General features: G+C 46.5%; 1 protein-coding gene and 1 pseudogene across 3 annotated transcripts; both read right to left on the reverse strand.

Moving 5' to 3' along the window:
• Window positions 1–10,306: 10,306 nt before the first annotated feature.
• Window positions 10,307–18,689, reverse strand: LOC144456241 (protein LZIC pseudogene; annotated as a pseudogene).
• Window positions 10,307–60,323, reverse strand: FAS (Fas cell surface death receptor). Of its 3 annotated transcripts, none has more exons than XR_013485138.1 (10): window positions 60,214–60,323; window positions 35,777–35,942; window positions 30,909–31,046; window positions 28,608–28,716; window positions 27,583–27,644; window positions 27,292–27,363; window positions 26,287–26,339; window positions 23,556–23,580; window positions 17,430–20,520; window positions 10,307–12,670 (listed from the first exon to the last, which is right to left on the reverse strand). XR_013485138.1 is itself a non-coding variant. In XM_020973596.2 (9 exons), the coding sequence occupies exons 1-9, from the start codon at window positions 60,253–60,255 to the stop codon at window positions 20,153–20,155; spliced, it is 1,035 nt and encodes a 344-aa protein (XP_020829255.2). In that variant the 5' UTR covers window positions 60,256–60,323; the 3' UTR covers window positions 10,307–20,152. The 3 variants fall into 3 exon arrangements, 1 of the variants encoding a protein (XP_020829255.2); XR_013485139.1 differs by having other exon boundaries at window positions 10,307–11,504; window positions 12,577–20,520; XM_020973596.2 differs by having other exon boundaries at window positions 10,307–20,520.
• Window positions 60,324–71,401: the final 11,078 nt, after the last annotated feature.

Raw genomic sequence — 71,401 nt, forward strand, 5'->3', positions numbered from 1 at the left:
CCCTCATGGTGGGTGCAGTTGCTCACAGGAGACAGGCTAGTCCATCTCCCAGAGGGTCTGGCCCTAGCCACATGCCCCTACTCCCTGTCCATAACCATTGACCCTCTTCCCCATCCATGAGAGGAGTTAGAGACATGGGGATGGTGGGAGGAAGTAGGCCCTAGGAGAGGGGCAACTCCTTAGGAATGTCTGGGGACGCAATGCAAGAGCACGAGTTGTCATAGGTCAACAGGACAACAGATGAGATTCACTCATCAAAGAATTCTGTGAATACAATTTACTCCATTTTAACAAACATTTGTGTGAAAGGCACTGGAGACACAAAACCAAAAAGGAAACAGCCCCTGCCCTTGGGGAGCTTACATTCTACTGGGGACAGTAATATATAGCTACACAAAGTGACACAAAGTAATGAGAAAGAGAGACAGGCAGAGACAGAGACAGAGAGGCAGAGAGAGACAGAGACAGAGGGACAGAGAGCCGATGCTATGGGTGAGGGGTCAGAGTGGGGAAGGGATTTGCGGATCAGGTGTGTCAAGATATTAAGGCCCAGCAAGCAGGCTATGCCCTGAGCTTGGCATAACAACAAACCTTTGTGCTCTGGAGGATCTCACCTCAGCAAAGTGTGTTGCTTTGACCCGCACCACCCTCTATTTCCCAGGGGCCTGCAAGTCATCCGTCACACCTCTTGTCATGCTCACAATCCCTGTGTTTTGTAACAACGAAGTGACCAGAACCAGGTACCGCACTCCTGTTTCCACCATGCTAACTCTGATTCTGTTTGTGTCTATAAGACAATCAACTTGGAGGCTGTTCCCACAGAACCTAGGAACACCTGCATCGTCCACACATGAGCCTGCTGTGGGAAGGGCTAAGAATGATGGGGTCATAGTCCGGGGCACTTGTGTTTCTAAAGCACTGCTTTGCCCCAGCGTGTTAATCCCTCTTTCTCGGGGGTGGGGTGGGGTGGGGTGGGAGGAGGTGGGCTTCCGCTTGCAAGTGTTTCTTCACTCTGAAACTAATCATACTTCTGTTTAATTCCCAACACGCCTGCTCTGTTTGGCTCTGAGGACATTCCAGTCATGGGGGATGACTTAGGCAGGAGATGCAGATCATGCATAGTGAAAAGTTTGGAGGTTGGTTGGACAGTAACAGAGAGGGCAGGAGAGTAAAACAAGGCAGGACAGGTTGGGGGGACTGGCTTGTGGCAGGCTTTTAATATCAAACTAGGGTTTTGTGCTTCCTCCCTGAGATAATAGGGAGCCATGGACAGTGGTTTTTAGGGGGATGGGGGCAGGGAGGGGACGCGGTAAAATCTTTGTTTCAGGAATTCACGGCTGCATTGGGGGCAGAGAACTAGAGGCAGGAAAACCACTTAGGAGGCTCCTCAAGAGTTCAGGCTAAAGAGGGTAGAGGGCCTGAACTAGGGAAGGGGCTGTATGAGTGGAGAAAAGGGGACAGATGGGAGGGAGCTGTGGAAGTGGGAGCAATAAGTCTTGGCAACTGAATGGATGAGGGGGGATGAGGAAGAGGGAAGGGTGGTGAACTGGCTGGTTGGTGGAAAAGAGTCTGCCCTCATGGAGCTTGCAGTCTGGCAGCTAGTGACAGTATAAAAAAATTGGTGTGTGTGTGTGTATGTGTGTGTATGTGTGTGTGTGTATGTGTGTGTATGTGTGTGTATGTGTGTATGTGTGTGTATGTGTGTGTATGTGTGTGTGCACATGTGCGTGTGGAGGGGTGGTTCTCGGACATAATGAGGTTCTAGTAAAGCAGTCTAGCCCTGGCCCTCCTCCTGACTCCCCCTCCCTCTCTAGAAGACATCTCTGCATTCTGCTAAGACCCAGTAGGACCCTAGGACCCATTAGGCTCCTCGCTAGCCAGTCAGTAGCCTCTCCATGACATCAGAGGGGGGCAATGGCTCAGACATTCAGGAAGGCCTCCTCTTCCCAGAAAGCCCAAGACCCCAGCTTGCTGAGGCTGTCCTGAGTTCAGTGCAGACTTGTCCAGCTGCCCTGGCCACCCTAGAGTGGGGCCCTCCAGTGTGGGAGATGGGGCCGTATGCTGGCTTCTGGAGGAGAGAAGCTTCCTGCTGCTTTTCCCACTACTCAGGAGATGCGACTTTCTGAGAAGGCAAGCTTGGCGTGCCAAGGTCCAGGCCATAGCAGTGCTCCGACCACAGCCTGTCACTGAAGCCCCTTCCTTCTGTTGTCTCAGCCCAAATATTGCTGCGCCCAAGGCCTAGAACCCTTCTGCTTGCCGGTTCTGCCTCTTCCTTGTGCTCCCATCTTCAGCCTTGAGTCTTTCCTAATAAAGGCCTCTTGGCTTTAGTATCCCGAGCTGTTCTGAGGTCACTTCTAAGTCCTCAAACTACTGTGACAGACCAGAATGGACCCAATGAGTGTTAGGGGTCAGTGGGAGAGATGGACGGGTGGAGATGTCTAGGAAATATCTGGAAATAAGGACAGAGGGCAGTCCTAGGGATTGGGGATCCACCTAGCACTGTGCTGAGTAAACCCTGGGGATGCTAAGACAAGACCAAAGAAATCCTTGCCAGCAGACAGCTTACATTCTACCAAGTGTGGAGTGAAGATCATCAAGAGGGAGGACCAGAAGCAGCATTGCTGGGAGAAAAGTAAGAGTGAGCATCGTATCTGGTGTGCTCTGGGATGTGGCGGCAGGTGATGGGAGTGGGGAGTGAGGACAGAGATGCACCTGGGAGAATCTGATTTGGGCTGAGCCTGGAAAGAGCTGAGCCCAGCATGGATGGATGGGTCTTTCTGGATGGGTTTGGTTTGGTTTTTTAAAGCTATGTTGCATGAAGGAAGTGTTTCAAAGAAGGAATATGGTCCTTGGTTTGTAGCCAGGTGAGGGGGATGGGATGATAACAATTTACAATGATGAGAGGCCACATACGCTCCAATCTGCCTTTGTTTCGGTGTTCTCTGCTGAGAAGGATGACCATGGACTCCAATGGGGAATAGGATAATGATTTCCCCACTAAGTATGCCCACTTACTAGCTGACATCTCCATGCCTGTGACATTGGAGGTGAGCATGTAGTAAGAAAGCACCTAGTGATCCTTGAAAGTTAGAGTCCCCAAGTCCAGGTGAGGAAGCGGCGGAGGAGGCCGGGTGAGCCACTGTCAGTGACACTTGAGAGACCATGGAGAGCGGGAGTGGTGCCACAAAATGAGAGAAGGACAAATAGCATCCCAGTTTTCAAGAGAGTGGGGAGAATGAAGATGGCAGACCACAGGCCAGTGAGCTTGACTTTGACTAACACCTGCCTGGAGGAGGAAACAGTGATGCCAGTGAGCTTGACTCCCCCTCTTTTACTGAGTTACACTATGAGTAGAGGTCTTCCCACAGACCGGAGCAGGCCTTTCCTGGCCTTCCTCCTCTTCTGGCTGCTAGGGCCCGCCTTCCCGCTCTCCATTTCAGTTTGCATTTACTTTGCCTGTGCTTAGATATGTGTGTGTCTGTCATCTCCTCCCAACGGAAGGAAACTCTGAGCGTAAGGATAGCTTTGTTTTCATATATCCAGAGTCTGGCATGGGGCATGGTGCATAGTAGGTGATTACTGAGTGCTGGTTATTTGACTGACAATTGATTTTAACAGAGCAGTGCACAAAGCACCTTCTCTGGCAATTCTCATGGATGAGATGAAGGCACGCGATCTAAACCATGATGAGTATATTTATGTAACCCAGATGCTCAGCCCCGTGGGGAGGCCTGTCGTGGAGAGCTCCAGAGCTTGGTGTTTGGCTGGCTCTAAGCAGCTTTGCATTGTTATCAGTGACTTGGGTAAAGGCAGAGATAGCAGACTGGTCAATCTACAAGGGACTCAATGATAATAAACACATTGGCTGGTAGAGTGAGGACCCACAAAGATCCAAACAGATGAGAAAGTGGGCTGAGTGGTATGAGGTTCAATTTAGTAGAGATAAATGGCATGCCTTCCTCGGGGCTCTGTAGGCCTCCATTGCTATGGGGGAGGCGTGAGCCTGGATGGTCAGGCACTGATTGGGTTTGTTTCAGTAAGGATCCGTGTGTGTGTGTGTGTGTGTGTGTTGTGTGTGTGTGTGTGTGTGTATGTGTGTGTGTGTGTGTGTGTGTGTGATGGATAGTGCTTCAAGCTTTCCCACTTTGTGGTTTTTATGAAGCAGGACCTTCTTGGGGGCATCAGTCAGAAGGTGCCTATGATTTCTTCCACAAACAGCAGTGGATCTTCTCAGGGACATGGCAGGAGGACCCTTCTTCCTTTCCAGTTCTCTGCACCAGGCTCGGTATCCTGAATGGTGCTGCCAACCCTGAAGTCAGAAGCTAAGCTCATTTCTTAGAATTCACTCATGTATCTTGAAAGGATGGGGTGAGGAGCTATCAGAAACTGCTCTCCTGGAATGCTTCTTTCTGCTTCATCAGAAAGTTTGCCCTTGCTGCCTCTTAAATCTCAAGAAAGGGACTTCCCTAAGTGCATTCTGAAGCCATCACTTCCCCTCGAAAGAATGAGTCAGGTATGACACATTCCCAGTGGTCCTTGCAATGTGTGGGCTGCTTAGCCTGGATCATCTACTCTCGAAGCAGGAGAAAGCCAACTTTGATCTCTGTCAAGTCCCCACTTAACACTGGACAAGTGGAGGTGATGACTGTCAGCGAAAAGGTTCCTCCTCTAGGCTTTGAAGGCTTAGCTGAAGTGACTTTGATACAAGGTCATGCAGAAGGAACAGGCAGTTTGGCTGGAACATAAAGTCCAAGTAACATGTAATAAGCCTGCCAAGGCAGCCTGGAGCCATATTGCTCAGGACCGGAGAAGGCCAATGAAGCAGTTTGGCTTTGATGCTAGCAGAGGCGTGATGTAGTCACAGTATAGGAAGAGGAGATGGGGATCTGCTCCGGAGCAGAGGAGGACAGGGGGTGTAGACCAGGTGAATGGCCTCTGGAATGGGGAGGAGCCTCTCCAGACCTCACGGGCTGGTCTTTGGTCAGCAGGCATGGTTGGAGCCCTGACCTATACCGGAAGCTTTCCAGGCTGGCCCCCGAGGGAAGCGAGATTAGGTACTGAGAGCATCACTGAGCTGTGGTGGTGACGGCTCTATGCCAACCGCTCACATTCTGCTGAAACCTTCAAGCTGGCCTACTGCGTGTGTGTGTGTGTGTGTGTGTGGTGTCCGTCCTCTCCCCCAGCCCCTTAGCAGGTTAGGCTTCTTTTGAAATGCATGTGGGGCCTGGCTGCCAAAGACTCAGGCCAACTTTCCTGCTCTGGAGTCCGGGTGCCTCATCTCCTTCACACAAAAGAGAGGGGGATCAAAGAGCATCTCCGTGACTTCTTTCAAGTCTGAAACCACTGAAATGTGGCTTCCACTGCTCTTCTCCCTTCAGCCTCCCCTGAAGTTGAGGAAACATGATGTCCATCCCTAAAAAGAAGACCCCCTACTTTCCTCTCTGATTTTGTCTGCCTGCACATTAAGGAAAACAAAAAGGGTGGATTTTTGCGGCTCCCAAACGTCACTATGTTTTCAAGGCTTAGGAACTGAAAGAAAACATTTAGGAAAAGAGCAACACTTGGGAGGCCCTTTGGGGGTAGCCACAACAGGGAACAGGACATCAAGGGGTTGACCAGCATCAGGGAGGTGCACTTTTCCCTGGGGTGGGGAGGAGGGAGGGAGGGGGGAGTGTGAAGGGGCAGTGAGGGGAGAGGAGAGTGGCTTTAGCCATCTCTTCTGCCTCCCTCTGGGTCAGGTCTGCCCTACTTTGTCTATACCAATTCTCAGTGACATCTTGCAGGGTGGTCTGCTGAGCGACCCTACTCCCCATCTCCACCAGAGGTTCTCATTTAGGCTTTTCTTCCCTCTATCTACCACCCACCATCCAAATGATCATAATTCAAGCTAACATCTGCACAGCAGTCCTCCAGAATAGATTGTCTTGTCAGATCAGTCCTGGGTGGTAGGTGCCATCTCCCATTTTACAGATGAGGAAACTGAGGCCTAGAGAGGTAAAATGACTTTCTCAGAGACGCAGCCCTGGACACGATCGAAACTCAGAGCTTTCCAACAGCAAGGCCAGCACTGCCCATCATGTCACTTAGCTGCCTCCAGCCCTGCTGGCTTTCTTCCTGATGCTGCTTCATTAGGGGTCCTCTAACCACTCTCCTCTGCTCCTGGGGCAGGTCCCCATCTTCTCTTCTTAGACTGTGACTGCATCACGCCTCTGCTAGCATCAAAGCCAAACTGCTTCATTGGCCTTCTCCGGTCCTGAGCAATATGGCTCCAGGCTGCCTTGGCAGGCTTATTGCATGTTACTTGGACTTTATGTTCCAGCCAAACTGCCCGTTCCTTCTGTATGACCTGTATCGACTGTCCCCGGTGCCTGGGACACACTTCTTCTCCACTTCTGACTTTTAGAATCCTGAGCCTCCTTCAGGACCCAACTCAAGGACCACTTGCTGTGTGAGGTCTTTTTGTGAGCTTGCTTCCCCTCTCTGTTTTTGGTGCATTTTAAATGTCTTTACATGTGTTCTTTCCCCACAGAATGCAAACCCCCTTGAGGGCAGGGACCATTCAGCTGTTTTTCCTTGCCTTCCTCCCTTCCCCCTCCTCTCCAGGACACTGTCTCTCACACAAGTCCTTTAGGAATGCTTGCTGAAGGAATGAATGCTCCTTTTTTTTTGTTCATTCTATAAATATTCCTTGAGTACTTCCCATGGAGAAGGCTTTGTGCTGGGCACAGAGCACAGAGAGATGGCCCAGGCCCCATCTCCACCCTTGCTAAGCTGGCCCTAGCTAGAAGCCTCCAGGCCTTTTTTTCCCCTTCCCTCTTACCAGCAGGGATGGTTTTTGTTCAAAGACTCACAGGATTTGGAGCTGGGGAAAGAGAGAGCCCACGCAGATCTCCACACACAGGAGGCAAACAAACACTGTGGTTATATAACCACAGAAACCACCAGGGATGGCAAAGTAGAATCCTGGGGATGTTTAGATGGGAGGGCAGCAGCCCCAGGGCCTCCTATGGAAGGGGGTTAAGCTTTGTTCTCCTCGGACCCAGAGGCCAGAACAGGGGCCATGGGGGTGGGAGCTGGAGAGAGGGGACCCTGAGGCTCCATACATAGATGAGCTCCCTCACCTCTCCCTCCATTCCACAGGCATTCAGGCCTATGACTGACTGATTTCTTTTCAAAGGAGCTCCTTTCCCCTGGAGAGTCCCAAGTGGAATGGCTGCTTGTGAAGAGACTGGCTTCCTCCCCTCTTGTGGTGTTTAAGTGAAGCCTAGATGACCACCAGCGGATGGTCGGAAGCTCTCCTGGAACTCTCCCTGACGACCTTTGTGACCTTGGGCAAATCCCCTCACCTGATGAGCCTCTGTTTCCTCCCAGATACAATGAGGGGGTTGGGTTAGGTGACCCTGGAGGGTCTCTTCTTAATCCAAGATTCTGTCATTCTATGTTTCTTACCCGGTGATTGATAGAAGGGAGCAAAAGAAAGGGAACTGGAGGCAGAGGGCCTGGCTCAGATTTCAGCTGTGGCATTGACCGATGGCTAGTGCACTCTTGGGCAGGTCACTTAACTTCCTGGACTCCCACCTCCTCACCTGTGAAAATGAAGAATTTGACTGGATGGCCTTGGAGGTCTATGATCCTGTGAAGGGTCTGGATCACACTGGGAGAATCTGGAAGCAAAGGTGGGCATGGTGGACGCATGGAAAATAAAGCTTGCCCATTACCTGTCTGAAGAGTCGAAGGTGGGAGGGTATGAATTTTTTCTGAGATACTGGTTCAAATGCTTGGTAGGTCCCTCGATTGTGGCATTGGGAAGCATTCTGGCCTAGGATGGATTGACTTCTTTTCAGAACAGGGAGTTACTTTCTCCTTGGAGTACATCATAAACTCTCAGCCCAAGAGCTGAAAAATCCAACAAGTAGACTGAGGTGGTGTGGTCACTGTACTGGGAAGTCTGTTTGTCTAACGGGACCATGAGTGAGAAGATCTGGGAGGCTCACATTAGCACATGGAATTACTCAGATAAGAAAGTTCTGGATTTGCAGTCTCAGGGCCTGGATTCAAATCCTGAACCTCCTCCTTACTTCCTGTGTTAGCTCAGGGAAATCCTTCCCCTCTCTGGGCCTCAGTTAAACAAGGGAATTGTGCCCAGTGGTTTCTAAAGTCACTTGGAGTCCCAGGTGTTTGAACTCAGTCCTGATTGTGTCGCAGAGTTGGGGGGTGAAATCTCTGGCATTTGCCAGAGGCTATAATCCCATCAACTGGCCTTCATCGTGGCTACCCCAACCTCCCAATTCTCCCTTACCCTTAACCTAGCCTAGGCCTCCCCATGTCCCCGGCCACTTCCCACCCTTAATCCTGTCTGGGCTCCATTCTCCCTAGGCCCCCCCCGGAGTCCTATTCCTTGGCCACCCCTAGATCCCTCCTGCGGTCCTTCTGTATATAAGGTCCATCCTGTCTCCATTCAGGTGCTCAGATTCCTGACATCTGGCCGCTGCTCAGATTTTTACGATGTAGCCAATAGCTCACAGATGCTCAGATTCCTTAAGAGTCTGGCTAATATGGCGGAGCTCTAATAAACCTTGTTTTTGGCTGAAAAAAAAGAGAGTTGGGGGTGGGCGGCAGACATGTACTCATCTTTATGGAGGAAAGAAGGCCTTCCTGCTCTGTTGACGTCTCCAGCTGGGTCAAGCTTTAGAGATCTTAACTGGAGAAGTGCGCCATCTTGTGGTCTTGTGAGGAATCAATGCAAGGTCTTTTTAAAGGGATGGGATGGCCAGAGTGTGGAGATTTCAGGCTCAATGCTTCTGAGCTGGAAGGGCCCATAGGAAAGACTCTATCCAACGCCCATTTTTCCTGATGAGAAATCTGGAGGGTGCTGGGACTGAGGGCCACTGGCTGGCCATCACAAGGATGGATGCATGGTGAATCCTTTTCTATGGCGGGTGTGGGGAGCCGACCTCAGTCCTGCCTTGTGGCTCTGACGGACAGGGGCTGGCCACCGAGGCTCCTTCTAGCTCTGGACCTCGCAATTCTGGGGTTCTAGCTAATGGATCCAGACTGAGTCCTTTTTGGAACAAGCGTGTTTCCAGGCCTGCAGCACCGTTGCCATGGTAACTGAAGCCTGGGAGCAGCCCAGCTTGTGGGAGGGTTCGCTGATTGCCTCTGGTTCAGCAGGGCTCACAGAGGCGCAGGCGCAGAATTCAGGGCTGCTGCAGCTTGTGGGAAATGGCTCACAAGTGAGGAGAACATCCCGAAGAACCAGAAAATAACACGAAGGGAGATTGGCCAAGAGCCGTGCCCTCCTGGTGGTCCAAGGGGATCCAGGCAGCCACGAAAACTCCCTCATCAACTTACTGTACGCCCCGCACACAGTAGGTGCTTCATAAAGGCTCATTGTTGGCTTGGCCCAGCAGAAAGAGCACAGGATTCAGACCCAAGAAAGCTCTGCTACTTGCTCGCTACACAGGTCTGAAGCAAGTCATTTCCTCTCATCAGGCCTCAGTTTCCCCATCTGTCAAATGAGAAGGCAGAGCTAGAACGGCTCCCACGGGACTGGGACCTCTGCCCTTGTCACCCAGCCTGCTCTCCCCCTCCCCTCCTTCGATGATTTGGGTGGCACCCAGGTTCTCTGGGGTGAGCTCTGGAGGGCAGGGAGTTCCTCACCCTTTTTGTGTCCTGGACCCCTTTGTTCAGAGCCTGGTGAAGCCTGGGGACCCCTCCTCATAACAATGTTATTAAGTGCTTACAATTAAGCACATTATATAAACAGTTCTATTGGAATACAGTCATCAAGATATGAAAAAGCAAGTCCAGAACCCCCACTTAGGGCATGCTCCTTGGTTCACCCCCCAAAATTTCTGCCTCAGACACAAGTGAAACAGCTTCTGTCTCAGGGTGCCTACATTCTATGGGGGAGGGGGTATATGAGGAGCAACAGATAGGGACTGGACCTGTGATTTCAGTCCAGAAGGCACTCCCAGGTGAGGAAAGTCCCTCCACTAATACAGGTCAACTCCTTTCTTCAACTGAGAGTCTTAGAGCATGGTCCCTTGGTCATCTAGACAGTATGTGTAGGAGGCAGGATTTGAACCCAGGACTCCCTGAGGTGGAGGCAGGAATCCTAGGCCCCAAGGACCCCTACGGCCTCCATTTCTGACTATTGTGATTATCATGATTATCCACACAATGGGAGATGATTGTGATTATAGGCTCTTTCTTCAAAGGTTTCTCTCTAATTTCAGGCACAGCCCAGGGAGGGGGAGACTGAGTCAGTTAACAATCAATACCAAGGATGTGCCAGGCACTCTCAGTCAGTCAACAAACATTTATTAAGCACCTACTGTGTGTCAGGCACTGTGGATACCAAGAACTCACATTCTTACCAGAGAGACGGTCTGTAGATAAACATGAAAGGCAAAACCCCGACACGGGCCACTTTGGATGCAAGGTCACCGGCCATAAAGAGGGCAGGGAGATGCCCGGGAGAAGGTGAGGAGTGACCTGAGTCTGAAGGAGGAATTCTGAGATGTGGAGGTGAGGAAGGAATGCATTGCAGGCACGAGAGACGCCTTAAGCAAAGGCGCCAGAGACAGAGATGTCACACTGTGCAGAGAACACAAGTCACCTGGTAAGGCTGTTATAATGTGCAAAGGGGGAGGGGGCCAAGTTCTGAGGGGCTTTGAGCCCCAGACAACTGCATATGTGATCCTGGAGGTTTGGAATAAGGGGGTAATGCGGCCGTATTTACACTTTAGATGTTGACAGCTGAGTGAAGGCCGGGCTGGAGAAAGAAGAGCCTGGGGGCCAGGCTGGCCCACCAGCAGCAATTGCAACAGGCCAGGCCTGAGGCCAGGGAGGCCAGTATGGGGTGGGGAGAGTGGGGGAGAGGAGGGCCGTGTCAGAGGACAGAAGGGAGCGGATTCTAGATGTTTGGAAAGAGAAGAAGAAATATTTGGCCATCAGAGACGTATGGGGGGTGTGTGAGAGAGTGAGGCCTCGATGCCAACACCAAGGCCACCAACCTGGGAGACCAGAGGGATCCTGGTGCCCTTTATGAGCAGGAACATTCCAAAGAGGGGAGGGTGTGGGGGAGATAATTAAAGGGGTTCACGTGCAGGAAGGAACAGCGGCAAGCAGCCCTCTGTCTGACGTCCTGGGCATCCAAGCATGGAGTCCTCCCCCAGGCCTGGCCTTTTAGGGCCTCCAGCTGAGGTTGGCCCGTGTGCCTGAGCTGAGAGCCTCGGGGCACCCCACAGAGAAGGAAGGGCTCGGCACATATCAAGAAGCAGCAGAGCCCGGAGGCCCTCCCGGGGCTCAGATCCAAGGGTACAGCACACGGCGAGTGTGGGCCTCGCTGTTCTGAGTCCCGTGAACCAGAGGGGTGGCTGGGGGTGAGGTCCTTTATTGAGCAACCCCGAGAGTGACAGTCCGCCAAAACCAGCAACGGCTCTTGTCCGGCGCGTGACCTGCAGGAGGTCTTTCCTCTCTACGGGCCTCAGTTTCCCCACCTGCAAAATGAAGGGGCCTGGGGTGGATAATCTTTGAGGTCCCTCCCAGCTCCAGCTCCACGCTCCTACACTTCTCATTGGTTCCAGGAGGGGCTTGGACCTGGTTTTTGCCTCTCTAAGGGGGCTCCCCGGGTTGGATCCTGGGGAGAAAAATGAGAATCTGGGAGACGCGGTGGAGTCCATCCTGGGTGGCAAGTACCCGTGACCTCAGGCCTCATTCAGAACCCTGGGACAGCAGGGCAGGGACAGAGGCCGGTGGATGGCCCGAATCCCAGAGGGTTCAAGCCAGAAACAAAACTGGAAACTCCTGCCAGTGACTTTCCCTTCTCATTCCTTACTGCTGACTGCCATCCCGTGGCCACGGAGGGTAAGTCCGACGGGCCGCATGGATGCTGGGTCAGCTCCCGAGGCAGCTTTTCTCCCCCAACCTCGTGGTAGGATTACGCCGAATGAACGAGGCAAGTCTGGCTGCGAGATGCCCATGTAGGCCAGTGCCTCCTGCTGTTGGCACGTCCGCCCAGCCAAGCAAGGGCGATACAGACAAGAGCTGACGTTCCTGGAGGCCACTGTGTGTGTGTGCATGTGTGTGTGTGTGTGTGTGTGTGTGTGTGTGTACACAACTGGAGGCAGTTAGGTGGTGCAGTCGATAGAATGCCGGACTCAGGAAGACCTTAGTTTAAATCTTGTCCGAGACAACTCACTAGCTGTGTGACCCTGGGCAAGTCACTTAACTGCTCTTTGCCTCAGTTTCCTCATCTGCAAAATGGGGTTAATGCCAGTACCTACCTCGCAAGATTGTTGTGAGACTCCAATGAGATACATGAAGCACTTTGCAGACCTTCGAGGGACATATAAATGCTAGTTAGCTTCCTCCTCCTCCTCCTCCTCCTCATTCAATATATGTAATACAAGGTATACTGCGGGGGAGGGCACACCTCTCTGGGCGTGGGAGAGGAATCAGGAAAGGCTCTGTGTAGACAGTGACACTTGAGCAGTTTTGATGAAATAAGAGATTTTAAAAGGTGAGGGTGAGGATGGGAACATGGTGTGATGGGTTCACAGAGAGGCAAACCTTTGTTTGGGACTTGAGAGGAAACATCCTTCTCTGGAGCCTCCCTCCAGCAGGCACCGTGGGGAGGATGGAGGATCGCTCCTGAGCATCAGACCTGTAATTAAGCAATCCACAAGCATTTATGAGGCCCTACTACATGCCAGGGTCTCTGCTAGGTGCTGGGACTATGATGAAAAATGAAAAACAGAACTTGCCTTCGAGGATGTTAATTCTGGCAGGAGATACAACATGTATGCATATAAGTACAGGAAGGGGGCGTAGTGGATAGAGCACTGATCCCAGGTTTGAATGCTACTTCAGACTCTCAGCCGTGTGACCCTGGGCCTTTGACTGTCTTTAGGTTCCTGTGTTCCTTTTTTTTGCATTTTCTGCATTATTTATGGGTGCCTGGCACATAGTAGGTGCTTAATAAATGGTTACTGAATTAACAACAACCACAATGAGTACTTATTAAGCACTTACTATGTACTGGATATGATGTTGAGTGTTAGAGATACAAGGAAAGGCAAAGAGTCATCTTACGTTCTCAAGAAGCTTACGGTTAAATGGAGGAAGACACAGGGAAACAGCTTGGTACGAACAAGATCAGTGCAAGATAAACTGAAGAGGTTCTGGAGGTGAAGCTTTAAAATAAAGAGGATTGGGAGAGGCTTCCTGTAGAAGGTGGGATGTTAGCTGGGCCCTGAAAGAAGCCAGGGAAACAGAAGGCAGAGAAGAGGGGGGAGAGGGTCCCAGGCTTGGGGGATGGCCATGGGAAATTCAGAGTGGGAAGACAGAATGTTTGTTCAATGAACAGCCAGGAGACCAGTGTCACTGGGTCACTGAGTGAGTGGAGGAAGCAAGAAGTTAGAAGACTGAAAAGGAAGGAGGAGGACAGATTATGCCTGGCTTCAAAAGGCAGATGGGATTATATATTTAATCTGGAGGTAACAGGGAGTCACCAGAGTTTAATGGGGCGGGGGAGTGGGGTTACATGGCTAAAAGTGCATTTTAAGATTATCTTAATAGTCTTATGATTTAATAGTCTCATGAACAAATACTCTAAATTGCTATTGATTAGAGAAGTGCAAATTGAAAAATTCTGAGGTACCACCTCATACCTATCAGATGGGCCAACATGACAAAACAGGAAAATGATAAATGTTGGAAAAGATGTGGGAAAATTGGGACACTAATGCATTGTTGGTGGAGTTGTGAAATGATCCCACCATTCAGGAGAGCAGTTTGGAACTATGTCTAAAGAGCTACAAAACCCTTTGATCCAGCAATACCACTAGTAGGTATATATCCCGAAGAGATCAAAGAAAAAGGAAAAGAACTTATTTGTACAAAATATGTATAGCAGCTCTCTTTGTGGTGGCCAAGAATTGGAAACTGAGGGGATGTCCACTCACTGGGGAATGGCTAAACAAATTGTGGTATATGAATGTAATAGAATACTAATGCATTATAAGAAATGACAAGCCTTATGGCTTCAGAAAAACCTGGATGACATATATGAACTGATGTAAAGTGAAGTGAGCAGAACCAGGAGGACATTGTACACAGTTAACAGCAACATTGTGTGATGATCAACTATGAATACTCTTCTCAGCAATATAATAATCTAAAACAATTGATGGAAAATGTTTCAACCCCAGAAACAGAACTGATGAATTGTACAGACTGAAGCATACTTTTTTTAAATTTTATTTTTCTTGCTTTTTTGGGCTGTGTTTTCTCTTGTGATGTGGCTAATATGGAAATAATGTGTTTGTGTGACTTCACATGTGTTATTGATATTGTCTTCTCAAGGGGTGAAGGAGAGGTGGGAGGGAAGGAGAGAATTTAGAACTCAAAATTTTAAAAAATTAATGTTAAGTTTTTTACATATAATTAGGAAATATTTAACAAATATTAAACATTTGATTTAAATTAAATATTATTTAAATATTAAATATTAATTTAATACATAAAATATATTTAAGAAAAAAGACTATTGCTTTGATAGTTGAGGAATGGCCTGCAATGGGCAGAGTCTTGAGGTAGGAAACCCAAACAACAGGCTATTGCAATAATCCAGGCTTAAGGTGATGAGGACTTGTACCACACTGGTGGCAGTGTCAGAGGAGAGAGGGAGGCGTAGATAAGAAATGCTACGAAGGTAACATGGATTGGATCTGGGGGAGTGTGTGAAGGAGAGTGAGGAAGCCAGGATGAAACCTAAGTTGTGAGTCTGGGGGACAGAAGATGGTGGTGCCCTTAACAATGAAAGTAATGTTAGGAAAAGGGGAGAACTTGGGAAAAATGATAATGAGGTTAGTTTTAGATGTCCACTGGACATCTAGTTACAGATGTTCAATAGGCAGCTGGAGGCCAGGAGAGAGGCTGGGTCTATCTGAGAACCATCAGCATGGAGGCGGTAATTGAATTGGTGGGAGCTGATGAGATCACCCAGGGAAATAGTTTGGAGGGAGAAGAGAAAAGGGGCAGGAAGGAGCCCTGGGGGACACTGACGGTTAGTGAGTGGGATCTAGACCAGATCCAGCCAAGGAGGCTGAGAAGGAGCGGTCAGACAAGGAGGAGGAGTGTCCCAAAGACCTAGGGAGAAGGAGCCTCCAGAAGAACAGGACAAAGGTCCAGAAGGATGAGCACAGAAAAGGCCATGAGATCTGCTGAGTAAGAGGAGCTGAAGAGAATCACTTCAGTGGGATGATGAGTCCAGAAACTGAATGATGAATGATTCAGAAGAGAGAAGGTGAAGGCTTCCACTGCAGGCAGCCTTCTCAAGGAGCTTGGCCACAAAAAACAGGAGCCATATGGGGTGATCATTAGCAGGGAGGGAAGGTTCAGGTGAGGGGTTCTGAGCATGGGGCACGCTTGTCGGCAGTTGGGAAGCTGTCAGCAGATGGAGACACTGAAGACTGATGAGAGAATGGGGTTCACAGAGGCAGCAGGTTGTTGGGGAAGACAAGAAAGAATGTGTATCTAGAGGGGTTTACCTTGGAAAGAAGAAAGGCCACGTCTTCATGTGAGACTAGTAAAGGGGGAGAGAGGGAGGAAATGAGGTGGTGAATGACGTGAGGTGACGAGGAGGAAACAATCAACAGCTGTTGTGTATTTACCACTTTAAGATTCGCAAAACACTTTACACACAACAACCCCGTTCTCACAACAGCCTTGTGAAGTAGGTTTTATGATTCCCTTTTCGCAGAGGACAAAACTGAGCCTAAGAAAGCCTGCAGAGAAGAACGTTTAGACTTGATGGATGGAGGGCCTTCCTAAGAATGAGGACTATCCAGAGATGGGGTGGCCTGCCTGGAAAGGCACTGGGTCATCCCTCTGTGAGAATGGGGCTAGGTCTGCCCCGTGGGCTTGGTGTTTGTGTGCACATGTGGCATGCTCCCGTGATGGAATCCCCACGTAGACTTCAGACTCCTCACAGGTATTGTGTTTTACCTACCATGGGTAGATGGTGGGTCTTTCTGAGCAGGGAACTCAGAATACATCCGAGGCAGTAATGAGCTAGGGATTTCCTCTTTCCTGCTTGTCTGTATCTGAGTGAGGAGGCAAAGTCTACTGCAAGCCTCATGGTGGAAAGAGAGGGCACAGGCCATTGTCTCTCCAACCAGGCCATGACCCATGCAGCCTGTGAATGCCCGACTGTTCTTTCTGTCTCCATTGGGTCTGGTCTTTCCTGCTCTTAGGCAAAGGAATATTAGGCTGAAACCTTGAGAGCTTTGGAAGGTTGGGAAAGTGACCCATCAAAGCAGACCAGAAGTAATAACTGTGTATGCCCTAGAGTCTGTGTGGATATGTTATCAGCAGAGTATGCCACCTGTGCTCAAGAGGACGTGGTCCTTTGGCCAGCCCAGCCCTCATCCCACCTCCCTGGAGAATCACTTGTTCTCCCCAGAGAAACCTCCTTGGAAGTTGTAGGAGGGATTACTTTTCAGACATGAGGTTTGCTCCCCGGCATCTGAGGTTCCTTCGCACTCTGGGAGTACAGGATTTTGGTTCTACGACCTGCCCAAGTGATGGAACCAAGACTTGAACCTGACCTGGTTTTCTCTCTATAATCCAGGCCTGTTACCCCCACAGCACTCCATAAGTCCTCTTGCTAAGGTACCTGGACATACAGAGATGAGAAAGACAAGGTCTCGGTGCTAAAAGGACAAAAAATGAATTTGGAAAGGGATGAATCTAAAACCCAGTGCAATGACCACAAGACAGCTGTGCAGGATATGCTCTGAGATGGTTAGCCAGGCAGACAAGATTCTTCCATCCTCAGGGCACTCAGCACTCTGGCTGGGCCAAGAAGGATTTGTAGACGGGGAGGGAATTGAGCGGGATCTTTGAGGACTCATAAGATTTGGAAAGTTACAGGGCAGTGGGGTTGGAGAGGACATGGCGTGAGCAAAGTCTTAAGCTGTATCTCTGGGACCTGGGGTCAGCCGATGTAGCAATTTAATGGAGAGGAGGGCTTGAGGAGGGGATCACAAGTCGCATCTCTAGAGCTAAATGGGAACTCAGAACCATCTGTTCTGACCCCTTCATTGTACAGATGAGAAAACTGAGGCTTAGGGAGGTTGGTCTGCCCAAGATGACACAGGCAGTAACTGACAAAGCCAGGACGTGAGCTCATTCTATTCTCATAATCTCTCGCTGTCAGGAAGTTCCCTTTAGCGCCCTGCCTCAAGGTGCCCATCTACAACTCCCACCTGGGATGCCTCTTCTTCCTCTGAGGACTGAGCAGAACAAAGGGCCAGATTGTGGTGGGCCTACAACACCATGGAGATGCTTGAAGGAATGCATTTTTGTGACTTAGGCCAGGTGCCTGACAGAATCAAACTCTGAACGAACGCATTACTCACACAGTAGAAGAAATGAGTCACAGCTAGTCTTCAAAGTTGCCCTGAGTTTGCAGGTTCTCTGGTGGCCCGGGGGTCAGCTCAGTTCTCCTTCTGTCCCTCGTGGAGTGCTAAGTGTTCACCTTTCGGCCTAACTCACTCCTAGTGCCCTCCCATGCAGCCCACTCAGGTGCATTCAGCAGCACGCTCTCTCTCCGACACTTTCCTACTACATTCTACCCTGGGCCTACTTTGGGCAGTGCTCATCCCCAAGGCCGTTTGGGAAGAGGCGCCCAGTTTGCCAGTGGTCGAGTTTCACCTCATTTGAGAAAGGTCCAGGAGGGCCTCTTTTCTTCTCTGGTCACCGCATACTTGGCCACTTCAACCAGTTGTCAAACCAAGGTTATTTTAAAGGAAAATCAGCTTCAAAATGCACATGATCGAACTCAAGATCAAAATGATTAAAGCCAAGTTATGTCCTAGAACATCATGACTTGGTTTGAAAACAAAGCAAACAACTGGGCTCTAGGTCCCCTGATCCCTTCCCAAGGGGGCTTGGACAGAATCTATTTCTCATTTTCTTGCTACAGTAACAGCTAAAAGAGCAGACTGCTGAGGAATGACCACGGAAGGAAGAGGACGGAAGCATGAACCGGCGGCCAGCAGGTGCGTCTGCGTGGTAAGCCGCAACCTCATTGGGTGGGGGGAGTGGGGTGTCATTTGCACTAGTGCCCCAGGATTCTACAAAGCTCCTCATCATTTTTTTTCCACTTCAAAACTTGCCAAAGTGAGGACTTTGTCTCCAGAGCCAAGGTCAGTGGAGACTTCCTTAAACTGGCTTTGTGGACAGGAAGGCCTCGCTGGCAGTCAGCTTTTCTCCCAAGTTCCGCAGGGCAGTCAGGTATCTCTGGCTTCTCTTGGGCGCACACATCTCTTTCCATTTTCCAACCACCAGGTCTCTGTCCATCTCTGCTAATCTTGTCTGCAGCTGCCCTGGCTGTTTCTTTGCAAACAATCTGATAACCTCTGGCTGAGGGCCGCCTGAATGGTCAGTTGCATCCTACTAAGTTCGTCTACCAAAGTCATGTTTCCAGACATAATTGTCTCCAGCGAATCATTGAATTCACCCAGCTGTTCCAAAGTCTTTTTTGGTTTCTTCATATTCGTCCACTTCAGGCTCTTCTCTGCATTCTTCCAATCTCGTAACTATTGCATTAGTCTGTCCGATCGTTTTTCTAAGTTCCGTTTTAATTGACTTGTCTCTGTCTTTCCTATAGAAGCCATTTTAATTTTTTCATAGAAAGATGGATGAATGTACCTGAAGACTTGAGCTGGAAAGCCACTGGAGTGGGCAGGCAGGCCTAGGCAAGGCCTGCTTCCCAAGGTGCATTTTTTTGAGGCTTTGCTTATTTTGGCTTTATTCTCTTTTTTGGGGTTTGTAGCTTAACAGCTCCTTATGATGGGAATCTTTTTTTGTTGTTGCTGACTCATTCTTCTAGACTTGCTTCTTGAGTCAGGAACTTCTGGAGGGAATGTTGGGACCTTGTTTGGCCCTGATTTGAGTTCTCTGGGAACTGCTGGTGCTTTCTTTGGACACTGAATACTGCATTCTTCAGGGATCTCAGGGCAGTTCAGTCCAGGAAACTTAACTTTCAGGGTGCTCAAAACAGTCTGATCACTGCCTTCCTTGTCAGAGTTTTGCAAATTCCTGAACCGAGTTTGAGTCTGGGTAACACAACTGTAGATTTTCCTTTGGTTAGCAGTCCAGTAGACTGCTAGCCCCTGTTGGCTAGTTGAAAGACTCCATAGGTTCATAGTGATAGAACTGTAGGTTCCCTCTTGGTCTGAGCTTTCTGGTTACTCAGCTACAGGCTCAGGACTGAATCTGCAACTCTTTTCTGAGGTCAGTGCCACACTGCTATTGCTTGCTCTGGATACGGCCACAGGTCAGGTCTAGCTGCAGGTTCCCTCCTCAGTCCACTGGATCCTCAACCCATCTCTTGGGTCAGAAGGACACAGCTGCTGGCTGGCCCTTGTTCCTAGGAGAATGACTCACTGTTGTCTCTGCAGATTTCCCAGTCGCTGCTCCATCTGGCACTCTTCCTAGGCTTTTGCTAGGGCTGCTTTAGGGGAGAGCTCAGTAGTACTGATTCCTTCTACTCCTCCATGTTGGCCAATCTTCTTGCGGTCCCATCTTTTTACAACCTAAATTTTGACCAGGAGGGAGGTGCTGCTTTCACAAGTCCAAGAAAGATAGGTATCCTCTCCCAAAGTTCAAGGAAGGGAGAAAGGGGCCTGGTTCTAGGATTAGGAATGGTGGGCAGCTATGAGTATGTGGGATCTATCAATGACCCAAGTTGTTTGCCTCTCTGATAGAAAATAAAAGTAGGTTACAAGATGAAGTAAGTCCATGTCTCCACACTTTTCTTTGGGCATTTAACCTTTCATAGAAGGCAGGGCCAAAGTTTTAATGGTGGAAATCCAGACATCAGCCAGAAATAAAGAAAGGATGTTTTCTTGCGGGGGAGGGTGGGGAGAGGCAGGGGAGACCTTCCAAGAGGGCCTGATTTACACAGGTAGATTGGGATTATACTCTTATATAAGTATCTATGTCCTAAAAATTAAAAACTGCTCTTAAAGTCATTATATTTACATCCCAGACCTTGGAATGATGTCTGATTTAACTAACCCCCTCCCTCTTCGCTGTCTTGGAAGCTACTTGGACAGGCACAGGGCTCCAGAGACTTCTAACTGGAGGCCGGGCCTTGGTTGTGTGGAATGCTGGAGTTTCCATTTTCGGGTTGATTCTCTGGGTGGGTGTTGATGACGTCATTTCCTGGCTGGGTACTGATGACGTCCTGTATCTTTTCAGCAACAACACGCAGGCCCATCTCTCTGAGGCCCAGGATGAGACGTCTGTGCGCCCCCTTCTTCCCGTGGCTCTCATACCAGTGTTTGAGCAGCTGGAATTTCTGCTCTTCCGTGTCGTTGTTGTAATCATTCTTGACTTGGTCAATTTTAACTTCGGTTGTGCCCATCTCCCGGACAAACTTCCTAACCTGGTCTAGTTCCATGTTCTCAGCAATTTTTGAGATATGTGTACTCAAGTCAATATCTGAAAAGCAAGAAATAAACACAAACAGAAAACAGCCCATGAAAAGCATTATTTCGGAAACAAACCTCTGCTCATTCCTTTCTTATAGAGGCACAGAGGGTGGAGTTTTGATGCCTTAATTTTGTTCCTTAGGAATCTAGGATCATAGCTGTAGAGCTGGGGGAGACCTTCAAGGTCACTGAGGCCAGGAGTTCATAACCTGGCATCCAACATGGCTTTATTTCATTATGGTTGGTTTCCTCTAAAATCCTACCTATTTTGTCACGTACATTTAACAACACTTTTCTGAGAAGGGGACCAGAGGTTTGACAATTCTGCTAAAGGGGTCAGGACACAGATGAGGAGAAGGACTCCTGAGGGGGTCCGACCTTTCCTCATTTTACATAGGAGGAAACCAAGGCCCAGGAGCTGGACTGTTTCCTCCACAGCCAAGTGACCCCAAGAGCTGGAAAGAAGAGAAAGATATGCCTCCCTCTGACCCCCTGATCCCCATGGGTTCTTTCATTTTTCCAAAAACCTGCAGGGTGCGTTTGGACCCCTTCTCAGAACAGTGTTTTTAAATGCACAAAATACACAGGATAACAAGGAAATCAATTAAATGGAAATAGAGTTATCCAAATAATAAAAACAAATGATACTTGCCACCACCTAGTTTGCAGACTCCAGGTTAAGATGTCCCATTTTAAATCACTAAGGGACTGCTAAGTACAGTCCCCTCATTTTACAGATGAAGAAACTGAGGCTCGGAAAGTTCATGTGACTTGTCTAGGATCACACAGACAAGAGCCAGGTCTTCCCAAGCTCCAGTCCCACGCCCTGTCCTCTGTGCTGCCTGGCACATAGATTTGGATCAACTGTCTGCCTCTGTAAGACTGCACCATTCCCACCTCCTCCACCTTGGACCTGAAACACATCGGGGTCCAGTGGATGAAAAGCTGGCCTCAGAGCGAGGAAGACCCGGATTTGAAGCCTGTCTGTGCCACAAGCTAGCTGCATGACAGTGGACAAGTCTTTTCATCTCCCAGTCTCAGGCAAGTTTCAGATCTGAGGGGCGGGAGGTAGGGAGGTCTCCATACCGGGAGCTCCCCAGGCTGAGGAGATCAGATCCGGATGCAAATGTCCTTCTCATGTAGAGTTCTGGATGAGACTCACCTGTGAGGACACTTGTCCTCCCCCACCCCAACTCCAGACTATAAGCCCTGTGAGGGCAGGAGCTGTGTCTCATGTAAACATTCAGCACTAGCTCAGCGCTCTGTGCACACACAGCAAGGGCTTACACATCGTCTTGGTACGGTCGTTATCTGAATGGTGCAGGCTGGTTTTGAGATGATGCAACATTTTCAGTGGCTTTGGAATCTTTCTGCCTGCCTGGGATCATGCCTTTTAAGGAGGACTAAGTCAAGGTGGCTTTGGGACAGGAAACTTTTTTGGCCAGGGCCCTGTGAAAGGTGGAGTCTGCTGGTGGGATCTTGGTGGGAACAGCTGCACCCCGATCACAGATTCTGGCTCAACAAAAGGAACAACTCAATGATAATGAGAGCTAGTCAAAAGCAGAAGGGGCTGCCTTGGTAGGTAGTGAGTCCCCCATCACGGGAAGTATTCGAACAAGCTGAAGGAACATTTTTGGGGGAGGGGAGCAGGAGGAGAACCAAAGGATCATCAAAAGGGAACTAAGAGGTCAGGAGCTGAGTCCAAGAGAAGGCAAGGCTGCAGGATTTCCCAGGTCCCTACTGCCTCCTCCCAATAACATCTGGATGGCACAGTGGAGATCACTGTGTCAGGAAGATCTGAGTTTAAATCCAGCTCCAGGTCCACTCTTAGTAGTTGTGTGACCCTGGGCAAGTCATTTCACTTCCGCCTGTCTCCTTTTCCTCATGTGTAAAGTGGAGACAGTGACAGCATCTCCCTCACAGGGCTGTTGTGAGGATCAAATGAGAAAACATTTTAGGGGCAGCTAGGTGGTGCAGTGGATAGAGCACTGGCCCTGGATTCAGGAGGACCTGAGTTCAAATCTGGCCTCAGACACATAACACTTACTAGCTGTGTGACCCTGGGAAAGTCACTTAACCCCATTGCCTAAAAAAAACCCCAAAACAACAACAACAAAAAAACCAAAAACATTTTAAAGTGTTTAGCACAGTGCCAGGCACATGGGAGATGCTTAATAAATACTTGTTTTCTTCCTTCCTTCCATGTGTCCTGCTACAGAAAAGTGTAAGTATTTAATAAGATAATTTGAGTTAATTTTACTTCATTCTTGGTCTCAGGATCTCAGAGTCAGAGGGGACCCCAGAAGTGATGGAATCTTAGGCTTGGAGGAGGCCAGCAAGTCTAACCTGTTCACTTTACAGAGGAGGAAACTGAGGCACAGAAATGTTAAGTGATATGCCCAAGGTCACACAGCTACTAAGCATCTGAGGTGGGATTTGAACCCTGAGTCCAGCCCTGTATTCATCACATCAAGTTTCTGGTCCAGTGTAGTCTGAATAAGAATCTTCTTTACGTCTCAACAAGTAGTGTGCCAAACAATGCCTGAAGACTTCCAGTGAAAGTGAACCCATTACCACTCTGTCCCTTCAATTGACAAGCATTTATCTTCTCTTCCTTCCATGCTCCATACCCATTGAAAAAGAGACAAGAAAAATAACACAGTCCTCAAAACCAACATACAAACAGAACAGATTCCATCACTGGCCATCTTCCAAAGGGATGATCCATTCTGCATCTCGAGTCCATCCTTTCTCTGGGAGGAGGTGAGCATCAGAGTTTAGCAGCCATCTTAAGGAATCACAGTTTGTCATTCCACTAATCAGAACTCTACAGTCTTTCAAAATTTGTTTCTTTTTATAATGTTGTCATTTTAATTCAACAAACAATTACTTAGCAGCTACTGGGTACATGCCGTTATTTTTTAATGAGCATGTAATGATTTAATTTAATGCATGTAATTAATTAATGTAATGATGCAGCAGAATTGGAGGGAAGGAAACAAGTCTGAAATCTATTGCTTCTGGGAAAACAAAAGAATATCTTACCTGTATAACTCAGGGGAATGTTTTCCTATGGGAAAAAGAAGAGAATGAGAATAAATGAATATCACAGCATTACAGAATTTTAAAAACTAGACAGGACCTTAGAGGTCATTCTACTTGACACCCCCCTCTTCTCCTGCAGTAATCTCTTCTGCACACTGTCCCCAAAAGATGGTCACCAGATAACTTCTGGGCTTGGCCATCTTGCCATTTGCCTGAGTGTGTGTGTGTGTGTGTGTGTGTGTGTGTGTGTGTGTGTGTGTGTTTGGGTGTGTACATGCGTCTATCAAATTTTCAGATGACCCAAACCTGGGAGGGACAGCTAAAACATTGAATAACATAAATAGGACTCAAAAAGATTTCAGCCAGCTAGAATGATGGATCAAACCTGAGAAGATAAAATTCAATAGGGATACATGCAAGGTTCTATACCTAGATGCAATAAAAGCCAACATTACAAGTAAAGGATGAGGGAAGTGTAGCTTGTTGGTTGTTTGCATAAAAAGGATTTGGGAATGTTGGTGTACCGCAAGTACAATGAATGAAAATGTTGGCATGATAGCTTAAAGTTAGTGTGACTCTGGGCCAAATTAATAGAGGCATTGTGTATACAAGGGAAATGACAGTCCAATTCCCTTCTACTATGGCCATACCATATGTGGAATACTGTGTTTACTTTGGTGTGACCTTTTAGAGAGGATGCTGAACTTGGTAGTAGAAGGCACCCAGAAGAAGACAATCACAGTGTAGTCACCTAAGGTTCTGCTGAGGCAATGAGGAGGCTTATCAGAGAGGAAATAAGACTTAGGGGAGGAGGGTCTTCAAGATGGATTAGACTTGTTCTTCTTGGCCCCAAAGGACAGAGCCATGAAGTGAGTGGATATTGTTGAGAGAGACCTACTCATGATGTAAGGAAGACTTTCCTAAGTGTAAGAGCCGATCCAAAGACTTCACAAGCAGCATGGTGGAGGGGGGATTCTTGGTCAGGTGTGGCTTGGACTCAATGCCCTCGCAGTTCTGAGATCTAGTATTCTGCTCTACCCAATAAAAAGACTCTAAAAAACCTGAAAGAACATTCTCTGCTCCCTCTTCTACATAATGGTATGACCTATCTTTCCTTCTCATCCTCCCCCAATTTAATTCCATAATAATTATATATTTAGTTTTATTCTTAAAACCTATACAGGTGACCTAGTTCAGGTCACCATTTAAAAAGACAGCCTGGGCATAACTGATGCTGAGATAGACAGACACACATACATGCATACCCAAAAAGACACATACACACACACACACACACACACACACACACACACACACACAGACACAGACAGACACACAGAGACAGAGAGGCACACATACAGACCCACGCCCACCCTTCTAAGCTTGTCTCTATCTGAACCTGATAGGGTATTTGACTTTCATACATTTTACTTAGTTGGAGCACAGAGCCAATGGTCCAACTATGGCCCAGTTCAACCCTGTATTGACCTAGTAGCTCCAATCTATTACATGATAACTGGACCACAGATGTAGAGATGGAAGGACCCTTCAAGGTCTTCTCAACAAACCCTCTCAATTTACAGATAGGGAAACTGAGTGGCTAAGGTCATTCAAATGAAAAGCCAGGATTAGAACCCAGTCTGCTGATTCCAAATCTAATGTTGCTTCCACTGTACTGTGTGACTGCCCTAAACTGTAGCCATCATTCTCACCTGCCATCTTGAAAATGTCTGGGTCACAAGGGAGCACCGGGAAACAGAGATGTGGTTCAGTTACCTTGTTCCCAGGAAAACAACTTGGAGCCTTGGCAAAATTGCTTGTGGATAAGTAGCATTATCTTTGCATGTACAGGATTGAACAATGTTTTCAATCCTATCCAAAGACTTTCCCTATTAGCAAAGGGGGAGTTCCTTAGAGCAACTGAGGTCCCACAGTTTTTCTAGAGCACTGATAGAGTGGAAAGAATGTTGCAGCTGGAGTTAGGAGACCAGATGCTAATCCAAAATGTGTCCTTAGCGATACTTTCTCCCTATGAGCCTTTATATTTGGAAGGACCTATTAGAACTTGTGCTTCACTGACAGAGCCTCCAAGGACCTCAGGTCGCCTTCATACCACAATGTGGTATCAAAAGAGAACTTCGTGTTGTTAACATAAATATAGAGTGCTGGACTTGGGAGTCAGAAGAACCTGTGTTTGAAACACATCTCTGAGGTTTACTGTCTTTGTGATCTTGAGGAAGTCACTTAAAAAAAAATCTCCCTGTGCCCCAGTTTCCCCATCTGTAAAATGAGGAGGATGGGCTTTATGGCATCTTCTATTAAGATAACTCCCCTGGAGTTATTGCCATTTATATTTTCAGTGCCTGATGACTAAAGTCAAAGGAATCCCGGCATATCTTGACATTATTTCTCTAACATCTCAACTCCCTTTCCTGAGACCTCTTCTGGAATATGAAACCCATTCTTCATCATGGTATACACTCTCTCCAACCTCCTCCAGAGCCCCCCACTCTTATTGTGTGATCTGAGATGTCTTTTACCTCACTGGTAAATGAGAATTCAAAATGGCGCCAGTGGATGGCCATCCAACGTTAAGGTCTTGTCCGTATGGCAAGTGTTACACCAGATTGGGAAGCCAGTTGCTTCACGGCTGGAATCTGGTCCATCCAGCCTTGTGGATGGCATGAGGACTGGGCCCATCCACTGCTTTTGAACGATGATTAATACCTACCTCATTTCCCTTTTCCAAGGAATAGCCATTCCCTTTGAATTTTCTTCTCCAGCCTAAAATGGTGAAACAACAGCAGTGAATCAAAGCAAGGTACAGCAAGGCATCCCCTCCAATCCCCCTGGCTTCAGACAAGGAGGGAGATCTTTCCCACAAGGCATAGGGGGCCACCCAGCTTTCCAAAGCATTTCCAAATGGGCTTGATTTTAAACTGCGTCAACCTCCCCAGCAAGAGCCTCAGGACAGGCCTGAATTCTCTGTCATCTGACCACGGCCTCAACTTGTCACACTGTCCTGGGCCATTCTGAATACTTCCATGTGGGAAACTGTCACCCCTCATTTGTATCCATCTACCTCCATCCCCACCCATCCCCATACAACAGTCTAGTCCAGTGCTGGAGTGGATAGGGTGCTGGACTTGGAGTCAGGAAGACCTGGGTGCAAATCCTGCCTCTGACACTTACTAGCTGTGTGACTTTGAGCCAAACATTTACCTCCTCTGAGCTTAGTGTTCTCAACTGTACAATTAGGGGGTTGTATTTGATGCCTTCTGAGGCCTCTTCTCTCTCTAAATAACAATCCTATAAAATCTCTGCCTCAATTTTCATATCTGTAAAATGATGGCATTGTGGTAGAGGAAAGGCTTCTGAGGTTCCTTCCTGTTCTAAATCTAGGACCCTGTGGGCCAGATGTCAGCAGGTTCCTGGTCTAGTAACTGAGATCCCCAGAGAGCTTTAGAATTTGGAGAGTGTTTGACAGAAAAATCTCTCTCTCATCTACTTGCAAGGCAGTACTACAGGAATGACAATGCCCATTTTACAGATGAGGAGACTGAGGCTCAGTGAGTTTAAAAGGCCCACGGTCACTCATTCAGTAAGCATCAGTGATTGATGCAAGTCCAGGGTATCTAATGCACTAATCGGAATATAAACGTCAGTTATTACCATTATGTAATTAATAATAGTCTCAACACTCTCCAGGGACAATGTGAAAAAAGAAGGCACTTACAATAAATAATGAGAAGAATTGGAGCCAGGATTAGCAGCAGCAACAGCAGATAGAGCCATTTATTCCCTGGGACTTAAGGAAGTGACAGGTTAGATGGAAACTACCCCCCTCCTGCCTCTTGCCCCTTGCCCCCATGTGGAGTTCCCAGGAGGCTCTGCAGAAAGCAAGGGGAGCTCCTTCCTGGAATGACCTGGTATTCCAAGGTGCCCTGATACCACCTTGCCTCTTCCTGGTCAGTTCTTGGCATTGGGGGACAGAGAGGGAAAAGACAAAGGGAAAAAGATTCGTTACCTTCCTCATGGCAGATGGCATTTCTGTTTTCAGTGCATTCCTCAAGGAAGCCGTGTTCACACCTGGAGAGGGGACCAGGTCAGGGACATCATAGAATATCTGACTTGGAAAGGTGGGAATTAGCCGTGCCCCCTCACTTTACTCATGCTAAAAGGTCGAGTGGGAGTTCATGCTTGTGGTTTTTTCCTGACCTATTCATTAATGGAAACTTATACAAGTGAAAGTTTATTCATTCCTTCACTGAGAATTAATGAAATGTGCCAGGCAGTGAGGCTATAAGGGCAAAACCAAAATCATTCCCATCCCTTTATCCTCTTTCCTCCCCCCATCATGATTCCTCCACCACCAGCACTGCTCCCCAGGGCCCCCCAGAAGTAGGTTTCCTTACTCAATCTGTCAATCAATGGACCTTCCTTTACAAAGCTAAGCTTTGAGGGTACAGAGACGAAAGCATAGCTGTCCCTGCTATGAGGCTTACATTCAAGACTATAACAATCAGCCCTGGGGTGGTCATGGTACTCTTTACAGTGCCAGGAAGGGTGTAGGGGGCAAAGTCTCTAGGTAAAAAGCAAGGATGACTGCTAATGCTGTGATTTATGCATAGCTAATGTGGTTTATGCATGGAATTCGAATTGGGAGGTATGGAGAAGTGACCTGTGGCAATGATGGTGAGTCTAGGAGGTTAGTGAGAAGCTAAGAGTATGAGGCTGAGCTCAGTATATCTTGGCAGCATTTTCCTCCATCCCACACTTAGGGAGGGAGGCAGTTATATTCTATCCCTTGCCTCACTACACAAGTTAGGATCATGGAATTCTACAAGAAGAGTGCTGGAGAGATCATCTTCTGAAGAACTCTCATGGATAAGGAAACAGATCCAGAAAGGAGAAGTGGCTTGACTAGGATGACAAATGAGGGTCCTGGCTCCCAATCTCTGCTCTGCACTGGAGGGCTGTCTCCAGTAAGCTCCCCCTGAGAGCCCATACCCAGAGTGTCTTAGACTGAGAAATGAAGAACATTAGACTTACTGGGCACAGGGGTCACAGTGCTTACACTCAGGGGTGTTGCAAAAAAAGTGCTTGGCACATCCGCATACGACGTTTTGAAGAGTGGTACAGTTCTTCCTGACCTCCAAGCCTAAAAAGAAAGTCCACTGGGTTCTCCATCATTATCTGGAAAGTCTTCTGACTGTCCACTGACTCCATCTTCTCTCCTCACCACCACCAAGTTTACCCTGCTGCACTCAGACATCTCCAGGAAATCCCTATTATTGCTTCCTCTGGCATTTAATGCCATCCCTGACCTGGCTCCTCCTGACTTTTCACATGATTGATATGCCAGCTAGACTGGAATGCCACTGCTGCCCTCCCTTGCCTAGTGCATTGCTGTAGACCATCCCTTAGCCCTGGAAGTGTGCCTTCCTTCAGAACCTCTGACTTCCTGCTTCCAATCTTAGCTGGGCACCACCTCCCCATGGCTGGATGACTTTTCTCCCTACTCAAATCTTCCTAGAGAACTCTGTCTGGATTTTTCTTCTGTCCATCTCACCTTACCTTGGAGTGATAAGGATAGGATATGTGTACATTTTTTAAGGTCAGGGACTGTGGCCCTTTTTAGCTTTGTAACCCAGCACCCAGCAGTACATGCTTCACATATAGTGGGTACAAATAGAAATATTTGCCAAATTAAGTAAATTAATAAAATATATTTTTGGGGTAAATTATGACTTTTTCCCTATCTTTTCACATCTATCAATCAACAAGCATTTATTAAGAGCCTACTATGTGCCAGGTACTGTGTTAACATTGAAACATTTCCTGCCCTTAAGGAATGTACATTCAAAAGGGTGAGATGATATGTACATATACAGGCTTATATGAGATATATGCAAAGCAGAAAAAAGATAACCTTGGAAAAGATGGCACCAGCAGCTGGGGGAGCTAAGAAAAGCAAGAGGTGGCCCCTGAGCAGAGTGGTCAAAGAAGCCAGGGATGCTGAGAGTCGGAGAGAGAGGGAGGGAGAACACTCCAGGCAGGAGGCACAACCAGGGCAAAGGCCTGGAGAACGGAGATGGGTCTAAACTGTGAAGGATATGGAGGAGCAATGTGTGGGCAGGTCTGAAGGGGCCAGGTCCTGATGAACTTTAAATGCCAAACTAAGGAGTTTCTATTTGATCTTACAGGTAATAGAGGGTGTTTATTGAGGTGGGTCAGGTCTGAGCTGTAAGAAAATCACCTTAGCGGTTATACATAGATGGGAGAGCCTCAGGACAGGGAGGAGGCCAATGCCACAGTCCAGGTCAAAGAGAGTGAGGCCTGAACTAAGCTGGAGGCTAAGTGGGTGGGGAAGAGCAGACACACCAGGTGTGGTGGAGGCAGAAATGACTGAGCAGGGAACAAGGTGGAGGAGTCGGGGGACTCCCAGAAGCTGCAGATTCAGGTGCCTCTGACAGCTACCGCAAAGTGGGGGGTGGGGAGCGACCAATCACTGATACTTTGCAGCTCAGTGAGGAATGGGGGGAAACAACTAAACCAGAGGCACATGAGGCTGAAGGAAAAAGAGGAGAGAGGCCAAGTGACAGAGCATAGGGCTCTGAGGGTGGGGGTTCTGGTGAGCTCTGGCTGTGTCTGTGGTGGTTTTCTCTGGCCTGTGTCTGTGTGTTTCCTGGTGTGGCCCTACATGCTGTGCTATGCTGCTGCTGAGCTGTCTGAACATGGCCCACGAGCTCAGGGAAAGTCGTGTGCCTTGGGCATCTTGGGAGCATCCTCCATCCCCTAGCTGTGTCGAAGTTCACCGCTCGAGACCCCTTGCCTGTGGAGACTTTCAGTGTCTTCCTCTCCTCTTCTGTTGGCTGGGCTCCCTGTCCTAGCCCTCTCTCAGACTGTCCCAATCCATTGTCTCTCATGTACTAGGTGCCAATACATTCCTCATATTACTCTCCTCCACAAATGCTCTTCCTTCACGATACTCTTTCTAGGTTCCCCTAGTTGTCAGTGTCTCCTCTAGCCCACCCCTCATGCACCACTGTGAGTCGAAAGAATGATTTTAATTAATATAAACTGCAAAGCTTCTAGACTTTCATTTTCAGCATACATCCCAAATTTAGTTCTCTGTGAACATTTATGAACATCCTTCTTCCTTTAGCCCTACAGGAAAATGTCTATTTGTACATGAAATGACTAGCAGAGCTCCCTGCGCATCATAGATGGGAAAGAAATGTTTCCTGAACTGCACTGGCTGGCACATTCTGTCTGCAGCCCTGTCTGCATGAAGGGAACATGGGCTCCAGGTGGAGTGTGAGGCTTTCTGCTGTCCTTTGATAGACTTACCATGCTCTCCATCACAAAGGCCACACCGTAGGCATTTATCATAATAGTGAGGATGGTCCATGTACTCCTCCCCAAGGGCACAGCTTGTACAGTTTGGTTTGCCTCCATCTACCAGACAGTCAAGAACCTTCTTTGTGCCTGTCCGAGAGCAGAGGAAAGTTTGTAAGGGTGTGTTGGCAAATACTTAACAGCTGGCTTTCCAGGAAAACTAAAAGTGTGTATGCCACACTTTTAGGCTTAATCTGCATTATCAACATCTTCTCCGTCACTTTCTTAAGTCTGGACATTCAACAAGACATTGCCCATTTCTGAGATGCAAATACTCACACTGAAAATGTAACAATCAGCTCTCAAAGAGCATGAGCTGGTTCCAGCACACCCCTGAAAATATGCAAAAATATGGTCAGAGAAGGAATGAGCCCACCCTGGTCTTTGGCTAGAGGATAGCCCATTTGCATGGGGGTGAGGGTTAACATTCATTCTTACGGTGAGGCCCTCTAGTGGACTCTCCCTCTTTGGGAGTCTGCAAGCAAAGTCTGAAGGAACCGTCATCAAGCACAATATAGAGGGGAATCTTGTCCAGAATTGGAGGCCCCTTCCTACTCTGGCATTTGGTGACCATAAGAAATGGCAAATGATCCTTTCTGTGGCCTCCTTCAAGTTTCAGCGCAGATCCTGCCTTCCCTCTGTGAGGGCCCTGTCCTTCCCTCTGAGACGACCTCCAGTGTATTCTGTAAGCGTAGAGAGCTGTGCACAGGTTCTCTCCCCCATTAGACTGGAAGCTCTTCGAGGGCAGGGACTGTGCTTCTGCCTTTCTTTGTATCCTCAGGGCTTAGCACAATGCCTGGCACATAGTAAGTGCTTCATAAAGTCTTGTTGACTGACTAGGTTAAAGACAAGCAGAAGAGCTCTCTAAAGCGAAGGAGAAGGAAGACCAAGAGACATTTAGAAAGTGCGTTTCAGATATTTTCTCATTTGAGCCTCACAATGGGTTGGAGAGGTAGAAACTATGGGTGGTATTATACCTATTTTGTAGATGAGGAAACCGAGGCTCAGCTATGTGACCCTGGACAAGTAACATTACCTCAACAAGTCTTTTTGCTGTGCTGTCCAATGGAGATAATAATCCAGATGTGTGCTACCTCATGAGGGTGCTGAAAGTGCTTTCAACATGGGTGTTATTATGGTGATTGTCACTGTTCTCCTTCAGAGACTTCCTGGGGTTCTCTTACACACTCATTTCCCTGTGAATCCCTTCCCCATTCCCCTCCCCCCAGTCTCAGAGAGCCACGAGTCCCCTTCAAAGGAGAATCGCAGTCTCTTGGGATGTCAGAGCCCTTCCCGTCCCACACTACAACATGCCTGAGAGGAGCTGTCCAGCATTTGTTTGAAGGCCTCCAGTAAAGAAGGCACAGCCTCCAAGGCAGCCTGTACCATGTCGTCTGGACACCACTGTTCTTTAGATGCTTTTTCCAGACACCAAGACACAGTTTGCCCCTCTGTTCCTGCTGTCCGTTGCTTCTGGTTCTGCCCTCTGGACATGAACAAAACAATCCTTCCTCCTTCCATGGGGAAGGATTCAACTGACTCTTCCACATGGCCCTTCAGATACCTGCAGATAGCTCTCTTTCTTTTCTAGGCTAAACACCCCCATTTCATTCGCACAGATTCCCACATGGCATGCCCTTCATCACCATGCTTGTCCTTCCAGGGACATGCTTGAGATGACCCAATGTCCTTCCTAAAATGAAGTGACCACAATATTCTAGGAGTGGTCCGGCTAGAGTAGTCATGCCCTCTGACCTTCCTAGTCCTGTTCATCAGGACACACAGAATGCAACCCAAGACCACATTCTAGCTCCACACAAGGAGGGAGGAGGGGAGCATGGGCACGTTTGATTACATTGAGGGCCCTCCTTCTCTACCTCCCCCAAGGGCATGCTTGAAATGGTTCCCTTCTCAGAAAAACAAAACAAAACAAAGGAGTAATGGGAACAGCCTGGAAGGGAAAGGCATCTTTACAAAGGCTTTCTTTGAAAGTATGTCCTGGGATACTGGCTACTGCCAAGGAAGAGAATTAGGAAAAGAAGATGAAAAGGGTGGATGAAGGAGAAGATGGGAAGAAAAACGGCATTGTTAATGGCACTAGGTAAGGGAGATGGCATGATAGAGAATGAGACAGAGACACACAGAAACAGAAATACAGAGAGAAAAACAGACAGAGAGAGATAGAGATAGGGAGAGGGGAGAGAGAGAGAGATAGAGAGAGGGAAGAGAAAGACAGAGACAGAGAAACACACACAGGGACAGAGACAGAGAGACAGAGAAAGGAAGGAGAGACAAAGAGAGGGAGAGAGACAGAGAGAGATGGACAGAGAGAGGAAAAAGACCGACAGGACAGAGACGGAGAGAAGAGAGGTAGAGAGAGAGAGAGACAGAAAGACAGAGAGATGAGAGACACAGACAGACAGACAGACACAGAGAGACATCTTCTCTATTATTATCATCCCTAGCTGACAGATGAGAAAACTGAGGTTTAGACCAGGTCAGTGATTTGAAACAGGATTTGAATTCAGATGTTTTCACCTCGTGTCCAGTGGGTTTCCATAGAACAACACTGCCTTTCCATATAGTCACTTGATTATCTAAATAACTCTCTGAGTTAGGTGTTAGACCTCATCTGACACCTAAGGAAACTGAGTCATGAAGAAGTCAAATGACTTGCTAGGGTCACACAGCTGAGTGTCTGAGATGGGATTTGGACCCAAGTGTTCCCGACTCCAGGTCTAGTGTCCTAACAGGCTGCCTATTTATAGTAGTATATCTGGGAAACCCACCAGGGCCTAGCTTCAAAGGCTCTGTTCTTTTTATCCCATCACAGGCCAGCTCTCCTGTAGCTGGCTGGGAGATCACACAGACCATGGACCAGAAAGTTAAGAACTGGCAGGGACTTGGGAAGAAGTCTAGGACCCCCCTCATTTTATGAGGGAGGAAACTGAGGCCCAGGGCAATGAAATGATTTTACTGGATCAAAAGATCAGAGTTAGAGATTCGAGGGATCTCAGAGGTGATTCTCACTGAGGAAGAGTCCAAGGTCAAGGGAAGTGAGCTAAAGCCAAGGGTAGTAAGTACTGATGGCAGGATTTGAACTCAGAGCCTCTGACTCTGAGCTCTCAGACTCTTGTCCCTCTTAAAACTCTGACCTGCTTGTCTTCCTGTCTCGTCCAGCTGAAGCTGCTGGGAGGCAGGGGTGGGGCGGGGCATGGCTCTTCTAAGCTGGAGGTCTCTTTTCCCTCCTCCTTCAAAGGCTGCTGTCACATTTGCATTTTGTGGGATCTCTAATTTGTTGCTGCTGCTTGCAGGCTTTCCTACCCTCGCTGGGTGGCTCTTTTGCCAGCACTGGGGTGTTGCTGTCGGCAGTATTTCTAGCTGACTCTGCCTTTTGGATGGAAAATGCAAATACTCCATGCACACTCAAGCCCCGGGCAGACCCTGTTTGCTGCGTGCTCAGTTGTCTGGGGGGAGGTGCTGGGCCACCCCGGGAGGGCAGAGGCTTCAACCCATGGATGTGACTCATCTGCATCAGAAGATGGTGCCAGGAGCTCAGGCCCACTCTCTCGCCCTCCCTCCCGCCCTCCCTAAGTGCTTTGGCCTTCTTGAGAAGGCAGGCAGACATTCAGTTTGAGCTGACTCAGCAAACGCCTGCTATGGGCCAGGCATGGTGCTGGGCACTAGGGATACAAAGACAGAAATAAAACTCTCCTTTCCCTCACGGAGCTTATAGTCCACTGGAGTACGTAGCATGCATGCAGATGACTGAATAACAAAGTCATTTCAGACCAGGTGAATATTAATAACTAGGGGATGAGGACGGGGATCAGGAAATGCCTCCCGTAGGAGGTGGCATGTGAATGAAGCTAGGAACTCCAGTAACAAGAGAGGGCATTCCAGGCATAGGGGACAGCTCGTGCAAAGTCATGGAGGCAGGAGATTGAATTTCATAAATGAGGAAAAGCAAGAAAATCAGGCTGGTTGGAATGTACCATGCATGAAGGAGAGGTGTGAGCAATAAACCTGTAAAGGCTGGCAACAAGTTATAACAACAACAACAACAACAACAATAATAATAACAATGATAATAATAGCAATGGCTAACATTTATATAGTGCCTACTATATGTCAGGCACTGGGCTAAGTGCTTTACAAATATCACCTCGTTTGGCTCTCACAATAACTCTGGGAAATAGGTGCTGTTATTACCCGTATTTTACAGATGAGGAAACTGAGACAAACAGGTGAAATGGCTTGCCCAGGGTCACACGGCTAGCAAATGTCTGAGGCTGGATTTGAACAGGACTTCTCCCAACGTCAGGCTTGTGTCTCTCTGCACCGTGGTGCCCCCTAGTGGCCATCAAAGCACTCACAACCTACTGATCCCCAAACTAAGCACTTGGGAATCATATGAGCCAAAAGAGAGAGTTCCCGGCAGCCTTCAGGGCACTTACCTTCCCAAGGGGGAAGCTGGTCCATAAAAGAGATTGAGACTGGAGTCAGATCGTGAAAGAAGGCTTCAGATACCAAGCAGAGGGACAACAGAGGCAGCCTCATCTGCCCGCTCTCCGGGCAGCCCCTCTGTCGGCCTGCCACCCACCATCCGGTCAGCGCCTTTCTCATCACATGTACGCTGGGAGGCGCAGTAGAGGGGAAGCTATGCCAGGACATGAGTGGCCCCGGCGGGGGGCTATGAGCGGGCTATCACAAGAATCCCCTGGCATGTTGAAAGCAATTTGCCAACATTTGCTGAACTCCTCCCCTCAACCCACAAACCATGTCTTATCCCCAAAGACACATATGTGTCAGGTACCTACCAGGAGGGCATAACTGGCAGCAGATGGCCCCTACAGGGTGCTGGCCTTTGGGACATGTGGCTTCCCTCTTAGTGAAGTTTTTCTTTACTTGTGGCCACTTGGAATCGGTGCCAAGCCTGGGGGACGTGGTGTTTCTGCACAAGGCTCCATCAATGCCGATTAGAATCTATAAAAGAAACATGGCAAGGTCATCTTGACAAACATTAAGTAGAGCTGAATAAAACTCTCTGTGCAGGCCTTGTTTACACAGAGAGGCTGATCATCCATTTAATTTTTCCTTGAAGCGTTCATAAGCTATGTCATCAGGTGTATGTCTGTTAAATTCTGAAATACATGTTACCTTTCAGGAAATGTAGTTTCTCTCTTTATCTTTTCATTTGGTCCATTTTTTTCTGTTGCCTTGTCTGAAATCGTAATTGTTATCCTGTGTTTTTGTATGTGTTCATCTGCAAAATAATAGATTTTGCCCCAACCTTTTATTTTAATTCCATGTGAATCTTTATGCTTCAAGTATACTTCTTATAAACAAGATATTGTTGGATTTTGCTTTCTAACCCATTCTGCTGACCTCTTTCATTTTATGAGTCAATTTAAACTATTCACAGTCAAAATTATGACTTAATTGTTCATTCTCTATCCTTCTGCTCTTCTCTGTATTCCTCCTCTCAACTCATTTTGAGTTATCACCCTTTCTCTTTTTCCCCTTTTCCTCACTATCTCCTCTCTGAGCTCAAGGTCTGTTTTGCTTATTACTAATCTCTCCCTGTCAAAACAGAAGAAGAGAACGATAGGCCATGATCCCTAATGAACAGAGACGCAAAAACTGAAATAAAACATTAGCAAAGAAGCTAAAAGAACATTTCACAAAGATTGTATATGATGATCAGTTTTAATATTAGGAAAACGGTAAGTGTATCTAGTTATATTTATTTTAAAATCAACAAAAATAACAGGATTATAATAATGATGCAGAAAATTTTTTTGAGTATGTAACACTGATAAATCTTTCCTTACTATGATAAATGGTATATATCTAAAACCCAAGAGATACTATTATTTAAAATGGACTTAAAGTAGAATCCTTTCCAATGAATTCAGGGGTGAGACAAGGATGCCCACTGTCACCACCTCTTTTTGACCTAGTGCTAGAAATGCTGGCCATAGCAATAAGACAAGAAATAGATTGAGGGAACAAACACAGGTAAAGAAGAAAAAAAAGTTAACCCTTTTTCCAGATGATATGAGAATGTACTTAAAGAACCTTAATGAGTCAGCTAAAATTAATTAAAACAATAACTTAAGCAAATTTGGAGAATATAAGCTAAATCCACATGAATCACCTGCATTTCTTTGTAATACCAATAAAATACAGCAAAGAAAGAGAAAAGAGAAAGTTCTTTTAAGACTCCTATAGAATGTATAAAATACGTGGAAGTCTACCTTCCAAGATATACACAAAGCTATGTAACTGCAAACAAATGTTCGCAGAAATACAGAATTAAATAACTGGGAAAATATTAATTATGTATAGGTAGGATATCTATATGATAAAAAATAATGATACTACTTACATTAATTTATTTATTCAATGCTATGTTAATTCAACGACTAAAGGATTACCTTGTAGATGTATAAAAAGTAATAATGGCTTATTATTATATGGCTTAATAATTCGTGGCTTTAAAATAATGGTTTAATAATTAGTGATAATCATTACTAATTAGATGCAAATTAAAGCAATAAAAAGAAAAAAAGGTCAAGAACCTCAAAAGAAATAATGAAAAAGAAATGGGAATAAAGAGAACCTCATACCATCAGATTTCAAGCTATGCTATAAAGCACAATTTGGTATTGGTGAAAAATAGAGAGAGCCATCAGGGAACAGTTTCAATACCCAGCATACAGAAACAAATATATATAATACCTTACTATTTGATAAACACAAGGACCCTGATCATGAGGTAAGGATTTGACAAAAACCAATTGGAAAGTTGAAGAGCAGAACAGAAAAAAAATAGATTTAGTTCAACACCCCACACATTCTACAAAGATAAACTCCAAATGGATGTGCGGCCTAGATCTAAAAGGGCATATCAAAAACAAATAGTATAGGAGAAAAGTTAATGACCAACAAGGACCACAGAAGATAAAATGCATAATTTTGATTAAATAAAATTGAAAAGGTTGTACACAAACAAATTTAATAAAGCTAAGGTTAAATTGGAAACAATGAACTAAGAAAAAGTTCTACTGCAAATTTCTGATAAAGGTCTCATTTTCAAAATATATAAGAAACTGATTCAAACTTACAAGAAAAAGAGCCATTCCCCAATTTACAAATAGCCTAAGGGCATGAACAGATCTTGAGGGTAAAAACCAAGGCTCTCTATCTATAACCATGTGGAGAATGTTCCAAATCATTACTAATTAGACAGATGCAAATGAAAGCAATTTTATGATTACACATTGCACTCATTAGACAGCTGAAGGTGATAATGGAAAGTGGCAAATGTTGGAGGCCCTGTGGGAAAAACACACTCATTGAAAGAGTGTTGGTGGACCTGTGAATGGGTAGAACCATTTTGGAAAGCAATTTGGAATTATAGTAAAAAACCAGAGCATGCCCTCTGTCTCAGCAATATCACTGCTAGGCCTATACCCAGAAAGATCAAAGAAAGAGAAAAAGGTCCTATATGTGCAAGAGTATTTATAGGAAGTCTTTTTTGTAGTGGCAAAAAACTGAGATGCTTGAATAAGTCTTGGAATATAAATGTGACAGAATCAATCATGGTCTAAGAAATGACAAAACAGATGTTTTCTTTTTTAAAATAATATTTTATTTTTTTCCCCAATTACATGTCAAGGCAATTTTTAGCATTCATTTTTATAAGTTTTTGAGTCTCAAATTTTTCTCCCTCCCCTCCCTCTTCCTAAGATGGTAGGCAATTTGATATAGGTTATATACGTGCTGTTATATAAAATATATTTCCACATTAGTCATAGTTGTAAAAGAAGAAAAACAGATTAAAAGGGGAAAAAACGTGGAAAAAGAATAAAGTAAGTGAAAAAAGTATGCTTTGATCTGCATTCTGAATCCATCAGTTCTTTATCTAGATGTAGATGCCATTTTCCTTCGTGAATCCCTTGTACTTGTCTTGGATCATTATATTGCTGAGAAGAGCTGAGTCATTCATAGTTGATCATCACACAATGTTGCTGATGCTGAGTACAATGTTTTCCTCGTTCTGCTCATTTGACTTTGCATCAGTTCATGTAAGTCTTTCCATGTTTTTCTGAAATCTGTTCATCATTTCTCACACAATAGTATTCCATTGCATTCATATACCACAACTAGTTCAGGCATTCCCCAGTTGATGGGCATCCTCTCAATTTCCAATATTTTGCCACCATGAAAAGGGCTGCTATAAATATTTTTGCACATGTAGATCCTTTTCCCTTTTTAATGATCTCTTTGGGATACAGACCTAGTAATGGTATTTCTGGGTCACAAGATATGCACAGTTTGGTTGCCTTTTGGGCACAGTTCCAAATTGCTTTCCAGAATGGTTGGATCAGTTCACAACTCCACCAATAGTGCATTAGTGTCCCAATTTTCCCACATCCTCTCCAACATTTATCATTTTTATTTTTTGTCATATTAGCTAATCTGATAGGCATGAGGTGGTATCTCAGAGTTATTTTAATTTGCATTTCTCTAATCAAAAATGATTTAGAGTACTTCTTCATATGTCTATAGATAGCTTTGATTTCTTCATCTGAAAACTGGTTGTTCATATGCTTTGACCATTTATCAATTGGGAATTGACTTGTATTCTTATAAATTTGACTCAGTTCTCTATATATTTGAGAAATGAGGCCTTTTTCAGAGACACTGGCTGTCAAGATTGTTTCCCAGATTTCTGTTTTCCTGCTAATCTTGGTTGCATTGTTTTTGTTTGTGCAAAAACTTCTTAATTCAATATAATAAAAAATATCTATTTTGCATTTCTTAAGTCACAAACTTATAACTCACTTAACTTTAAGAATTTAGATGCTATATCACTTGGTGCATATGTATTTAGTATTGATATTACTTAATTATCTATGGTACCTTTTAGCAAGATGTAGTTTCCTTCCTTATTTCTTTTAATTAGGTCTATTTTTGCTTTTGCTTTGTCTGAGATCAGAATTGCTACCCTTGCTTTTACTTCAGTTGAAGTATAATAGATTCTGTTCTAGCCCCTTACCTTTATTCTGTGTGTGTTTCTCTGCTTCAAGTGTGTTTCTTGTAAGCAACATATTATAGGATTCTGGTTTTTGATCCACTCTGCTATCCACTTCCATTTTATGGGAGAGTCCATCCCATTCACATTTATGGTTATGATTACTTCCATCCTATTTTCCCTCCTGTTTGCCCTGTCTCTCCATTCACCCTTTCCCTCCTTGACAGTGTTTTGCTTCTGTCTACTGTCTCCCACAGTCTGCCCTCCCTTCTGTCAGTCCCCCCCCCTCACCTTTACTTAATCTCCTCCCCTTCTACTTCCCTGTTAGGTCAGATAGATTTCTATATTCAACTGATGGTGCATGCTATTCTGTCTTTGAGACAATACCAATGAGAGCAAGGTTCAAGTGATGCCCACTGCCCACCCTCCCATCTTTCTCTCCACTGCAATAGGTTGTTTGTGCCCCTTTATGTTACATAATTTACCCTATTCTACCTCTCTCTTCCTTCTGCACCCAATGCACCCCTCTTTCTCATCCCTTAATCATTTTTATGACATTCTCTTAAATTTACCTTATACCTGTACCCTCTGTCTATGTATATTCCTTATAACTGTACTATTAGTGGTACAATTTTTTAAAATTATAAGTATCATCTTCCCATGTAGGAATGTGTAAACAATTCAGCTCCATTGAATCTTTATGTTTTCTTTTCCCTTTTTACATTTTTAGGCTTCTCTTGGGCCTTGATATTGGAAATCAAATTTTTTGTTCACTTCTGGTCTTTTCCTTATGAAAGCTTGTAATCCTTCTATTTCATTGAATGACAATTTTTTCCTTAAAGTATTATGCTTCATTTCTCCAGGTAGGTGATTCTTGGTTGTAGTCCTAACTCTTTTGCCTTCTGGAATATCATGTTCCATGACCTCCTATCCCTTAATGTTGCAGCTGCTAAGTCCTGTAATCCTGACTGTGGCTCCGCGATATTCTAATTGTTTCTTTCTGGCCACCGGCGGTATTTTTTCCTTGACTTGGATAGTTTTGTAATTTAACTGTAATGTTCCTTGGAGTTTGGAGATCTCTTTTCTGAGGTGACTGGTGGATTCTTTCAATGCCTACTTTCCCCCCTGGTTCCAGGATATGAAGGCAGTTTTCCTCAATAATCTTAAGAGATGCTGTCCTGGTCCTCTTTTTGATTATGGCTTTCATGTAGTCTAATGATTTTTAAGTTATCTATCCTGGATCCATTTTCCAGGTCAGCTGTTTTTCCAATGAGGTATTTTATGTTTTCTTCAATTTTTACATTCTTTTGAATTTGATTGATTCTTGATGTCTCATAGAGTCATTATCTTCCAGTTGCCCAGTTCTAACTTTTAAGGAGTTTTTTTCCTCAGTTAGCTTTTGTACCTCCTTTTCCATTTGGCCAATTATACTGTTTAAGGAGTTGTTCTCTCCAGTGGGTTTTTTAACCTCCTTTTCCATTTGGCCAATTCTACTGTTTAAGGAGTTGTTCTCTCCAGTGGGTTTTTTAACCTCCTTTTCCATTTGGCCAATTCTACTTTTTAAGCAGCTGTTTTCCTTTTCTAAGCTGTTGACTCTTTTTTTTTCATAATTCTCTTATATCACTCTCATTTCTTTTCCCATTTTCTCCTTCTACTTCTCTTATATGATTTTAAACTCATTTTTGAGCTCTTCCACAAGCTCTTTCTGGGCTTAAGACCACTTCCTGTTTTTCTGGCCTAGATTCAGTCAATTAAGAGCTGGAAGGGCCCTTAGAGTTCAGCAGAAGGAAGTTCCTGGAAGACGGGAGGTTTTTTTTCCTTTCATTTCCAGCACTTAGCACAGTGCCCCATATACAGCAGGTGCTTAATAAATACTAAATTATTTGAATTCAATCTCTCAGGAGGGACCTGAGTTTGAGCCACGCATAGGACTGCACAGCTGGCAAACAGGAGAGCTAGAATTCAAAGCGGGGTCTGTGACTCCAGAGCCCTGCCCTGCAGTGGGATGCCATTCACATGGAGCCACCGAACATCAGTGATTGCATTTCCACAATCCTTCAGGGAAGAACGGCAACTATTTGTATAGAATTTAATTCAGAGAAAGACACTCTGACTAATGGGGCTGTTTCACATCACCTTCTTACATATACACCCATCTAAAAATAAACCCAAATGAGACACACCCGGAGAACAGAACAACAGCTCCGGAAAGAACCGGAAAGACCATCTGCCCCGACTCTCACATTAAAATTTTTTTTATTAATTTATTTTGATTTATCAACAATCACTTCCATAAGGTTTGAGTTTAAAATTTTTCTTCCCCTCCCTCCTCCCCTCTTTCCCCAAGATGGTGCACAATCTGATACAGGCTATACATATACATTTCTGTTAAACATATTTTCACATTAGTGATGTTGTAATGAAGAATTAGAACCAATAGGAGGAACCACTAAGAAAGAGGAAACAAAACAGAACAGAAGAAAAAAAGAGCAACTAGTATGCTTCCATCTGCATTCAAATTCCATAGTTCTTTCTTTGGATATGGATAGCATTTTCCATCATGAGACTTTTGGAGATGTCTTAGATCCCTGTATTGCTGGGAAGGGTTAAGTCTATCAATGTTAGTCATCACACAATGTGACTGTTACTGTATACAATGTTCTCCTGGTTCCGCTCACCTCACTCAGCATCTGACCACACAAGTCTTTCTAGGTTTTTCTGAAGTCCACAGGCTCATCATTTCTTATAGCACAATAGTATTCCATTACATTCGTATACCACAACTTGTTCAGCCATTCCCCAATTGATGGACATCCCCTCAATTTCCAATTCTTGGCCAGCACAGAAAGAGCTGCTATAAATATTTTTGTACATGTGGGTCCTTTTCCCACTTGTATGATCTCTTTGGGATACAGCCCTAGAAGTGCTATTGGTGGGTCAAAGGGTATGCACATTTTTAAGCCCTTTGGGCATAGTTCCACATTGCCCTGCAAAATGGTTGAATCATTTCACAACTCCATCAACAAAGCATTAGTGTTCCAATTTCCCCACATCTTCTCCAATATTTATCATTTTCCTGTTTTGTCATGTTGGCCAGTCTGATAAGTGTGACATGGTACCTCACAGTCATTTTGATTTGCATTTCTCTAATCAATAGTGACTTAGAACATTCCCAGGACTATAGATGGCTTTAATTTCTTCAACTGAAAACTGCTGACTCGAGTTTTGCAGGGAGACAAAAACACCTAGGGACAGGGGACTTGCTCACACGCTGCTGCCTAGTGGTGAATCTGCTGCTGAATCCCATCTAACAGGCATCTACCAAACACCTCTCATGGGCCAGACTCTGGAGATACCAGACCAGAATCTGCCTGTGAAGGCAGTGTGCTTTCCAGCAGGGCTGGATTCCTGTGCAGGTTTGGGTTGGACCACATGGCCTCCCAACCCTGAGATTTTGTGTTGTGTGTAGGGTGTGGTGGTGAGGGGGGATTGTATTTCTATGAAAAAGACATTATAAGAAGTTTGCAAATGAAGAGGCAGGGTGAGCGGAGCAAGACTGAGAAACCTGTGGACATTGAATCTTGGGCGAAGGACTCTCTACTCAACAAAACCTGCTGGAAAAACTGGAGACAGTCTGGCAGAAATTAGGCTTAGACCATTATCTCCCACCACATACCACAATGAACTCCAGATGAATACATGACTTACATATATGAAATGTGATGTTGTAAACAAAGTATAGAAGAAGGGAAGGAGCCGTCTTTCACAATTATGGATGGAAGAGAATTCTTGACTAGAATGGAGGCAGGGATGATCATCAAAGGTGAAACTGAAATATTTTTAATTTTTTTTTTAGACAATTGGGGTTAAGTGACTTGCCCAGGGTCACACAGCTAGTAAGTGTCAAGTGTTTGGTCTGAAGCTGGATTTGAACTCAGGTCCTCCTGACTTCGGGGCTGGTGCTCTATTCACTGCTCCATCTAGCTGCCCCGAAACTGAAATTTTTGATGAAACTGAATTGGAAAGCTATCGCACAAACAAGACTAATTCAGTTTAAATCTTTGCTTTTGTATCTGCTACAGACACAAAAGGGGTTAGCAAAGTGCTTTATAAATTCATCCATTTTCCTGATATATACTTTGTAAAGGCAGTTGGATGGGTCTTTATTGAAAAATATCTAGTATTCCAAAAGGAAATATAGCAATAAAATTAGTTCTAAGATATATTTTAATCTATGATCCTTTGACCTTAAAGAATAGCTGAGAGGTCAGGTGGTTCTGGAAGAGTTGACCACTCATCACTCCCAGCAAAGCAACCCTCAAATTTCAGGAAAGACCCATTGAGGCTCCAGGAAGGGAGGTCAGTGGACACTCAGACAATATGACTGACCCAGACTCAAGGAATTGAGACAATTTGTCCAAGGTCACACTCTGTAAGTAGAGTCCCTACTAAAGAGCCCAAAGTCTAGTGACTTGACCAGTCTAGAGTGGACCAGAATTTGGACCTGGGCCTTCCTGGCTAGTCCAATGAGTGGCCTGAAAACAGCAAAAAAACCCAGTCAGTTTGGCTTAGAAAAGGGCAGTGAGTGAAGAGTTGAAAGAAAGGAAGGGAAAAAAAGAAAGAAAGAAGGGAAGAAAGGAGGGAAGGAAGAAAGGAGGATTTACTGAGCACTTACTATGTGCCCAACACTGTGCTGAGTGCGAGGATCGCATATACAACCTTGGGTCCCTGTCTTATGTGTGTTTAGATGTTCTTAGGGGAAAACAACACATAAAAATAACAAGATTGCAGCATGAAATCTGAAACTGACCTCAGGGGTCATTCATTTCACAGACACAGAACAGCTAAGTGATCTGCCCAAAGTCACTTGAGTAGTAAGTGATAGTTACAGGATTTGAACTGAGATCCGTTGACTCCAGAGTGGCTAAGTAGTGTCATAGTGCATGAAGTGCTGGCCCTGGAGTCAGGAAGACTTGAGTTCAAATCCAGCCTTAGACACTTACTAGCTGTGTGACACTAGACAAATCTCTTCACCCGGCTGCCTCAGTTTCCTCATCTGCAAAAGGAGCTGGAGAAGGAAAGGGCAAACTGCTTCAGTATCTTTGCCAAGAAGACCCCACATGGGGTCATGAAGAGTGGGACATAAGGGAAACGAAGGAATGACAGCAATAATGCGTGGCTCCCAGTTCTCTTCCCCAGCTGCGTCCATTCTTCTAGAAAGCAGGGGATTCACCACCTCTTTGGTAACATTGCCGCTGCTGGCCTATTAATCTCCCCATGAGGCAGGCCCCACGAGGGCCAGTTGGCCCCTGGTCAGAGCAGGATTCCAGCCAAGCTCCTCTGATTCCAGACCCATGCCGGGCTGCTCTGCAGAGACCTTTCACATGTCACTGGCCTGTGGTTTTGTGATCTGCCTGGGGAAGGCAAGTTCAAAATCAATCACCTTCTTCTGTAAATGGGCACGTGTGAGGCCAGAGCCTCAAAGACAGACAGAATCATGGCATGTAAGAGGGGGAAGGGGCCTCAGTACTCACCTACGCTGACCCGTGTAAGAAAAGACTCATCAGATAAGCTAACAAGCGGCCCCTTAGCCTCTGCTTGCAGCCCTCCCACGATGGGGAGCTCACCACTTCTCCAGGCAGCCCCACTGCTCTCATTTTAGGAGGATTCTCTGACATGAAGTTTAAATTTTTGTCTTTACAGCCTCCCCTTCTCCCCTGCAGGGTCAAACAGAACCTCTCCTCTCCCTAAAAGGCCTTCAACTATGGGAGTCTGGCCATCCCCAGGCCTTCTCTTCTCCAGGTTAAACACGCCCAAATTCTCCACCTATCCTCACATTTCACAGACTAGCTCACCACTTCTCCAGGCAGCCCCACTGCTCTCATTTTAGGAGGATTCTCTGACATGAAGTTTAAATTTTTGTCTTACAGCCTCCCCTTCTCCCCTGCAGGGTCAAACAGAACCTCTCCTCTCCCTAAAAGGCCTTCAACTATGGGAGTCTGGCCATCCCCAAGCCTTCTCTTCCCCAGGTTAAACACGCCCAAATTCTCCACCTATCCTCACATTTCACAGACTCCAGGCTCTTTATCCTGCACAGTCCAGCTTCTTAAAACATGGCACCCAATCCTCCAGCTGAGGCTGCATGGGGGCAGGACAGTGTGGGCCGTCACTTCTGTATTCCTGGAAGCCCTGTCTGTCCTCCTGGGCAGCTCAAGCTTGAGGCTCCTTCATTGGAGCGCAACCGTTACACACGGCATGTGCTTTTCTCATTCTGACATCATCAGCTCCCCAGAAGAAGACGAAAGGAGAAGTCCTTGGAGGGAAACCTGGGCATCACCAACCTAACAGAGGCCTGGATCACAGATAGAAGCCTGGGGTCAGAGCATCTCCCAACAATCAAAGCCCTGATGTGAGTCATCGGCAAAAAGTCAAAGTGAGAGATGAACTCCCCCGGCAGTGGCCAACCCTCTGGGTTTCCTCTGTCACCAAAAACAAAGTAAGCAAGCCCCAGGAAACAGGAGTAACAAACTGACTGTTATTCTGCAGAAAATACTGAATTAAGAAAAACAACCGGCCAACCGAGACACGATTTTACACTAAGCCAACGGCCCAGCCCAGCACGGCTGAGTGGCTTCACAGCTGCTGGACCTGGGAATGCTGAAGAATGATAGACAAGTATTGTAAAAGAAAATACTCATGTACCCTGGACAAATGTCTGGTATGGGGCACCTCTGACTCCTCCTTCCTTCCCATGGGTGTATTCCTGGTCCCAGACTGCACGAGGTTCCCTCTAAAGTGAGAGTTAGGATGGAAGGAGAAAGAGGAATGTCCAAAGAACTGCAGCTTCCTTCCAGGACCAGGCCATGAGGGCCTTCCTGATGGCTCCCCTGATTAACACTTCTCCTTCTTGAAATGATATCTATAAAAGGCAGTGTGGCAGAGTGGATAGAGAGCTGGCTTCAGAGTCAGGAAGATCTGGGTTCAAGTTCATACTGGCTGTGCGACCTCTCAATGCCCCAAGAGACGCTTCACAATGGAGGAGCAGAACAGGGGCTGAGTGACATTGGTGGAGTAAATTCCTTGCCTGGGAGTCCCCATGGCAATGAAATTACAGGGTCAGCAAACACAGACACACAGAGAAATATACATACACACAAACACACCACACACAACACATACATGCACATACAAAAACACACATATATATACACACTCACATGCACAAACATGAACACACACACAAAAATGAATGCACACACAAATACACACATACAAACAACATATATACACACACAAACACACACACCCCTAAAAACCTTTGTATTTACTTCTATTTCCTGGGTGACTACTTCAGCATCATCTCTAGCATTCCTTTTCTATCCACTCCCCCCACAGACACCCAGACACGTGCCCTCCTCCCTGCTGACCTGCCTATTGTAAGAGTCCCCTGACAAGCCTTCCTGCAAGCTCCGATCCACCTTTTATGCAGCTGCCAAAGTGATATTCCTAAGTCACAAGTGAGCATGAACATGTCATTTTTCCATTCAAGAAGCTTCAATTGCCTGTCAGACAACAAGCAAACTCCTCCACTTGGCATTTAAGACTCCTCCATCTATTTCCAGTTCCATCTCGCCACACTCATTCCACATTATGCTCTGTTGATCTATTGTTCAATCCAAAGTGGCTTCCTGGACGTTCCCCTCATATAGGATGTCATATACCACCTCCATGCTTTTGCACAGATTGTCCCCCATCCTCTCCCTCTCCACCTGTGAAAGTGTCTAGCAGACTTCAAGGTTCATCTTGGGCGCCCTTCCTGATTTTCCCAGTCGTCTCGACTCCTGTCCCTCAACCACCAACATTTTTTGATATTTATTCGTATATTGTTTGTATTTACATGCCCCCCCCCATAGAATATAAACTCCTTCAGGGTAACGATTATTTGAGTTTTTTTCCTTTGTATCCCCAGCACAGTGATTGGCACAGTGGCATACACTTAAGGATGCTTGTTGAATTGAATTGAATTGACACCAAGTACACATTATCTCTCCTCAAATGAGATATTTGTAAAGTACTTAGCCCAGAACCTGGAGGTAGTAGATGCTTAATAGATGCTTATTCCCTCTCCTTTTCCCCTTGGTACAATGTAAGTTCCTTGAGGCAAAGATTGTTCCCTCTCTGTCTTTGTATTCCCATCACATCATACAGTAGGTGATTAATAATTGTTTGTATAATGGAATTATATTTTTACTTGGTAAAGCCTTCCAGTAGAATATAAGTTCCTTGAGGGCTTTATTTTTGTCTTGTAACTCTCATGTGAAGTAAGGTACCTTGCATTTTACTAATGTACTATATGTTTGTGCCCATTCTTTTACGCATGCTATGTGTGCCCCATTTGAGGGGGTAGGGTAGGAGGATGTTTTGTAGCTACTATTCTGATTATGCCATTTTAGTAAATCACTTTGTTTTAAGCTAATTGTGTCTACTGGCTTACTGGCAAAGGAGAGCTTACCAATAGGGGCTTGAGAGTGCAGATCCACAGGGTACTTCAAGCCTAGGAGCTATAGTCACTTCCTGGGGTCCCAACTTAAGAGTCGAAGGGTACTATACTAATAAATACTAGTTGAATCAAATTGAAGGGAGGTCGTTTTGAGTCACTCCCTAGCTGGCTGACTGTAGATGGCTGACATCTCCTCTTTGGGCCCCAGGTTCCTGATTTGCAAAATGAAGATGAAAACATAACTTTTAACTGAACTTCATAAACCTTGACACGCCACCAAAAAGGAGTCAAGATTAGCTCAATGGCCTAGTTCTAATTTCCTCTCTCTCCTTTCTCCCAGGTGGGGTGTGAAGCGAGGCAAAACAAGGCAAGGCTGTTTCCAGGCTCCCATTGACCTCCTCTCCACTCCAGCTTCCACACAACTCCCCCCCCCCACCCGACCCCAACTTCTTCAGCAGGCAGGTTACCTGCAGTTTGGCTAACTTACTTTCTTTGTCACTGTTTAGCTGATTTAGAGAAAAGTGGCAGAGGTGTCACAGGCTCACAAGAAGCAAAAGAAAGACTTCTTCTTTTCAAGGCAAATATGTGTCCGGAATGAGGTGGGGTGAAGATAAACAGTTTTCATTATCACCATCAAGTAGAGAAAGTATTTACTATTAGAATAAGAGGCAGCAGCAAAGCCAAGCTGTCTGAGGGTCAAGTCCTACCTTGGATCCACACTGATTGTGTGCCCCTGAGCAAGTCACTTAACCTTTTATGGGTCCCAAGTAATTCTCTATTTGTAGAGAAAGTGATGACCTGCTTTGCTAGAGAGATTTGCCTCATTCTGTGCTAATGAAATCATGAGTCCAGTCTGTAATATTAGAACACTGCCATGCCTTTGCTCAGGCTGGTCCTTATGCTTGAATTCCCTGCTGATCTTGTTGAAGACCTACCCAGCCTTGAAAGCACAGGTCAAATGCCACCTCCTCCAGGAAGGCTTCCCCGGTATTCTATACCTTTCATCATCACCAGCAGTCAAGTCCTACCTCTTCAGGCTTCACATATCTCTGCATTTGTAACTCTCTAATGTGGCTACCAGGGGGTAGGTAGGTGGCACCATAGTGCACAGAATGCTGACCCTGGAGTCAAAAAGATGAGTTCAAATCTGGCTTCAAACTCGTCCTAGCTGTGTGACCTTGAGCAAATCACTTAACCTTGTTTTTGTCAGTTTCCTCATCTGTCAAATGAGCTGGAGAAGGAAATGGCCAACCCCTCCAGTATCTCTGCCCAGAAAACCCCAAAGGGGGCCATGAAGAGTCAGACATGACTGAAATGACTGAACAAGAACAATGCAGCTATCATATGCAATGTCCTGTAAGGGTTATTGTACGGTGCTTGGGATCCTAGGCCTGAAACTGAAAAGGACCTTGGAGGCTAGAGAGTCAGCTCTCTTATTGAGAGATGGGAAAGGATTTGTCCAGGATCACACCACTGGGGAGTGTCGGGGCTGCGAGGAGCCCAGGCTTCCTGACCGAGATTCCTAGTCCAACTCCCCATCTACTAAGCCGTGTCTTAGTCCACAACTCCCTGAGATTAGGGACCATGCCTTAAGTCCCTATTAGAATGTAAGCTCATTCTTTGTACTTGTATCCTCAGTGCCCAGCACAGGGGCTGACTGTGTGCTCCATTGCCTGGCACACAGTAGGCACTTAATACTTGTTGACTTAAGCAAAATCTCTATTCTCTCCCCAGGACCCAGCACAATGCTCTACACACAGTAGGCACTTGTTAATAGCATGCTCCTCTTGGAGAATTCACCCTTTCCTGAGCACTTCTTCCTTTTGAGACTGTAGGTGAGGGGTTGAAGCCCATGCGGTACACATCTTCCATTATACAGATGTGGAAGCTGAGACCCAGAGAGAGGAAGTCACATGCCCAAGGCCCCGTGCATAGTCAGCCTAGATCTGGGATTGGAAATAGCTAACATGGGGGGGGGAGTGGGGAACTAGTTTGGATCCTGGAAATGAGATCGGAAGGAAGCAAGAAAGAGGTGAATTGAGGCTGAATGTTAGGGACAATTTCCTAACGATTAGAGCTCTCCCAAACTGGAAAAGGGGGCTTTTGGGGTGGCCCAATGCCCTTCATTAGGTGTCTTCAATCAAATACCCACTGCTTGGGGCAGGGTGGGGTGTAGAGAGGAGTCTATCAACCTCATCACCATCACCACCATCACCACCATGACCACCATCGCCAACCTCAGGCAGATAGAGGGCACTGCACTGCAGAGCGCTGAACAGGAAGACCAGAGTTACTAGTCATACGATCCTGGGCAAGTCACTTCATCTTCAGTTTCCTCATCTGTCAAATAGGGCTAATAGCATCTACCTCTCAGCATTGTTGTGAGGCTCAAATGAGGTGACATTTATAAAGCACTTTGTAAACCTGAGAATGCTATATAAATACTAGCTATTATTATCACCACCATCAGCACTGTCATTATTGCGATTTCATTCTCATCTTTTTTATGGTGTTCAGACGGAAACAGCCAATCACAATCAGTATCCTGCACGGCATTCTTTTTATGTAATGTTCTACTGACTATTGCACAGGTAGATAAAATGATTTTGTGTTTTGTAGTTGAATAAAAGCATCAGGACGGGAGCACATCCTCTGTAGGCAAACTGCAGGCATTCTGGGAAATTCCAGGAGCACAGAGAAGGATGCACAGAACGTGCCCCTTCATCAAGGTACCATATGGAACCTGCCCACTGGGTATCTGTGCTCCGAGAATCTGTCATTCATTCTTTGCGGTTTGGAGATCAAGTCACAGCTATTAAAAGGGCTGTCCTTCCAGTTTTACTTATAAATGCTATGTAATGCCTTATTGCTGTCGCTGATACTCTTCAGTGAACCTGGGACTTCATTTTCATAGGGAACTGGAAAGGAGGAGTTGGCTCCCTCTCTCACTGCCCATTGGCCTTTCTGTGTCTTCTAGTCTGGGAGAGCTGCCTCGGGCACAAAAATGAATGCCAGAGGCAGGGCTGGAAACACCAAAACAGGGTCTTAATCTCAACTACGTCATGTTGCCTATTGTTATTAATTATAATGATTATTATTGTTGTTGTCATTGTTACATTATCATTAAATGTTTTACCAGAAACCTAACATTAAACACCAACCTAAGCCATTATACTTCCTTGGGAACTATTTACATTTAAATCAGGGGTTTTTATTTTTTGTGCTGTAGACCCCATTGGCAGCATGTGGACCCCTTCTCAGAATCATATTTTTAAATGCATACAATAAAATTCATAGGATTGCAAGGGAAAACCAATTACATTGAAATGGTTATCAAAACATTTTAAAGCACATACTCAGAGGCCTCAGGATAAGGTCCCAGATTTAAATGATTTTGTTTCTGGTTGTTTCTCCTACTAAGTCTGTTGAACTATTCTCTCTCCATGCATTCTCATTAAAGTTTCCTCGTCTGATTCCCCCTTAGCAGGAGGGTATCATCTATTTTTTTTCAGGCCTTCAATTATATTTCATAATGGTGTCTCCAGATTTTTTTTTCCACCTTCATACTTATGCATCTGAATTGCATGATAGTGTTTCAATGCATGAATTACCACAGTTTATTTTATCATCCCTGACTGCTGTTTTCGTAAGTTTCTTCCCATATATATATATATAGACACATATATACATATACACACACACATATATACATATATACATTTTTTTTGGTGAAGCAATTGGAGTAGTGACCTGCCCAGGGTCACACAGCTAGTAAGTATCAAGTGTGTGAGATTGGATTTGAACTCAGGTCCTCCTGACTCTAAGACCAGAGCTCTATACACTGCGCCACCTAGCTGCTCCTTTCCTGTTTCTTACAATTCAATCTGACATGGCCATGGTCACTTTTGGGCAGCTGACTTGGTCTGTGCTATTTTACTTGGTTCTTGACAACGTTGCCTTTTTCTGGCATGTTGGACCAGGGCCTCTGAGGTCCCTTCTAGCACCCAGGGCCGTGCCTCTCTTGAGATGCTCTTAACAGTATCTCAGAGCATGGGTTCTAGGGACTTTCACAGCCTAGGTGATTTTCCCAGAAGGTGCTGAACTCATCGGGGACTTTCAAGTGGGGGATTTCCTACTTTCCAGAAGTGTCACCTCAGAGCAGACCCATTTTCTGCAAGATGCTGCTTTCTTTGGGGGCTTTAAGGTCTGGCTCTGGGTATGAGACACCAGTTTGCCCACTGTGTGTCATCTGACTCCATGAAACCAACTCCTCCTCCTCCTCCCCTCATGCCTATCGTAGAAGATCTTGGTACAGTGATCATTTAGAAACACCACATCCCTGAAGTAGGTGAGAGAGAGGGACTCATCCTTCGTAGAAAATAGCTGAGATACAGAATGACAAGATGGCGCTGAGTGTGCTCATGTTCAGGGGCTCTCATGCTCTCCTTCTCATGAGGGTCCCACAGCATGTCTGTGCTGACAGTGGCAAGTGGTGACTAAGAAACTTGACGTGGTCTTAGACTGCATCAAGAAGGGTGTGGCATCAGCCCCAGGGTGGCATTGGTCCCATCAACTCTGCCTTGGTCAGACCATATTTGAGATCTTGTTTAAAGTTGGGTACCACAGTTTGGGAAGGCTACTGATGAGCTGGAGAGCTTCCAGGGGAGGGTAAACAGGAGGGCAAAGGGCCCTAAGATCATGTTAGTGGGGAAGGAGAGAAGGAAGGAGGGAGGGAAGGAGGGAAAGAAAAGGGAGGGAGGAAGGAAGGAAGGAAGGAAGGAAGGAAGGAAGGAAGGAAGGAAGGAAGGAAGGAAGGAAAGAAGGAAGGAAGGGAGGGAGGAAGGAAGGAAGGAAATCTTTGAGGATAGGAGCTGTTTCTTTTTTAGCTCTGCATCCCCAGCATCACCTGACACAGCAGGCACTTAATAAATGTTTGTTGATTGACTGATTATAGTGGGGATTGGTCTCTGAGGTCCCTTCCACCTCTAAAATTCTATGATTTGGGCAGGGCAAACATCATTCTCCCCACTTGACAGATGTAAAAACTGATTCAGGGATATCATAGCTAACAAGTGAGAGTGAGGGCTAGACCCTAGGACTTGGTTCTGCCTTTGGAGGTTTTCATGCCACTTTCACAAGGTTCTATCATTGGGAACCTCCCAATAACAGTGCAGAGGTTAGCCTTACTCCCTGGAAATTGTGACTCTTGCTCAAGGTCACAGAGCAGATCTTCTGACGTTACCTCATCAGAGACAAAGGGATGATGGGATGGACTTCTGATGTTCCCAGCACCGCCCATGCTTTTCACCCTCTGCTGGAGCCCTCATTCTAAGCTTAATGCAGATGTCTGAATGTCTTCCTCCATGTCAAACTTGGTATTTTCCACAGAAGCAAGGCGGGGCCATGGAGAAAGGAAAGAAATTGGATCTGGAGGACCTAAGTTTGAATTTCAGCTCTGCATCCTACTACTGTGTGACCTTGGACACATAACAGAAACTTTCTGGGCCTCAGTTTCATCATTTGTCAAAAAACCAAAACCAAGGGGTTGGATTAGATAGCCTCTAAACCACGATCCTAGAAGGCTGCTTTCATCCTGGGTGGGAGAGGAGAAAAGGGAATGAGCATTTATAGAGCACCTACTATGTGCTGGGGACTGAGCTAAATGCTCTCTCTCTCTCACACACACACATGCACACATAGGCACACACACACACACACACACACACACATATCTAGTTTGATCTTCGCAATGACCTTGTAAGTTAGGTGCTATTATTATCCCCATTTTGCAGTTGAAGAAACTGAGGTTAAGTGACTTGCCTAAGGTTGGTCTGCTAGTGTCTAAGGCCAAATCTAAACTCAGACCTTCCTGACTCCAGCCTGAGTGCTCTGTCTGTTGTACCAGTTGAGGACTTTGATTTTCCTTTCTAAGTCTTGTGGGTAGGAGAATTAAAAAGACTAGATATTAATTTGAATTCAGTTTGGAGTAGTCAGACCAGTCCTAGAAGGGAAGGGAAAAATCTCCTGCTCTTTCTCTAGAAAGGCAGCAGTGGTATCATGGCAAGAGAGTTGGAGGCAGAGGCCATTGGTCCAAATCTTGGCTTTGCTATTCCTTGGCTTCTCTGGGCCTCCATTTCCCCATCTGTAAAATGGTAGGTTTGCTCTAATTCCATTTGCTTCATAAAAGGTTAAATTGGACGCTTGGATTGAATGATCTCCAAGGTGTCTTCTTGCTCTAAAGCCCGCCATCCCAAGCATCCTTGCTTCTCCCCTGGTTACTACTCTTAACTCCTCCTGAGGGACCCTGAGAACAGGGAGGAGCCCCTGGAGGAGCAGGATGCTGGAGGCCTGGCTGTGCTCCAGGAAAGTGGCCTGAGCGTGCATTTGTATGGAGAACGAGGTTATCAACACAAGGCAGGGGAAAGGAGGAAAAGACATCAGAAATGCTCTGGGGAGAAACAAAGACCACACAACAGGGAGGAAGGAAGGCGCTTTCGTGCTCTCTGTGTGTGTGTGTGTGTGTGTGTGTGTGTGTGTGTGTGGTATGTGTGGTGTGTGTGTGGTGTGTGGTGTGTGTGATGTGTGTGGTGTGTCTGTATGTGTGTGGTGTGTGTATGTGTGTGTGTGGTGGGGTGTGTGTGTGTGTGATGTATGTGTGGTGTGTGGTATGTGTGGTATGTGGTGTGTGTGGTGGTGTGTGTGTGTGTGTGGGGTGTGTGTGTGTGTGTGTGTGTGTGTGAGCAGCAGGAACCACTGGGTGGTCACGATCCAGCACTGCCACTAAATACTGTATCATATTGGACATTCGACCCAGTTTCCCACAGTTGAATGATGGCTGAACTGCACAGGCTTGAAGAGGCTCCTGGCTGGGGAGAGTTCACCATGTCTAGCTGACCAGACCCCTGCCACCTCCTACCGCACTGCTCTCTTCCCTCCACTACCATCCCATTGTGCCCAAGGGACGTGTCCTACCCCCTCGGCCTTGGGAAAGTCAGGAAACCACCACTGCCGCTTCTAGGAGGACATCCAGTGGCCTGGGGCTCAAATCTCCAACCCCATGGCTTCTTTGACCAAAACACCCCTCCTTGGCCACCACCAGGGCTGACCACCACTTCCCTCTAGCTCTTGTGTTTCATTATTAGAATATAAGTTCCTTGAAGATAGGGAATGACTTGCTTTTTGTATTTGTATCCCCAGCCTCCTAGGACAGTGCCTGGCACATGGCAAGCAGTTCATCAACACTCCTCTCTCCTTCCTTCCCTCCTTCCTTCCCTCCTGCCATGGGCCACTGTGGGGCACTCTTAGCTGCGCCTAAGATACTGAGCTGGCTCAGTGGAGGCAGAATCCACACTGGGAGTTCCTCAAAGAATGAAATCACACATCTCTGCTCCCCCCTCTAATGTACAGCTTCTGTCTGGAGATCTCCAACAAAGGGGTCCCACGACCCCAAAATCCCCCTTTTGCACATTTCTCTGAGGGTTAGGAAGTTTCTTCCTCAACTTAAGCCTAAGGCTGACAACTCTTCCCCAGGTCTCCTGTCTGAGACATAGCCCCCAAGGAAAGGGGAAGGGGAAGGGTTGGGAGCCAAAAGACCTTGGTTCAAATCCTGGCTCCACTCTGTGACCTAGGATAAGTTCCTTCCCTCCTAAGGCTTCAAGTTCATTTATTCAGTTATTTTTGCTTTTGATAGGCAATGGGGTTCAGTGACTTGCCCAAGGTTACACAGCTAGTAAGTGTTACATGTTTGAGGTCAAATTGGAACTCAGGTACTACTGACTCCAGGGCCAGTGCTCTATCCACTGTACCACCTAGCTGCCCCCCGGGGGTTTCAATTTTATCATGGGTAAAACAAGGGGGTGACATAGATCATCTCTGAGGTCCTGCAGACCTGGAACCGACATACCCAATGCGGCTTTTCTGTGAAAGTCTTTCAAATACTCAAAGACAGCTTTTCCCATCCCCTACCCCACCCCAATCTTGTCTTCTCTAGGCTAAGTGTCCCCAGTCGCTTCCAAGGGGCCTCCTGTGGCCCAGCCTCCTGTCAGCTTGCACTGCTGGCTGTCCTCCCATGGACACGCTTCACTCAGGCATTGTGGCCAGAGCATAAAGCAGCCCTGTCCTGCCTCACAGGGGTCTGGCTCTCAGGAGACCACAGGAACTTTAAGAAGCCACAATGACCAGGAGGAGAAGGGTCCCTTCTTTGTCCAGGGGAGGAGCTGAGGAATTTGGGTAAGGATACCAGCAGCCTTCTCAAATGCCCTCAGCATATAATGCATCATTGCTAATGAGCCACAATGAAATCTTCCCACCAAAGGCAAAGGGAGAAGCAGCAGAGAGAGAGCTGGGCTGAGAATCAGGATGACCGTGGGCAGGTCACTTGGGCTTCAGTTTCCTCATCTATAAAATGAGGAAAATAATCCCTGCAATTCCAAGCTCATTAGGTCATTCTGAAACCCGCATGAGATAAGGTATGTCAGGAGCTTTGCAAACTTTAAAGTACTAGTGTTATTGTTACTATTCTTATATTATTACCTTTACTACTACTACTACTACTACTACTACTACTACTACTACTACTACTGCTGCTACTGCTGCTGCTGCTGCTGCTGCTGCTGCTGCTGGTACTACAGCTCTACTGCTACTACTAGTATTACTACTACCAACAGTACCACTACTACTACTAAGATATGATATTACCCTGGCTTTCAGCAGCCCATGAAGAAACACACAGGCTTGTGTTCTTTTGAACACAGTTGGAAGGATTTAGAGCTGAAGAGATTCTGAGACCTTCTAGGCCAATGCCCACATTTTACAGATGGGCAAACTGAGGCCCAGAGAGGCAAAGTGACTTAACTGGGATCACATAGGTAGTCAGAAGAACACCAAGATTAGAACCAGGTCCCTGCCCCCCAATCTATTGCTCTCCTTCACACTGACTTTCCTTGTCTTTCCTTAGCTTCATGTGGATTAGCCAAAATTCCCGCTCAGCTTGGGCTCCTCCACCAGGTGCAGAGAGCCTGAGGCTGAGGACAGCTGAGCAGGAAGCCTGTGGCTGTGGGGAACCTCTCCGGATCTGGCCCAGTGCTCCAGGAGATGTTGTGGGAAGAGTATTAAGTATAAGCTCCAGCATCCCAACCCTCAGAGCTCGGGGAAGCTCAGTGGCCACCTCCTTTCCCACAGCCTTCCCGGGGAGGCCCCTAGGGCAGCGGAGCTCATTCCCTCTGAAGCAGGCCTTGCCCTCTTCCACTGTCAGGAAGGTTCTTTATACTCAAGACAAAGTTGACCTCATGGCAACTTCCAACCATTGTGCCTGGCTCTAGCCTCCTGGGGCCACGAAGGAGGCATCACTCACTGCCACAGGCCAGATCTTTGAAGAGGCGGCTCCACCTGCTGCAGTTCAACCTCCTCCCTCTTCCACAAGCCAGCCTTGCCCTGGGCTTGGATCTGACCCTGACACTTAGCACGGCCATATAGCTTTGAACAAGTCCCTTTTACCTGCCTTGAGAGGGTTCATCACGGTGGCACAGCCACTAGACTTGGAATTGGGAAAACCCAGGTTCCAATCCTGCCTGAGAGACTCATTAACTCAGTGGCTCTGGGCAAGTCTAAGTACTTTCTGTATTTCAGTTTCCTCCCCTGTAAAACTGGGAATTGCGCCCCACTGCCTTGGGAGAGGTCCCTTCCACCTTTGAATCTGTGATTCTATAATCTTGTCTCTCTGGGCCTCAATTTCCTCCTTGGGAAGACTCAAGTTCAAACCTGGCCTTAGGCACTTACTAGCTGAGTGACTCTGGGAAAGTCATTTCAACTCTGTTTGCCTCAGTTTCCTCATCTGTAAAATGGGGAGAATAACCCTCCCAGGGTTGTTGTGAGGTTCAAGTGCTTAGTACAGCGCCTGGCAAATAGTAGGCATTTAATAAGTCTTCCCTTCCTTTTTCTCTCCCTCCCTCCCTCCCTCCCTCCTTCCAGGGTTCTAGGAGCTGTCCCGGAAGTGCAGCAGAGTAAAAGGGCCTGGGTTCAAATCCCGACTCTGCCACTTATTACGTGTGGGATTACCCATGGGCAAGTCCCCCTCTCTGGAGCTGTTTGTTTCCTTGCACAATGACAGGGCTGAAGGAACCCGAAGGCCACTTCCAGACTTGGGCTGACTCCTGTGCCTTGCTTCCCTCAGCAATCAATCAAGTGTCCATGAAGTGCCTACTAGATCTCTACTCAGCCCTACTTTGTGTATCCAGGACTAGGGCCTGTATTGAATTCCTTGGGATTTATTTGTATTTATTAACTTTATAGCTGCAGAAACATACACAGATACATACATACATACATACATACATGTGATCTCTCTATCTCTAAATATTACCTATCTATATTATCTGTCTCCTGACATAACAACAATATATGTGTATATGAACTTATCTCTCCAATTGGAATGCAAGTTGAGGTAGGGGTTGCTTCATTCTTCCCCCTTGTGACCCCATCACCCAGCCTGGGCCTCAATCCAGCTGTTGTTACTCTTTGGGATCCCATTTGGGGTTTTCTTGGCAGAGATACTGGAGTGATTTGCCATTTCCTTCTCCAACTCATTGGACAGATGAGGAAACTGAGGCAAACAGGGTGAAGTGACCTGCCGAGGGTCACACTGCTAATAAGCATCTGAGGCTGAATTTGAACTCCAGTCCTCCTGACTCCAGGATCTGCCTGGACTCCACCCCCAGGGCCACCTAAGATGCCTCAAGCTTTATTAAGCACCTGTTATTTGTTAGGAATTGCCCTAAACCACTCGAGATACAAAGAAAGGCAGAAAACCAGCCTCTGCTCTGGAGGGGGCGGGTTACACTCGATTCCCGAAACATCGTATGAACGGCTGTGTACAATCAAGCTTTAGGCTAGATAAACGGAGATGACAGCGGGACTGTAGCTGCTTAAGAAATACAAGACTGATGAGGGATGGGGAGGGGCGGTGGAACCCGACCTGCCAGGCGGAGTACTCAGCCTTCAGGGTCCCACCTGGGAGGCAGGGCGAGTCTAAGGAAGTGTCTGACCCCCGGTCTACGTGCTCCGCTTGGCTCCTGGCCAGGAAGGTCAGTCGTTGTCAGTTCTGCCTACGGCTGTCAACAAGTGATTTCTACCGGGAAGATCTAAGCGTTCTTCGGGGAATCGGATTTCCCGGAACCAAGGAGATGTCAACATCTCAGAAACGAGTCCTCGTCCTCCTGGCCCATGGGCATGTAAGGGCGTGCTAGCCGTGGGCCGGCTCTCGTGCCCTTCCCTGGTGAGCGCAGCCGGGCACCTTCTGTTTCGTGTGTCAGCCCCAGCCCCACCCCTCCCACAAACCGGTGCAGCCTCTATCTCGCCTTCCCCAGACCCACGTCCCAGACGTGCAGAGCAGATGGGGGAGTTTCCCAGCTTTCCCCGACCTCCACAGCGCTGGCTCCCGAGCCCAGGCACGGAGAATGGCCGCAGCAGGCAGTGGGCATTTACACACTCCCCCGGGGCTAGGGAAGCTCTCGCAAAAGTCTAACTCCCATCCCCATCCAGGCTGTCCTGGGGGGGACCCCGTGGCATCCCTTGGACACTCAGGGAAGCCTCCCAGCCCCGGGGCCGTCCTGGCGGGGGCCCGCAGCCTGCGGTCCCGGGAGCGCTTCCCAGCCCAGCCCTCCAAACGTTCCCCCGAAGGCTTGCGTAAGACAAAGAAGAGCGAGTGTCTTACTCACAAGAAGCAGAAGCTGGAAGTCCAGAAGTCTGCTGCCGCCCATGGCTGTCAGAGGGCAGAAAATGAAAGTAGAAGAGTCGAGGCAGTGGGAGAGGCCGGTCCGCGGCGGGGCCCGCCCCGTCTCCTCCCCTACCAAACTCCCGCGTGCTCCCCTGGGCGCCCCGGCCCCAGACCCCCGCCGTCCTTCACTCATTCAGACTCCGAACCGTTTCATTACTTCCTCTGTGGCTCTCCCAGCCCGGCCTTCCTTAGGCCACCCTGCACTTTCTCCGCCGGAGGCACCGAATGCCATTCTAAAGGAAAGCACCCCAGGGAACTGGGGGAGCAGGTTCAGCCAGTCCCAGCCCTACAGCTCAGAGTGTAGTCGTGTGCCCTCGGGTACTGAACTCTCCCTCTCTGGGACTCAGTTTTTCCCTCCGCAAAATGGAAATAATAATCCTGGAACTACTTTGCCTAGAGAATTCTTGTAAGGAAAGTCGGCACGTCAACAAGCATTTAGCTCACCTGGTGCCAGGCACTGCGCTAAGAAGTGGGAATACAAAGGAAGAACCCCCCCCCGAGACCCTCCCCACTCCCAACCCAGCCCTTTGAAAGCGCTTTGTTAAATTCCTAGCGCCATAATCCAGGGAATAATAACATGGTCACTGTATGGCCCTCACCGAACTCTCAATATGAGAATTCCTTCAGCCGATACTAGTCTTGAGTTCTCAGTCGCTTAGCGTCTTAGAGAGTTGTCGCTCCTCCCCCCCCCCCCCACCTCATAGAGTTCTGAGCCCCAGTGAAATCCCTGGTCTGGTATTATCGAAAAGGAGAGGGAGAGAAAGAGGGGAGGAGGAAAGAGAGAAGAAAAAGGGAAAGGGAGGGAGAGAGGAGAGGAGAGAAAGAGGAGAGGAGAAAGGCCAGGGAAGGGAAAGAGAAAGAGGGGAAGAGGGGAGAAAAAAAGGAGAAAGAGAGGGAGGGAGAGGGACAGAGACAGACAGAGAGACAGAGGGAGACTGGGGTACTGAAAGCTTCTGTGGCTTGGAATCAGAGTTCAGTCTCACTGGTAGCATGTGTGAGAGGCAGGCTCTGGACTCAGGTCTTCCTGACTGAGGGAGCCAGCTGCACCAGGCTCACTTCCTCTCTATGATTATTTCTTACACTGTTGGGGGTGGGGGGTGGGTGGGGGGAATAGACTTGGTCCAGACCTGTGCCTTTATCCTGGTGAGGACCTCCAGGTGTGGCATAAAGGAATTCCCTCTGTGCAGAGCAGCATTGCCCTTCCAGTCTAGTCTTAGACAGTTGTTTAGGGCCCAGAGAGGTTAAGGCACCTACCTGGGGTCGCCCAGTCAGGATGTGTCAGAAACAGGACTTAAAACCCTCATCTTCCTGATTCCACTATCCACTGGACCTCACTGCCTCTCCCTCACCATTTGATGGTCCTCTCATTGAAGACATTGAAGCTGGGAAGTTCAGCAGTACACTTTCTCACAGGACCTTCACATTACTGCAAGAACACAGTGCTAGTTAGCTCAGAACTCTCATTGAGTCCAAGTGCCCTCATTCAAGAGATAAAGAAACTGAGGCTTCTTGAGAGGGGAAGTGACTTGCCCAAAGACACATAGAGTGAGAGGTAGCTAGAAAGATCTGGGGGCCTGATGTCAGGAGACCTGGCTCAGAGCCTTCCCAGGTGCTCTCCAGGGCAGCCACTTGGTCTGTGTTTCCTCCTTTGTAGAATCTTGGCGGTGGGACCTTAGCTGCCTTCTCTACTTCTTAGAGCAGTTGTAAACGTGGAAGCCTGATGGAGATGGGAATGATCTTGTGATGTTGTAGTGGGGCCTCTCCTCTTCCCCTCACTTAGCCCCTCCAGCCTGGCCTGAGACAGCAGTTTCAGTGGCGCCGGGGCATCCTCAGGGTTTACTGATGTCCAGCATCCTTCTGGAGTGGATGGGGACTAGGTCAGGAGGTACAAAGGTCTTGTCTTCCTGTATTTTCTCTGGCTGGCCATCTCCGATGCCTGCACTCTCCCTCCTCATCTCCACTCCTGGCTTCCCTGGCTTTCTTCAAATTCCAGTGAAGATGCCACCTTCTGAACTCTCTTTATTCTAGTGCCTTTCCCTCTGTTGATTGTTGGTGTTCAATTATTTCAGTCATCTCTGACTCTTTGTGACCCCATTTGCAGATTTCTTGGCAAAGATACTGGAGAGATTTGCCATTTCCTTCTCATTTTAAGATGAAGAGACTGAGACAAACAGGGTTAAGTGACTTGCACAGGGTCATACAAGCTAGTAAGTGTCTGAAGCTGGATTTGAACTCAGTTCTTCCTGAGTGTAGGCCCAGCACTCTAATCCACTGTGCCACCTAGTAGCCCTCCTCTGTGGATTACTTCCCATTTCTCCTATATATAGCTTGGGTGTTGTATATATTTCTTTGCATGTTGTCTCCCCAATTAAGATTGTGAGCTCCTTGAGGGTATGGACTGCACATAGTAGGTGCTTAATAAATGTTTATGGACTGACTTTCTACCTGGGCAATCTTGATCAGGTCACTGCCTCTTTCTGGCCCTTAGTTTCCTCATTTGAAAAATGAAGAGGTGAGACTAGATACTCTGTCCAGTCCCTCCCAGCTCTAAATTTGTGGTCCTCAATGTCTGATCATGGCATTTAGGGCTTGCAGGGCCCTTAGAGATCCTCTCTTCTGACCACCTCTCATCTAATAGAGGAAGAAACCTTGAGGGCAGGGCTATCACTAAGCTACTGTTGCTTAATAGATGTTTGCTGAGGTTTCTTTGTTTTTAACAAAAACATCTAGTGGTGTTCTGATGGCCAGTGCTTCCCCAGGAAGCTGGTACACACCTACTGGGTGAGCCTCGCATCTAGAAGCAGAGGACATGGACTGGACTAAAGAATTTGGACAAGATCAGCTTCTTGATATAGATTAGGAGATACTCTCAAGCCTTTATGCAGTGGGGAGACTTTCTCAAATTTCTGGGTAAGAGACCTAGGCCAAGAGAAGTCCTCCACCTCCAGAAGCCCTGACCCACACTTTCTTGGGGGTGGTGGTGGCGATGTATGTCCTGGTGGTTTTTTCTAGTGAGCGTTAGGTTTTTCCTTTCTTTCTGTTGAACTCCTCTATTGAAGGGGAATTTTGGTGACCCATTCTCCTAGAGTGGGGAATAATAATGGTGTCATGATGAACAATTTGAGAGTAGGAAGGGAATGGGGTTGGGGTCAGAAGGCATTGCTCTCTGGCATTGCTCCCTTGTATTTCTATCTCAGCTGAGCCAATGAACCTACTAGCAAGAGAGTCTGAGAAAGACAGCTCTTGGAGGAGACCTGCCTGCCTGTCTGTCTGTCTGTCTGTCTGTCTCTCTATCTCCCCCAACACCCTAGAATGAGCAAAAATTAATTTATTAACAGTGTAACAAACAACAAAACAATGACAAATAATTATTTATAATATATCGACTGTGAGAGATCACAGTCAAAGTCACTTTGGATCATCACTACAACTGTTGCCTTCTCCTCAATTCTGGAAACATCCTCCACCATTCAGTACTCTCAGAATACCAATTCACATCTGTTTTCAAGACTTCTCTTCTTACACAATAAGGGTTAAATGCAATTCTCTCAGAAATAAATTCTCCTAGTCCTTTTTTCTTTGTCATTTCTTCAACTGTCTCAACAATCTCTCCAGAATGGCAGTTAAACTCTAGGTCTCCTCATCTATTCCTCATAGAATGACAGTCAGACTGTCATTATCCAAAATTCCATTTTTTTTTCCTTTGGTGAGGCAATTGGGGTTAAGTGACTTGCCCAGAGTCACACAGTTAGTGAGTGTTATGTGTCTGAGACTGGGTTTGAACTCAGGTCCTCCTGACTCCAGGGCTGGATGCTCTATTCACTACGCCACCTAGCTGCCCCAATTCCATTGTTTCTTAAAGATACGATAACAATGTTTATAGCCTCTGTGGGAGAGGTACATGGAAAGTATTGCAAGTATGTGTGTATATACACACCCACATATGTATGTGTGTGTACATGCACACACACACACACATTCAATGCACTCCCCTTCCTCTGTAACCCTTTAAAGACCAACTGAAAAGTCACCTCCTCACAGAAACACATCCCCCTTCCCCTACACACACACACACACACACACACACACACACACACACACACACATATGGAGAGAGAGAGAGAAAGAGAGAGAGAGAGAGAGAGAGAGAGAGAGAGAGAGAGAGAGAGAGAGAGAGAGAGAGAGAGGTACATTGAATTTCACAGTTTCTGAGACAAGCCTGAATTCAATTTCAAGCAAGGTGCAATACAGAAAGGTAGTCTTTAAAACAGAAACACCTTTATTTTGAGTTTATGTGGGTGTGGGAGAGAGAACTGTGGAGATACTATACGCATACATACATGTGTACATATCTATTTCTACCTACATATAAATCTGCACATATGTGTCTGGTTTTCCTCTTAGAGGAATGTAAGCTCCTTGTGGGCAAGCACTATCTCTTTTCTCTCTATCCTGCGCATATAACACAGTGCCTGGCAAGTAATAGGTGCTTAATGAATGCTTTTATTGATTAGTTAACAGGGCCTGTGAGGGAAGTGTGGATTAATTCAGCAAACATCTCAGTGTTTGTTGTGGGTGGGGACCCTATGCTGGGTTCTGGAACTAGATATAGAATGAAACAAGACAGACTGCCTGTGTTTAGGAAGCTTACAATCTAGTGGGCAGATAGACCCCCCCAGCACTGATAGCTGTAATATACCTTGATGCAGGATAAGTGTTCTACATCTTCTATAAAATGGGGGTGGGCAGAGAGGGTCAGGCTAAAAGATCTTTAAAGTCCCTTCTCACTCTAAATTCTTCACCTCCCAGCCCCCCACCCCCACCCCAACAAAGTCCTGAGTGGAGGCTAGATCACACATACCAGAGTTGCTTGGATGTTTCTTGCCAATGGCTTGAGTTTAGCAAACCTGCCAGCTGTCTTCTAGGCTGGGCTTTCTTAACTCATCCTCTAAAGGTGTTGCCTTTATCAGTGGTGAGGATGTGTGTGTGTGGGGGGGAGGGGGATGTGTTTTTGTGAGGAGGTGACTTTTCAGTTGGTCTTTAAAGGGTTACAGGGGAAGGGGAGTGCATTGAACATCCAGGAAACCTGGTAAGAAAGCCACAGTCAGAAAGGAATGGGGCATTTCTGAGGGATAGTTAGTTGTGTAGACTTCGTGGCAGGGAGTCATGAGATGAGGCCTTGGGGGTAGTGGGACAGCACTTATTAAACACCTACTATGTACTCTTGTGTTCAATTCTGAAGATAACAACGAAAAGTAAAAGACAATTCCTGTCCTCATGAAACTCACAGTTGAATGGGGCTGACAGCATGCAGACAATTGGACATACAATGTAAAATGGAGGAAATCTCAGAGGGAAGAGGTGGGGACGAGGAACGTCTGAAGAAAGTGGGCCTTCAGCAATCTTGAAGGAAGCAGGGCTGAGGACAAAGAACATATCAGGTGTCTGGCAGTGTTAGTGCAGACACATAGAGTGAGGAGATGGTGGGTCCTCAACGAGGAATAACCCATGTAGCTAGACTGTAGAATACCTGGAGGGATGTAGGTATAAGAAGACTGGGAAGGTGGGAGGAGGTGGGATTATGAAGGGCTGCAAGTGAGAAAGAGAGGTGTCTATAGAGGAGGACCCTGAAGGCCAGGCTCCTTGCTCCACTGGAGGTGGGGAGATCCTCATCTTTCTCACATGGGAGACCTGGGGGGATGCTGGGGGAGAGGAGATTACAAGATAAAGTGACCGCTGAGTCCAGAACATCCTGGGGCTCCTTAGTGGCGAAGAGTGGGTCCAGGAGGCACAGACTACCCTCTCCCCCAGCTCCCTTGCCCCATTCTCCCTACAAGGAAGAAGCCAGTCCTTCCACTTTGCTGAGGCACTTCAGAAATAAGGATCACTAGTCTGGAGACTAAGTGTCCTGGGTGGGGCTGCATGGAATTTCAGTTTCCTGTAAGCTTTTAATTACTGTTACGGGTGTTTTAAGATAAATGAAAAACACTGTGAAAACAATGGCCCTATGGCTGGTTCTGTTCTGCAGAAGGTTGTGCCCAAATTCAGTTTCAAGCAGGGTCTGATACAGAAAGGAAGCCTTGAAACAGAAAGGCCTTTATTTTGAATTTATGTGGCAGTCAGAGGCAGAATTGGGAAGGAAGCAAAGTGGTCTTCCTTGGCTCCCCCCTCTCCCTTGCCCCTTCTTCTCCCTTCATTTCCCATCCCTGCTGCGGGCTGGACACGTCATGAATTCGGGCTGAGTGGGCTTAGCAGACCCCAGGCAAGTCACTGCCCGCCCCCCATGCTAGGCACTTGGATTTGCTGATCTTTTGGCAGAGATTCATTGGCTGGGGACCAGAGAGTTGTTTTAAAAAATACTCAGTAACTACAGTATTTCAATATATTTGATTTCTTTTCTAAAATAATTCCTGGTTATTTTACTTTATGTATTTAAAAATATTCTGAGAAGAGGTTCATGGGCTTCACCAGATTGACCAAAGGGTTCCATCTCTCTCTCTCTCTCTCTCTCTCTCTCTCTCTCTCTCTCTCTGTCACACACACACACACACACACACACACACACACACACACACACACACACACACACAGAGTTAAGAATTTGTTTTGAGTTTTTTTCCACCTGTAAATCTTACAAAGACCAAAAATTGTGGTCTCGTCTTCCTTTCAGAAATTCTTCAGCCACTAGAGGGCGATGTAGCCCACTACAAAGAAGCAAGAGACATGAATTTCATGCCTTCCTGAGGGTGGGAACACCAGCAGAAACAGAAAGAAAGCCAATCCCTGCCCTCAAGGCTCTCCTATTCCAGTGGGAGCAAACAGAACAAAAAAGAAAGTTAAACTGAGCTTCCTCCTGCTGCCTGGGCAATCATCAGAAGGCGGGAAATTGATTTTCTGTATGCCCAATTGCGTAGGCAAAGAGGACCCTCTGTGGTAAAGAGTCAGCAAGTCTGCTGAAGGCTCTCTCTGCTCAGCCTGGAGGAGTGACTTCTATGGCCAGCCTCCCTCTCTCTCTCCCTGGTGGGGCAGGCACTAGAGACGGAGAGTTCTTGAAAGACAGATGAGGCAAGGGGAGCAACAAGGAGGCAGAGTAGATACTTTCCCCAGTCCTCATTAATTCTCAAAAACAAACAAACAAACACAGAAGAGGAATTCTGGACAAAAAAAGTGAGACCAGATTGTTCTAATCACTCAGTAACCCTCCCTGCACCCCCCCCCCCGGCTCCACACTGGTGTCAGAGGCACGGTGATTGTCCTTTCTCTAAGAGGTCCAATGGCATCACTATATTGGGGTCAAGGTACAGTGTGTCTGACTGTGGCTGATCAGACCCATAGGAGCTTGGAAGGCTCTACCACATGCCAGGCACAAATAGTCCATGTGAACATTTGGAGTGGAGATGGCTCTAAATTTGTGCATCTCATGCTTCTTTTGAACTACTGCCATTCTGCTTCACTTATAGAGCACAATGCCTTCTTTAATGTGGGCATACCATGCTGGGGAGTCCTATGCCAGCATCTCCCACGTCCCACAATATATCCACGGCTTTTCAGAGAGACCTCAGGAGTGTCCTCGTATTGCTTCTTATGACTACCATGTGAACCTTGCTTTGTGTGAGCTCTCCATAAAATCATTTTTTAGGCAAATATATGTTTGGCATTTGAACAACATGGCCAACCCAACAGAGTTGCTCTTTCTGCAGTAGAGTTTCAATGCTTGGCAATTCAGCTCGAGAAAAGGCCTTGGTGTTCGGCACCTTATCCTGCCAAGTGATCTTCAGAATCTTCCTCAGACAATCCAAATGGAAGCAACTTGGTTTCCTGGCATGGCGCTGGTAGACTATCCAGGTTTACCAGGCATACAACGATGAGGTCATCACAACAGCTCTGTAGACCTTCAGTCTGGTAGGCAGGCTTTTCTTTCCCACACTTTCCTTCAGAGCCTCCCAAACACTGAGCTCGTTCTGGCAATGCAGGTGTCAACCTCTTCAGCTATGTGTACATCCCTGGAAAGTATCTGCTCTGACTGCTCTCCTCTCTAGCTTCCTTTCTGTCCCAACTAAAATCTCTTTCCCCCTTTTTTTCCACTGGAAGCCTCCCCAGCTCCCCTTAAGTCCAGTACCCTCCCTCTGTTAATTATTCCCTATTTATCCTGTTATATTTGCCTGCATGTGGAAAGTCACCAAGTCAGGAGAGCAAATGGGAAGATGACAATGCTGAAGGGAGTCAGGAGGGATTTGGGCTCTCGTGAGTGCTGCTGCCCCACTGCCTGAGCCTCTGCTGTCTGTCATCTGATGCCTGGGGCCTGGAGACATGAAGCCAGACTCATCTGAGCCTGCACTCATCAGACCGGCTCCAGAGCACAGCAAGATCCAATGATGCCCAGCTTCTGGATGGAGCCTGGTTCATAGGAACTCAGGTATAATTACACTTCAAGATCATTCCAACCACTCTCAGGAGTTTTGGGGGGCTGTGTATTGGACCTCTGGCCTAGAGCACTAGAATTTAAATGACCTGCCCAGAGTCAGCCAGACTATGTCAGAGGCAGAAGCCTTAATGCATTATTCATCCATCCATCCATCTATCCATCCATCCATCCATCCATCCATCCATCCATCCATCATAGAATGTCAGAGCTGGAAGACACAGAATACTAGAACATAAGACATGGAACATAGATTGTTAGCACATAGGCTGTTGTAACATACAATATCAGTGGTGGAAGGGGCCTTAGATCATAGGATGATAAATCATAGGACATAGAATGTTAGATCTGAAAGGAACTCTTTATTTTTTTATTTTTTAATACAAATTTATTTTTAACTTTCAACATTCACTCCCACAAGTTTTTGAATTCCAAATTTATACCCCATCTCCCCCTCCTCCCACCCCAAGATGGCATGCATTCTGAATATCCCTTCCCCTAGTCTGTCCTCCTTCTATCTCTCCCCCCTTCTCTTATCCCCTTCGCCTTCTATTTTCCTGTAGGGCAGGATAGACTTCTGTATCCCATTTCCTGTATTTCTTATTTCCCAGTAGCATGTGAAAACATTTTTTTAAAACATACGTTTTTAAAACTTTAGGTTTCAAATTTTCTCTCTTCCTCCCTCCCCACCCACCCTCATTGAAAAGGCAAGCAACTCAATATAGGTTGTACATGTGTAGTTATGCAAAACACGTCCATAGTAGACATGTTGTGAAAAACTAACTCTATTTCCCTTAATCCTATCCTGCCCTCCCATTTATTCTATTCTTTCTTTTGACCCTGTCCCTCCTCAGAAGTATTTACTTCTGATTACCCCTTTCCCAATCTGCCCTCCTCTCTATCATCCCCCTGCTCTCTTGTCCCCTTCTCCCCCTATTTTCCTAGGGTAAGACAGATTTCCATACCCAATTGAATGTTTGTTATTCCCTCCTTAAGCCAAATTCTATGAGAATAAGATTCACTCATTCTCTCTCACCTTCCCCCATTTCCCTCCACTGTGAGAGACTTTTCTTTTCTGTTTTTTTTTGTGAGAGTTTACCCCATTCTACCTCTCCCTTTCTTCTTCTCCGAGTATAATCCTCTCTCATCCCTTAATTTTATTCTCCAGATATGACCCTTAATCTTCAACTCACCCTGTGCCCTCTATCTATCTATCTACATATACATACATATAATTTTTTTCCTCCAACTACCCTAATACTGACAAAGGTCTCATGAGTTATAAATATCATCTTTCCATGCAGGAATGTAAACAGTTCAATCTTAATAAGTCTCTTATGATTTCTCTTTCCTGTTTACCTCTTCATGTTCCACTTGAGTCCTGTATTTGAAAGTCAAATTTTCTATTCAGCTCTGGTCTTTTCATCAAGAATGCTTGAAAGTCCTCTATTTCACTGAATGACCATTTTTTCCCCTGAAGGATTATACTCAGTTTTGCTGGGTAGGTGATTCTTGGTTGTAATCCTATCTCCTTTGCCCTCCGGAATATTATATTCCATGCCCTGCGGTCCTTTAATGTAGAAGCTGCTAAATCTTGTGTTATCCTGATTGTGTTTCCACAGTACTTGAACTGTTTCCTTCTGGCAGCTTGTAATATTTTCTCCTTGACCTGGGAACTCTGGAATTTGGCTATACTATTCCTAGGAGTTTTCCTTTGGGGATCTCTTTCAGGAGGAGATCTGTGGATTCTTTCAATTTCTATTTTGCCCTCTGGTTCTAATATATCAGGGCAGTTTTCCTTGATAATTTCTTGAAAGATGATGTCTAGGCTCTTTTTTTGATCATGGCTTTCAGATAGTCCAATAATTTTTAAATTCTCTCTCCTGGATCTATTTTCCAGGTCAGTTGTTTTTCCAATGAGATATTTCACATTGTTTTCTAATTTTTCATTCTTTTGGATTTTTCTACTGTGTCTGATTTCTCATAAAGTCACTATCTTCCAATTGCTCTATTCTAATTTTTAAGGAAGTATTTTCTTCAGTAGTCTTTTGGACTTCCTTTTCCATTTGGCCAATTTTGCTTTTTAGGGCATTCTTCTCCTCATTGGCTTTTTGGACCTCTTTTGCCATTTGGGTTAGGCTATTTTTTAAGGTGTTATTTTCTTCAGTATTTTTTTGGGTCTCCTTTAGCAAGCTGTTGACTTGTTTTTCATGATTTTCTTGCATCACTCTCAGTTTTTCCTCTACTTCCCTTACTTGCTTCTCAAAATGCCTTTTGAGCTCTTCCAAGGCCTGGGACTGATTCATATTTTTCTTGGAGGCTTTGGATGTAGGAGCTTGACTTTGTTGTCTTCTTCTGGTTGTATATTTTGATCTTCTTTTTCACCAAAGTAAGATCTATAGTCTGACTCTTTTTGCTGCTTGCTCTCATGATCCCAGCCAATTACTTGAGTTTTAAACTCTTTGTTAAGGTAAGAGTCTGCTTCCAATGTGGATAATGTATTGTCCCAAGCTTCAGGGATTTGTATAGCTGTTTTCAGAGATACTTGTAGGGACCTGTAAATTTTCAGTTCTTCCAAGGTGGTATGATAAGGGGCGAGGTGTTTACTCCTTTCCTGGCCTGTGACCACAAGTGTTCCTTTCTGTCCTGTAACTGTGAGGAGAGGTTCCTCTCCACAGCCACTACAAGCTCCACCATGCCAGCACTC

The sequence above is a fragment of the Phascolarctos cinereus genome, unplaced genomic scaffold (assembly GCF_003287225.1).
Source record: "Phascolarctos cinereus isolate Bilbo 61053 unplaced genomic scaffold, phaCin_HiC Scaffold_3;HRSCAF=262, whole genome shotgun sequence".
In the NCBI taxonomy this organism is placed as follows: domain Eukaryota; kingdom Metazoa; phylum Chordata; class Mammalia; order Diprotodontia; family Phascolarctidae; genus Phascolarctos; species Phascolarctos cinereus.

Bases quoted from the DNA above. Each gene is read 5' to 3' on its own strand.
- FAS (XM_020973596.2), bottom strand. From the start codon at position 60,255: ATGGGCGGCAGCAGACTTCTGGACTTCCAGCTTCTGCTTCTT. The intron at 35,943-60,213 runs GTGAGTAAGACA...TTTCTTTTATAG, and splicing joins ACTTCCAGCTTCTGCTTCTT to ATTCTAATCGGCATTGATGG. The intron at 26,340-27,291 runs GTAAGTGCCTTC...TCACCATTTTAG, and splicing joins AATTCTTCTCATTATTTATT to GCTGGAGAAGAAAATTCAAA.